This window comes from Pseudonaja textilis, chromosome 1, assembly GCF_049901715.1.
Source record: "Pseudonaja textilis isolate UNSWEBS1 chromosome 1, rPseTex1.2, whole genome shotgun sequence".
NCBI lineage: Eukaryota > Metazoa > Chordata > Lepidosauria > Squamata > Elapidae > Pseudonaja > Pseudonaja textilis.
Window position 1 is genome coordinate 290,441,193 of NC_141990.1, and position 72,089 is coordinate 290,513,281.

The 72,089-nt window shown below is 38.7% G+C and overlaps 1 pseudogene; it reads right to left on the reverse strand.

Annotated features, from left to right (window-relative positions):
- Window positions 1-29,055: 29,055 nt before the first annotated feature.
- LOC148128249 (uncharacterized) lies at window positions 29,056-36,924 on the reverse strand (annotated as a pseudogene).
- Between the last annotated feature and the right edge of the window lie 35,165 nt (window positions 36,925-72,089).

Sequence of the window (72,089 nt, forward strand, 5' to 3'; positions counted from 1 at the left end):
ATAATTTCATAATTACTAATTCTATGAATATTTGTAACTCCATGAATGTTTTTGTCTTGCAAATTTATACATTTTAATTTTATACATTTTATATTATATATATTAATTTTAGCTCTGTTTTCTTAAATGCAATTTTTGTTTGGGAAATTTAAATGTACACACATCCACAATCAATAGAAATGATCAAGCTTCACAGAAAGATTTTTTAAAAAAAGTCTACACTGATTCTATAATGAGAGTAAAGGTTCATTCTCCGAACTTGTGGTTGGTTTCCAAACATTTCATTACCAAGTTAGGCAATGGAGTTTAGGGGATGTCAGTGTCTGTGTTCTCCTGTTTATAAGGGCTTCAGGTGTGGGTCTATCAGATGAGGGTCTTGTGATCGGTCAGATGTGAGTCATCAGTGATGGAACTTGTGATAAGGAGGTTACATCAGGTCCGGGGTCATGAGGAACTGGACTGCTTTCGGGGGGTTGAATGGGTTGGTTGAGGTTGATGCTGTCTCTGGTTGGATGTGCGGTTGATTTGGATTCTGATGGGTTCATAGATTGGTTATAGTTCAATGAGTCTGCTGATGGAATTGCTTGTGGAGTGACAGGTTTCAATGAACTCACAGTACTATGTGCTGTTGTTGTGGGTAAAGATTAAGGATTAGAGGTCGTGGCATTTAACTGTCAGCCGGTGTTCATAAATTCTGGTTTTTTTTAAATTGATGTGAAGTTTGTTACACATAGAATTGGTTGCAATGGTTGCAGTTAATTTTGAAAATTAATATTGTTTCTTTTATCCTTCTGCATTTTGTCTTTGGTTCTGGATAATTACAGGCAGAGTGTGACTGTGGATTTATGGGCTATTGCTATTCCTATGGGTTGGAGGATTCTGGTTGTCATTTCTGATGTTCCTTTTGTATATGGTAGAGTTAGCTTTTGCATGGTGGTTGGCTGTGTGGTATGTTGTGGTTTGAGTGCTGTGTGTCATAATATGAAGTTTTTTGGATAACTGTTATGGAGAAAGATGTCAGTTTTATAATGCTAAAATGTGCTTGGCAGTAGCATAATGAGCAGCCTTCTTAAAGGCAGTTTCAGTAATTTCTGTCACCTTCATGGCAGTAATATGAACTGCTCTGGAGAAAAAGAATGCAAAGAGAATTATTTAGCTTGTGAAATTCTGACCACAAAGTTAAAAATACATTTTACATAACTATTGTTACTTTAACAAAGTCTGCTAAAATGTTTTTTAGAATTTGTTGAACTTAATTAGACTTACTTTATACATACTCTGTCAAGGACCTTGGAGTTCTCATCTCTAATGATCTAAATGCTAGAGCCCACTGTAACTACATAGCCAAGAAGGCATTAAGAGTTGTTAACCTAATCCTACATAGCTTTTTCTCTGATGACGAGAGCATACAAAACATTTGCTAGACCAATACTTGAATACAGCTCATCAGTCTGGAACCCGCATTACATATCTGATATTAACACAGTTGAGAAAGTCCAGAAATATTTCACAAGAAGTTCTGCTCATTGCAGAATACCTTATGCCACCAGACTTCAAATTCTAGACCTAGAAAAACTAGAACTATGCTGCCTTCGGTCCGATCTAAGTATAGTATATAAAATTATACATTGCATTATACATTATACAAGAGCACACAATAGATAGAAACTCAAGGTAAACCGCACCAAACTTGATTGCAGAAAATACAATTTCAGCAACAGAGTCAATGTCTAGAATACTCTACCTGACTCTGGTTTCTTCCCCAAACTCCAAAAACTTTAACCTTAGATTGTCTACTGTTGACCTCATCCCTTTCCTAAGAGGTCTGTAGGGGGCGTGCATAAGCAACATGCCTACTGTCCCTGTCCGATTGTTTCTTTTTTATTTTTCTTATATGTATCCATTTCATGCATCCATAATTATGTTTATACTTATACTTGTTACCTTATAATTGCTTGACAAAATAAATAAAAATAAATAAAATAAAACATTTCTAAAATGCTTTTAAATAAGTGGAATAGAATCCAGTCAATGGAGACACTCAGTCATCAATGTCATGGTTGTCCCAAAAGTGGTTTTTTTTCCCCAAAAGGCAACTGGACTTAGTTTTTCCTTGAAGATGTTTGTAGACTGCACTTCATAGACCAGGAAACATAGTTTGTTCCATCCAACCAGGTTATCAGTGATAGACTTGTTGAAGTGACTTATGCCATCTTTACCAGGATAGTAACCCACAATTAAACAGTAAACAGTACTGTCTGTATACAGTACTGTGTATTCACACCAACTCTCAGTTATTTGAGCCTGGTATGACCTGGGCCCATAACCAGTGTTGAGGTAATTCCCCGTTAGGAAAACGAGTGCACACAGGGAGACGTAGTGAGAGTGGTGAAGAATAACACACAAACAGCACACAGATACACTGTATAGTAAAATGTAGGTTTTTACTTCCAATAAACGTTTAAGCAAAGTCCAAACAAGCAGTCCAAGTCATTCACAGTTAAAGCAGTCAGTTTTCAGTCCAGGAATAATCCAATAACAAAGTCTAGTATCAAAAACAGTTCAGTAACAGACTTACATCAAATCCAAGAACAACAGTCAATAGGAATGGCAACACTCTTCAGAAAACACCAGAACAGAACAGGACTAAACAACCCATGTTTCTGGCTCCATCGTATGGCCATTTGAGGAACCACACCCAATTTCAATTTTAGCATTCTCTTAAAGAAACAGCATTAAAATGTCTATCCTGATTTATATATTTTCCAACCCAACTATTAGGTGACTTACATTCCTAACAGTGTTGCCTGTATGGGCCAGGAGGGAAGAAAGATCCAACCTCTGTGCATGTGTGTGTGTGTGAGTGAGAGAGAGGGGGGTAGAGGGGAGGGAGGTTAGTTTTTTTAAAAAAATCCCAGAGAGGAAAAAAGATAAAATTGTGCCAAAGAAATCCCAGAGTGGGGGTAAGGAAAAAAAAGAAATCTCTGCTCTGAAAAGGGAGTACTGTCCCAAGAAAACAAAGGAATCAAAATCTTATTTACTCATACTTTTTTAAAAAATAATTTAACAGACATTAAAAAGCAATATCAGTTTCACTTTCCCAGGTTCTCTTTGCTTAATATATGTGATATGTTAACATATTTATACCTCTCTATGTTTTTAAGCACTATGAATTCTCTATTTAACTAGATTTAGGAAAAGCACTTACATTAAGTTAGTGGCAATTTTCTGTATCTCACAGGCAATGAATTAGTGTGGAACTACTTTAAAACCATCAGACATTAACTGTTGGTCTTTTTTTTTTTTATTCCATTTGTCTTCTGACACATCCTCATTCTTAGATTCCAAAGTGGTTTTCCTTTTCAGAAATTCTCTTGTGAGCCTCATCCTCAAATATTTTGTGGACTTACACAAGCCTCTCCATGTGTTCCTTCCCGCTGCTCTTGCTGGGAGAGCAAGAGAGTCTTTCCCAGCACAGCAAAAAGCTTGCAAGTCTCTCTGCCATCAGGAAATGGCTCTGGGCATGAGAGAGAAACAGGATTCAACTGTGCTGCTTCTCTGCTGCCCAGGAGCCATTTCCCAATGGGATGGGGACATGCAAACTTTTTGCTATGCTGGGAATAACTCTCTTGTTCTCCCAGCTGGAGCAGCAGGTAGAAGAAGCAGTTGCTGACCTGGCCAGAGCTCACAGGAGCCTCTCCACATGTTCCCTGGTGGTGGTGGTGGGGATAGGTGACCGGCAGTGGCAGCAAAACACAAGTGGTGGGAGGAAAGGGGCAAAACAAAAGGCAAGTGGTGGTGGGGAGAAGGTGACCAGCGGTGGCAAATAGGTGACGGGGCTTGCAGACCCTCACTCATCCAGGGACATGAGATCAGGTAGGGCTGCAGTGGAAGGCAGGCAGCAATGGCTGGCCTGGCAGGCACACAAAAGCAGGCTGCAGGTAACAATGTCATGCATGCGCACGATGTCATGTATGCATGATAAGGACTAACTGGGCAGGGAGCAGAGAAGCAGGTGGAGAGGGGTGGGGCCAGCCAGAGGCCTAATTTACCAGTTCTCTGAACTACAGAGAATCATAAAAATTGGTTCTACTGAACCAGTCCGAACCGATAGAATCCCACCCCTGGTGGTGTTATGTCCCCCCCATTCAGAGACATTGTTTAATCTTAACAGAGATGGCCTTTTTAAACCCTCTTTCAAACCAGTGGTCCTCTCTGTCCAGAATGCGGACTTTGTTGTCTTCAAATAGTGACTTTTGTCTTTCAACTGCAGATGGACTACTGAATCTTATCCTGATAGGTTTGTTTTATGCATTTATAAACTGGTTATTTTGTTTCTCCAATGAACAGATCTGCACCTGAAGGCACAGATAACCCTCTAAATGGCCTCAATGACTCCCAGTGCTAATGACCCAGGAATCCTTCCATTGCAATCACCACCATTCAGTCCAAACTGAAGAAGTTCTTGGATGAGAAGCAAAATGTTTTCAAGGAAAAACAAAGAAAGCCCAGTTGCTTTTTGAAAAAAACATCTATGGGATAGAATCCAGTAATACTAAAATCGCAATTTTTCATAATTGATGGTACTTATCCATTTTCCAAATGTGTCATCTCTATTGCATTTGTTGTGCTTCAACTTTTTCACACTAGCAATTCATCTGTTAAATAAAATATTATCATATATATATATATATATATATATATATATATATATATATATATATATATATGTTGTGATTGGAAGGATCGGGACCTGTTAGGAGTTTTGAATCTGATGACTGTTAAATCGTGGATTGACGCCAGAACCAGGAAACGTTAATCTGAAGGGCAAGCCAGTTAATTAGCACGTTGCCTTAATGGGTATAAAAGGACACAGCTGAGCTGGTGCCTTTTGCCAGAAACAAAATGTCTATTTTGAATGAGGACGTTACTGCAAAGAGATCTCTGTTTGTTTGAATTTTGAAGGGAAGTCCTAACAGTTTTTGCCAGCCGTTATCTTGTTATTTTCTACAGTTTGATTTGATTGTGAAACGGCTGCTTTGTGTTTGTTCGTTTGAATCTCTAAGAGGAGACATAACATTATTGTTTCTGGCCTAAACAAACCATCTTTCAGGCAAGATGGATTTAAATCAACTGCAGCGTTTGGTAGATGTGCAGCAACAGCAAATTAATCAGCTACTGCAAAGCAATGTGACGCTTCAGAATCAGATAACACAATTGCTGAATTATGTTTCCAGCTTACCAAGCCCTGCTGCTGTTCCCCCTGCCCCTCCTGTGAGGAAAAGCCCAGTATCCATGCCGGAGAAATTTTCTGGGCAAACGGACATGTTTCCGGCATTTCTGGGGCAGTGTCAATTATTTATGTCCTTGAGGCCTGAAAACTTTCCAAATGATCGGGCCAAGACAGGATTCATTCTTAGCCTCTTATCTGGGCAGGCTGCTAATTGGGCTACTCCTTTGTTAGTTCAAGATAGCCCATTGTTGGATGATTTCCAGGGTTTTCTTCAGCAAATGAAAGTGATGTTTGAGAACCCAATTAAGATACAAACTGTGGACAGACGTTTGTGGGATATAAATCAGGGGAAACGTTCCCTCCAAGATTACGTTGCAGAATTTCGTTTGCTGTGTTTGGACTCCAATTGGAATGAACCGGCTCATATGGCTGCATTCCAGGAAGGTTTGTCTGATGCCATCAAAGATGAGCTGGTCCATGCAGAGAGGGCTTTAACTTTGGATGCATTGATAGTTCAGTGCTTACGAATTGAAGCTCGTTTACAGCAACGTGGACGCAAACGGCTCGGTATGGAATCAACTTCGTTTTTTCGTGCACATCCCACGCCACCGAGAGTTTTCCAACCCACGGTTAATGTTGAGGAGCCGATGGAGTTAGGCGCACTCCGCCCTCACTTAACGGCACAAGAACGATCGAGAAGGTTCCAGGAAGGCTTGTGCCTTTATTGCGGGGGTCTGGGACATTTTGTTAATTCCTGCAATCGGAGAGGGAACCGCAGACCCGTACCTGAAACCACTCTTGGCTCGTCAGGAAAAAAGGGTAGACCTGACCTCAAGGAAACCCTAGGTCAGACACATTTCACATCCCCACCTCAAATTGCTGAAATAAAACCTGGCCCTCCTTGGCATTTACTTTTGGACACTCGAATTTTTCTACAGTCACAGAAGGAGGGAATTTCTGCTGTTGCGTTGGTTGACTCAGGGGCTACAACCAGCTTTATGGACCGAGCTTTTGCTAAGCACTATGGGATTCCATTGGTTGCTGTACATCCACCCATTAAGGTGGAAACCGTGGATGGGCGTGAGCTCAAGTCTGGGCCCATTCGTTTCGCCACCCAGCCAGTGAGTATGATCATTGGGGATCATGAGGAGGCGATAAGTTTTTATATCACCTCGAACCTTCATCTCTCTTTGGTGCTTGGAATGTCCTGGTTGCGTTTGCACAATCCGTTGGTGGCTTGGTCGCAGAACGGTATTTCTTTTCCAAGTCTCCAATGTGTAGACCACCTGAGACAATTGGAACGAGCGACGCCTCCATTGGCTGTGGGAGACAGAGTGGGGTTGTCAACGAAACATCGTCAAGTTAATCATCAGACTCGGGGGAAGGGCCCTGCGGTGGGGGATAGTGTTGTGATTGGAAGGATCAGGACCTGTTAGGAGTTTTGAATCTGATGACTGTTAAATCGTGGATTGACGTCAGAACCAGGAAACGTTAATCTGAAGGGCAAGCCAGTTAATTAGCACGTTGCCTTAATGGGTATAAAAGGACACAGCTGAGCTGGTGCCTTTTGCCAGAAACAAAATGTCTATTTTGAATGAGGACGTTACTGCAAAGAGATCTCTGTTTGTTTGAATTTTGAAGGGAAGTCCTAACAGTTTTTGCCAGCCGTTATCTTGTTATTTTCTACAGTTTGATTTGATTGTGAAACGGCTGCTTTGTGTTTGTTCGTTTGAATCTCCAAGAGGAGACATAACATATATATATATATATGTATGTATGTGTGTGTGTGTGTGTGTGTGTGTGTGTGTGTGTTTTCTTACATTTTTGCAGGTACTTACATGTATGGCATTCAGCTTTGTTTGGGTATTTTCCCACATCATTGTAGTTGTGCTTTTAAAGTTGTAGCGACGTTTCAGCAGAATCTCATCTGCCACAGAAGCCTGATGATGGCAGATGAGATTCTGCTGAAACATCGCTACAACTTTAAAAGCACAACTACAATGATGTGGGAAATTACCCGAACAAAGCTGAATGCCATACATACATACATACATACATACATATGTGTGTGTGTGTGTGTGTGTGTATGTGTGTATGTGTGTGTGTATATATATATATATATATATATATATATATATATATATATATATATATATATATATATTATTGCAAGTATTGAAAGTAACTTGAAGAAAATATCCTCATTCTGGTAAAAAAAATGAGAAAACATTACACTAGTAAAGGTCAAAGAAATAGCCTTTGGCATGTAATTTACAATTCCTAGCATACGATCTGTAAAGTTTATGAGTCTCTTTTGCCAATATTTAATGTCCATATTACTTGAGGATATATGTGATCATGCATTCCCCCACTGGAACCATTTGCATTTGCTTCTGAATTATTTCTTCCTCATTCAGTATTGAACAAGAACTGGATGTGGTAGGGAAAAGTGAGATCTTATGATGCTGTCTGATGGGAATCTACCTGAGTGTTCATTTTTTATAAAACACCCATAAGCCAATATTTAAGGGATGAGAATACACGCACCCACACACCCACACACACACATATAAACAAATTTCTAAATCTACCTCACAGAAAAATAACAAATAATGATATCTCATTAATTACAAAGTATAAAATCTATGCCACAGAATAATATAAATAGCATTAGCCATGTGGAAGTCATTATCTATAGTAATATTGATATACAGATAGGTTTGAAAAAGAGGGCAAATAAATAGAAATAGCTCTAGAATGCTAGATATTTCAGCATTGTTCATCAGCCTTAATTAACATCTATTTGTCAGGATTCCCCAACACCAAATGAGAGAACATCCTTATTATTATATAGATGTATGTGACTATCCATCTTAATAGTGCTAACAACCAGTGAACAAAAAGATAAAAGCACAATAAACAAACAAAATTAATGAAGGGCTTAGAATTAGATAGTTTGAGTGATTATATGGATGAGAGAAACTTTTGATCCAAATTATTCAGACATTCCAGCTTCTGTCCTCATCTTTAATTGGAGTGACATTTAAGTACTTTTTCTCCCCTTATAAGAAACCATTTGGATTTGGAACAATTTGTTAAATTGAAAAGCATAGAGATGTGGACATCTACATTTTTCCCAGTAGGACTTGTCAGAATGCTCTGACTTCAAAAGTCTGTTAATGTGATATTTCAGATTAACTAAGGTGGGATACAACTAACTAACTAACCCAGAGATGTACCATCACATTAACCCTTTATTTTTACCATTCTGACTTTTATAGAGGCACTGCCAAATTCTCCCTGAACTAAATTGGCTAAGAGCACTGAGGTTTCTTTTAGAGTCAAATGTCAAAGAACATTCAACAGGGGCCAAGGCAAATCTAAGTAGGTTTTGGAAATTTCCCAGAGAGGAATTTCCCAAAGAGGTTCCACATATTCTTATTAGTGACACACTGAAAATGGAACCTCTTAATTGGCTTCTTCTTTGGATATTTCTTGATAGCATGTCTATCTTAAAGAGAAAAGTTTGAAAGTAATAATTGTCCATTTTATTCTCTTTCATAGTAGTTATTAGAATCGCATGATTGTCATCTGGAAGCGTGAGACTATATGTAACTGGGAGGTTGGGGAGAAGAATCCACTGATAAATCAGAATGTGTATTTGCTTTCAAAATGAATGAAAGCAGTGAAAAAAGCCCCTCTTGAATAATAAAATCCAATCCCCATTTTTTTTACATTAAAGCAATTGTAAAAACAAATTGAATATGAGCTGTAAAAACAAATTGAATCCAGTGCATTCATTTTATATGCAATGCATTCAGATAAAAGCACACACAAACAGCTGATGGGAGGCAGGGTGGGGAGCTGGTCCTGGAAGCCCCAATGCCACCAGAATCACTGTCATTGCATTTCTTGGGCACCATTGCCACCATCACCATTGCCTTCTCGCTGCTGCTTCATCCCCCCACAGGTATGGCAAGCCCTGGGCTGGGGCTCAACAGCTTGCCTTTCGTCCCCCTGCTATGCTTTGCCCTTGGGGAAGTGAGGCTGGGAAGTGTGGTCAACTGCCATCCAATCGCTGCAGCCTCAAGTTGTCCCGTGCCCACCTCCTGCCTGTCTGACCGCCCACCTCAACTTACTGGTAGATCCACCTCTGCCTCCTGCTTGTCTCAGCCATTTTAGCAGCTGGTAAGCACAGTTGGGTGCCCCCTTGGGGACACGGGCCTGGGAAAGGTGGTTGGCTGTGGCCTCGCCATGTAGCCTGTTCCTCATGCAACATCTTTAAACTTTGTGTGCTTCACAAATGGGGAGGAGGGGACACTGGTGCCATTGCTGCCAGAGTCTCAAATGTGAAGTGCGCTAAGTTTAAAGGTGCCACACCGTGTGAGGCTGCTTGTGACAGAAATATGGGGGGGGGAGGCGTGCTGCGCAGCACCTTTCAACTTAGTGTGCTTCACAAATGTGGTGGTGGCAGCAATGATGCTGGAATCCCCTTCCCCTCATTTGTAAAATGCACAAAGTTTAAAAGAGCTGCAAAGCGCAAGCCTGCTTATGGCAAGGGAAATATGGGGTAGGAAACGTACTGTGCAGCACCTTTAAACTTAGCGTGCTTCACAAATGGCACCTGCTCAATTTGGTGCTGAGTTTGGTGCTGTGTGAGGCTACTGAAGGCAAGATGAGAGGAATATTGGGGGGGGGGCAGCGAGACTTTTCTCCCGAGACACTGATGGTACTGCTCTTGCCATGGAGGAGAGAGAAATGAGAAACAGAGAGGGAGAGAGAAAGAAAGAAAATTATACTACCATAAATATTCCACTCTTGTTTTCAGACATATTTTTCCATGTATGACAAAGCTGTCTCCATAGTTTAAAATATAGAAAGCCCTTGCAAAACACATCCCATCAATTCATGCCTTTATTTATTTATGTCTTTACCATTGTTTCTTTAGCTCCTGTTTAGAAGCTGTTTAGCTCCTTGACAAGGATTTCCTGTTAAGAAGCCTACTTCCTTTTACACATGCCACATCACATTGTTTATTTTCACTTATATTCTTCCAGATCTACCATATATTTTGACTGTTCATCCCTCCTCCTTTGCTTACCACAGCTTGAACTGGACAATTGTCTTTTCTTGGCATATAATAACTTCAACTGCTCAGTTGAAATATTTCCCCTTTTTCTCTTGATTGGAAGTGTCAGCCAAAAAAAGGGTCAAGAAAAGCAGTGTGTCTGACAAAACCCAGAATTCAGTTCAGCTGAGAGGAAAATGGGGCTTAGAGATATATGTTATTAAAGAATGGAGCAAGTCAAAGAAGGGTGAATTGGTCAAGGGATGAAAAGGGAAATTACTAGGAAGTAGAAAAGAGATGATGTGGTTTAGCTCCTCTAAATTGAAGGTTAGCAAGCTAATATATACGTTGGAGCTATTGTCTTGTAATTTTTATCCTAATATCACACTGCTTTAGTAAAATGTACCAACATACAAGGTTTCCAATAAACTGTCTTGAGTGGCATGGTTCCAGGACATGTTAATTGTAGTTCTCCCCTGAAATGGGCTATCAATATTTAAATACAATATACAATAACTTATGTATTATCTTTTTACAATTTTTGATAAATCACTGTGAATTCAGAGGATGGGGGTGTGACTTTCCTGTTGATTTGATATATGAACTTTATTTTCTGGCAGTGGAAGATTGAGCAGCAAACTTAATTTCAGCTTTTTAGTGGAACAAGAGTCAGATTTAAAAGGGGAAATAAACAGAGCAATGAAACAAAGGATAAAAAAGCATCCTAGCATATAGTTTGTATCCTAGCATCTGGAAGAATGTGCACTACAAAACTGAAATTATAATTAGTGGTCTCCCCCTGAGCAAGGTTGAACATGAGGGTTTATTTTCTGTCATTAGCTTCAGGAAAATGGTAGATACTCTCTGGAGAAAGCTACGAGCATTGAAGAACTGAGATATTTACAGCTCTGGGAGCAAAGACATATTTCTTATTGTCAAGAAACACTTAGGATAGAATGAAAACTAAAAGGTCTCTGCAGAGTTGCTCTTTGTGATGATTTTGAAAAATCTTGTATATTGATGTAGTTACAGATTTTGGAGCACTTGAAGCACCTACCAAAATTTGCCATCTGGTTATCCTCTGTAGCAACCTTCTTTAACCCAGGAGTCTTTCAGATCTCTAGACTAATTCCCAGGATTCTCAACAATGGCCATGATGGCTGTTAGGAATCTGTCCACCAATTAGTTGGGTTGGAAATATACAAACCAACAATGTATGTTTGTAGCTTTATTGATTTGTACTATGTTCCTATTGGTTGATTGTATTATGAATTGCCATAAGAGGGAGCTGGAGATCATGGCTTGCTCTCTCTGACATTCTGTATCTCTGACATCCCGTATCTCTGATGTTCTGTTGCTATCTAAGCTGTGCTTATACTTTGATATTTTTGTTTACTATAAATGACAAAGGCAACCAGTAAGAAGATTTTGTAATTGGATATTCTTTGGACTGTTAAATGTATATGACCTGGACCATTTATTGGACTGTGCTATTTCTTAAAGTAAACTTTAACTCAGTTTAGTGTATCTGTGTGTGGCTGGATAATTATTCATAACTATTTTCATAAACGTTTCCATGTGCATATCCTTGTTACTCAAGGGTCATTCTGTACATATCATAACAATGGCCAAGGAAGACTAGAAGTTCATCTACAAATCTATATATTCTAATTTTAGTAAAGATAGATAGATAGATAGATAGATAGATAGATAGATAGATAGACATTGCATGATGCAAATAGATGTATTGATCTGAAAATTAATGTAGGAAGACCAACATAAAAGTGTTTCATACTGACCTGTTAGATTAGAAAAAAAAATCTATATTTATTGCTATCTGGAAATACCTAATGGACTTTTTGAGCAATATAAAAAAAATGAATATATGATCTATGACTTTGAAAATTAGATATAATAGATTATATGAAGAAGACAATCAGATGTAACTTTAGAGAAATAGGTAAATCTACAATTATACTTATCACTGCTATAAAGAAGATCACTTTTAACTTTTTTCTTTCTTTTATATTTTTCTTCTATTTTTTTCCCTTTTGTACTTTAGCTTTCTCTTTTATTTCATCTTTCCCTTCCTACTGTATTTTAGTTTGTATTCATTTTTACTCATTTCCTAAAACTTAAAATAAAATTATATAAAAAATAAAATTAAAAGATTTAAGTCATGTTTGCCTTAAATAAATGCAATTTTTACCTATTTTACTCCCAAATGTCAACGGAGTTCAGTTCACCCATCATTACCTTTTACTGTAGAAACCAACTACACTCTGAGCACCCATAGCAAGTTTCTGCATGGAATGATTAGTCAGGAGAACTATATTACTTCCCACTCTCCTGCATTCTAAGTTTCAGTTTGTCAAAGATATGAAGGCAGATAACAATAATCAAGTTTCCAATTCCCCCACCAACATATGTTCATAGTTCTCATTCCAATATCATTTTCTCAAGCTTCCTTTTTAATAAGTTTCTTCTTCCCTTCCTTCAAGGTAATTACACCAGAGCTGTACATCTGTAGGAATATAGATCTGCAATTTAAGACATCACAGGAAGTTGCATTGGACAAAGAAATAGAGAACATATGTGTATGCCCTGGAAGAATGATTATTTAAGATAGGAAAATTGTGAATTTCTAGGATGTACAAATAATGGTAAAAAGGTAGTGAATAACATATAGTTAGCTACCAGGAATGACACTGATAATATGATGAAGGGATAGAGAAAGTGTGCTCATAAATCCGATCTTAGCCTTCAACTTCTCTTCAAAAATAGTCATTCATGCTGAATTATAGCTCCTATAGCCTACTGGAATTCCTTTATACTAAATATAAATGAAGTACACTGATTGTTTATTGACAAGATGATGGTGCATACCTTTAAAATCTGAGATTATCTGGTGCAGAAATATTTTAAAAAGTCCCCTTTGCTAATATCAGATTGCCCATAACTTCATAATTAGAATGAGGCTTCCTTCCACCCAAGGTTTTGGGCCATTAACGTGCCATAGGCTGCAAAAAACCCATTGCATCCTTCCCAAGGAAATATGATTAACATTGCCATTATATTGTAGGTTTTTCCAACTATTTTAAAGATGTTTATGATTTAAACGGTTTATTTTTATCTGAGTGTTTTACTATAGTTTGTTATCCACCTAGCTAGTCACCTAGGACTTACAACTGTGTGATTCATTTAAGGACTGCCATAAAAATGGCTTTAAAATTGGGTCTGGTCATATAGTGCCTCAACAGATGGCAGTCAGACTGTATGACAGAAATTCTGATTCAAATTGCAGTCATAAGTCAGGACGACATGTCCTGACATAACAAATCCATTAAACAATAATTTAAATAGTCCATACTAACTCTCTTACTTCTCTGTTTTAGTGGGAACTTTATTTAGAATAATAGCTCAGCTTCATAAAAGATGAATCAGTGATGATTTATTAGTAGGCTACTAATGGAGTCACATACATGCATGCTCACACCTTCTGATTTGCAGGGAATTCTTTGTTTAGCAGATAATATACTTCCATAGAATTGGCATTGCTATATAGCATCATAAAAGAAACATTTTCTTCTGTACAATATGTTTCTACTACATAATTCCTTTTCTTTGTCATGAAGTATTTGTGATCTGATCGGTCATAATTAATGCTATCCTTGAAGTATGAAGTATGAACCGTGTTTTTTTTTTCCTTAACCTTTCCCACAAACACTTCATTCACTAGTAAGGATTTATAAGCGATGTGTTTGAAAGAAGTTGAAGTTGTCTTGGTAAGGGGGTTTCTTGACATTTCTTATTGTTCACAGTGGTACTGCAAGTATGTTCTGCTTTAAATTTATAGGTATAATATGGTATAAAGTAATGAAATTCTATTTCTCATGGAAATAGAATTTATCAGCCTTTAAATACCTGCATTTTATGTATTTTAAAGAACATATTAAAAGTAGTTTTATAACAATATGAAATTGTAATTAAGAAGTAGTATTCTATTGTTATTTTATTTCTATCAGATTTTACCTATTTATGTTTATGTTATGGTCACAAGTGTCTGGATTATTTTTCTTTTCTTTGATACTATATAAGGGAAAATTATGCATGAAAATGGGGGGAGGGAGGGTGTACTTAAAAGATCTTATTGATAGAATGCAAATGCAATTTGTAAATCATGGGGTCCTTGGTGCTCTCTGAGCTTGGTTGTTTTCTTGCAGATGTTTCATTACCAAACTAGGGAGCTAAGGGAGTGAAATTTGCTTTTATTCTTACATACTAGTGGCTTCTCTTGTCATTGTTGGTGGAGTGTTCTTGATGGTTCCTTGTTTATCTTGTTTGTCAGCATTGATAGTTCAATAATTGGGGTATTGTTTACTGGACAGTTGGTCTAGTGCTAATCTTAGTGTTATCTCTTCTGATATGGGTGTTAATTGCTGGTGAGGAGATGTCAGAGAGCACCAAAGACCCCACAGTTCAACTTTGAACTACATTTTTTTATTTATAAATTGTTGCAACCCTAAAGAACAATGTCAGCATTAACAATTAGCATTTTTTTTAACTTATTCACAATCTCAATCAAGAATCCGTCATTATGAAATAAACTGAAACTTAAAAATAAAGAACAGCAATTATTATTACAAGAAACAAATTTTATATTGGGTATAAAATATTGGGATTTTACGGAGGGAAATCTATCACAGAACACCTGTCTTGATCAACTTTAGAAATCTGAACTTCAGGCAAGAAGATATTTTTAGATGTACCGTGTGTATTAAAATTATAGATAGTATTTGTGGTATATATCTTTTATTCTTCAACCCATTTCTTAAAAAAATCCTAAATATTTATTTAATTTTTATGTTTGTGAATATTATGATTATGGATCATTATAAATTATGAGTTATCATGTTCGGGTAAAAGTTCAAATCTATTTCAATGTTTTGGGCATTTAAAAAAAAATCTTTATACAAAGCTGGCTGAAAGGTAACTGGATCCAATTTTCCTTATTTCCTTCTGTTAGCTAAATATTAAAACAATAAGATGTTTAGCTTATTTTATGATTGGAGTTTGCAAAATTTGTATTCTCGGTCTATACTATTTTTCCAAAGGATTTTCCATTATTTCTGTTTTATTTAAGTTAAACTAGAAATTGGCCTTTTAAACCTAAGCTTCTGCAGGCAGCTCTATATTATTTTTCATTTATTTGAATTTATTTAAGCCCTATAACAGTAGTTTGAATCATCATGCTGATAATAATGATACATGAAGATAAAAGGCAGAAGGAGAATGTTATAACAAAATGGATTAAGCTCACCATATGAGGAGCTAATGTAATTGTTCTATACAGTTTATATTGTGTATATATTAATGCCCTACATTAAGAGCACATTACTAAAGTATGATCCAATAAAAATAGACAACAATTAATCTAGCACTAGGACTGATGGTTCTTCTTATGTCTAACATTAAGGATGTGCAGATACATCTAAATAATCCTTCAGTAGTTAACTTAAAACAGAAGTTTCAATTTAAAATGGATGTTTTATTCTGTTTTAATTCTGAGAAAGCAAACAAGGTACATAAGGTCATACAGTTTCTGGAATTAAAGGAAACTTTGTTCAGAATACTTGAGATACTCAGAGAAATTGCTTCCTCAAAGCAAAATAGCAAATGATGAACAGATATGTTTTAGCATATTTAGCATTCTGAAATAATAATAAAAGCTCTGTATAGGAAAACTAGCAAAATAATGAGAATGAATCATGCCCTTCAGCAGTGACATTTGACAGACATTATTTAGCAAGGAAAACAGGTGGGCATGGAATGTTGCAAATACATCAGGTGATTGATAAAGAAAAAATGTATTGGAAGAATAGTTGAAGGACAATGAAGAAGATTAAAACTAGTGCACCTACAGGCTTACTGAATACTTGAAAGACCAAATGAAGAATAGAAAAGATACATGACAAGGCAAGTATTACATGTCAAAAAAAGGGCAAGTATTACATGTCAAAAAAATGCTACTTGCCCAGAACACCCAAGACTTAATTACTGATAAGAAAGTCTGCATAGTGGACACGGCAGTAACTGAAGACAACGGAATAGAAGATAAAGAACTAGATAAAATCACAAAATGGGAAGACCTGCAAATATAAGTAGAACAATTGTAGCAAAAGAAAGCAAAGATAATACCACTAGTAATGAGTGCTTTTGGATACAATCCCAAAATATTTGGAGTAGTCTTTGGATGCCATTAGCATTGACAAAATCAGCACCAGACAGTTGTAAAAGGCAACTTTACTTGGAACAATGTAATTAACCTTTAATGTTATTAAACAACAATATTTGTCTATTCCAGGTTCTTAGAAAGATTTGGTAGGTGGGTAAAAATGCTAAATTCAATTTAAACACTTGGTGACTGTGTGACCAACCATAATAATTTAACATCTGGAGCATCACTTGAACACCACTTATACTGACAGCATCACAGTCCATTCAAAAATGTAGCTTTACTTGGAACAACTTATAATCTATGTTGATACTATTACCATAACTGACCAACAACATCTCCAATCACTTCAAAATCTAGAGGAAACTTCACAGGACAATATAACAACATTTTCTTCACACATTTCTCAATTACAGATAGTCAACAACTTATAACAGTTTATTTAATAATTTAAATGTGAGAGCAATTTGGGTGCTTGGCAACTGACTCAAAATGATGACTGGTGCAGTGTTATGTAGTCACACAATCATGATTTGCAACCTTTTTTTCTGGTTTACCACCAAAAAAAAAGGCAGAAAACATCTATTGGGGAAATTGATGACTGTGTGATTTGCTTAATAATCAGAGTAAAAAGCATAATAAAATTAAAATGGGTCACACGATGACTCTCTTTATGACTGCCCTGCATTTTCTATATGGAAATTCCAATCCCAATTGTGGTCATAAATCGACTACTTGCAACATGCCACATTCATCCCTGTTTAAAAAGAACTGCCCTTCCCGCTTTTTAACTCCCAATAGTTATATAACAGGTAACTCAGTAGGACTTTGTGGGAAAAAATCAACCTCTACAATTTTTAATGTATTTCTTATCTTTGAATAGTTAGAACCCAACTACTAAGAATAATTTTCCTGAGTGGCAGTCAGACTTTCCCTGTATTATCTTTGATATACACTTCCACTTCCACTATGATTTCTTAATATTTTCTTTCTCTTAGGTAATGCTATGCAGTAAGCACTCGTCATAATATTATAGGATTGGAAGAGATCTTGGATATCTTCTAGTCTAATCCCCTTTCAAGGTGAAGGATCCTCACACTATCTCAAACAAATGAGTGTCCAATTATAGCAAGCTGGAAAGATTAATCTTCATTATGAAGTCACAGCTTCAAAAAAAAAACCAATTTAAGTAATTTAAGGAAGATCAATCAATGATTATCACTATAACTATATAATTTCACTTCCACAGTGGAGGTGGCTGTTGGATGGATGGCAAATTCTACCTCCGTCCCTCTTTGCTCTCTCCTTTCAACAGATCCATATTATTGCTAATATTGCTAATGTTGATGTATTTTTGTTACTTTTCCATTTGCATTGTTTCTTTTGTTATTGTTATATTATTTTACTTTTTTTCTGTTTACATTACTTTCATTTTCTATCTTTTTGTTATTATAAACTGCCTGGCAGAGCAAGATGTAGGCACCATGAGAAATGACATTACGTCTGGTCCGCAGAAAAACCTCTCTCCGTGGAACCAGTCCCTTGTGCTCAAAAGTTTGGGGGTTTCTGTTCTAGTAAACAGCTGCTACAAGAATATTATCATTTTTGTTATGAAAATAAGGCAAATAAATACTACTGGACAGGGATAAACCTTCATACCACTGCAAATTTTGTTACTGGAAAAAGCAAATGCAGATGAGAGAAAAGAAAGAAGAAAAGTGGCATAAATAAGCTCCGTAAAGGCCTCAGCAAAGAGCCACATCTTCAGGGCCCTTCAAAATTCCAATAAGATTGTGGGGGACAGAGGTGGTATTCAGCAGGTTCTGAGCAGTTCTGGAGAACCAGTAGTGGAAATTTTGAGTAGTTGGGAGAACAGGCAAATACCACCTCTGACTGGAGATTTAACGGTATCCTTCCGCTGCCATGCCCACCAAGCCACGCCCACAGAACTGGTAGTAAAAACATTTGAATCCTACCACTGGGGAGAGGTACTTGAATTTTAAGGGAAATCTAAATCAGAGAGAAGACAATGCTATAGAGAAGTGACTGTTCTAAAGACCCATTAGACGGCATTCTTTAGCTGAACAAACCTGAGTCCACCAACTTAGTTAGATAGGTCTGTCTGGGCAGATATGGGAAGTAGGAGAATTATGAGTGCATTTGCTCAGCTTGTGTTTCAGTGATCTTCCACTTCACAGCCACACACAGCTTCTGAACCAGGTTTATCACCCTCAAATTGCTTTCTGAGTATAGTCCTAATGTTTTGAGTCACAGCTTCCTACCATTCTGAAAGAGAAAACACTCAAACACTGTCATATATGTCCTAAAACTGTGTTGACACATTAAAAATAGCAATGAAAAAAAAACCTGTTGTACTCCAGAAAAAACACAAACATCTAAGATCTTCCCACATGTGATACAGACTTGCAAGACCTTTAAGGTAGGTAAAGTTTTAAAAAAAACAGGCATCAGAGGTATTTCAGGAGTGCTCTTTATTGTTGTTAGGTAGAACAACCAAATCAAAAAGTATGCTATTATTTATAGAATATAAATCCTTCCATTCCCCACTATCCTGTCAGAGCTGAAGAAGCTTCTTGGATGAGAAACGAAACATCTTCAAAAGAAAAAAACAAGAAAGTCCAGTTGCCTCCTGGAAAAAAAAAAACACTTTTGGAATATGCTTGTGTTTCTCTCTATTTCATCATATACAGCACCAAACTGAAACAAAGGAGAGTTATTTCGTTTGCTTCTCCATAGTTTCCTCTTCTCAAAACTTAGTAATCTTTTCTGAAACTTCTTCCTTTTTTTTCTTTTTTCCTTTTTCCTTTCTAATTGTTTGCATTGGGGTGGAGTCATGGAGACTGAATGGAGCTGAACATTTAGGGAAGTAAAAAAAAAAAAAGATGCCTGAAGATGGGCTAGAGAAAAGTTCCCTGAAGATGGGCTCCAGCATGAGTCCAAAAACTTGGAAGACAAAACCTCTGGTCCGGGTGACTGATCCAGATTGGATCCTGCAGCATTATCCTGGGAAATGCATATTCACTTTCATTCGTGTGCATTTACTGGTTGGACACCCTTCCTAATGCATACATGGGGTTCACAGCAGATATTTTCTCCTTGTGCCACAAGAGAAATATCTACTGCTACCTAGAATCGAATTCACATCCTCCTGATTGTGAGGCGAGAGCGCCATCTCTAGGCCACCACATCACTCTCTGAAACTTTTTCTGTAAGGCTCAGTTATTCCTTCTTTGTTCTATAAATCTTGCTCAGTGGTCCCATGTTGTCATATTTTTTGTGGATCCTTGGACTTACCCAAAACTGTTAAGTTAAGCACCAAAAAAAATGAAAAAAAGAAAGAAAAGCCATGTCTTATATCATGTCGATGGGCTGAATATTATGAACAAGTGTTTTACAGTTAACAATTCTTAATGCCAACCTATTTAGATTTCTGATCCCCCCCCCCCTCCCTCAGCGTTTTTCATTAGGCTATTTCCTGCCCCATAATTATTTTCACCTAACATGCATTCCCAGCTCAACTAGTATGAACAATTTATTGTGCCAAGGGGACTTCTAGAGTAAAATGAACCATGTATTCCTATTTTCCAAAGAGACAACTGAGTGATAATGTATTATATTGCTGTGCCTGTGATACAATGGTTGCATTTGGCATTTGGGTGAATGTTTGATGATATATCATTTAGTGTTATGTATTTTTCCTCCTCAAGGAGTGCCATGGGAAAGGGATTTCTTTTTTTACTCCACCTTCATAATTCATTTAACAGGAAATATTTTTTTTAACTGAAAGGAGTTACTTGGTGGCATTTTTCTGGCACTATTCCAGTACTATAACTGGCACTATGAAAATATTACACATCTGGTTGCATGTCAAAATGTTAATATCTTGCCTCTGGATAAAGTAAAGATGAGAAATACATGAAAAGTAAAGCAATAAAATTGGCAATCCATAGATATTGTAAAATGTTCTCTGTTTTCCAAAGCTTAAAATCCAAAAATACTTCTAATGCAATTAGTTTTCTACACATTGTTTTAAAAATGTAAATGAATCCTATCTCAAACTATCTGCTAATTCAAGAAGTTCAGGACAGGTTTAGGAGCTAAAATATTTTGGGTGATGCCACTCAATGATCATTGTTACTGCTTAAAGATGAAACAGATGAATGTAGGTAGTCCTGAATTTATAACTATAACTGAGCCCAACTGTTGCTAAGTGAAATAATTGTTAAGTAAGTTTTGTTCCATTTTACGTCCTTTCTTGCCACAGTTAAGTGAATCACTGCAGTTGTTAAGTTAGTAATATGATTGTTAAATGAATCTGGCTTTCTCATTATCTTTGCTTGTCAAGAAGATTATTTGACCCCAGGACACTGCAACCATTATAAATATGAGTCAGCTGCCAAGTGTATTTTGATCATGACCATGAGGATGCTGGATCAGTCATAAGTGGAAAAATGGTCACCTTTTTAAGGGCCATTGTAACTTTGAACAGTTGCTAAACAATTTATTGTAAATCAAGGATTACCTGTGGCTACTATATATTTGCATGTGGATTAAGACAATATAAAGACAATATTTCCTAAGCAAAAACAAACTTTATGCACTAAATAAAATCTTGGCTGAGCTTGAGAATTCTTTTTAAATCTCATGTTTATCTACCTTATAGCAATTAAGGCATGTAAGTAATCTTGATATGGTACCGTACTATTGATATAGTATAAAACATTTGTCAGCTTGCTTGATCTAGCTCAGTCTAATGCAGTATTATTTAATAGATGCTATGCAAAAAAAGAATAAAGGAATATTAAATTAGAATAACTTATTCATAACAATATCCTTATTAGCACATGGATCTGTTAGATGAAGGATTACAAATTCTTGTTGTTCCAAAAACATGAAAGATGATATATAACAGATGACCTGACATTACAGTATTAACGCCAAACTGACATATATATTCAAACTTTCACATTAGTTTTCTGATTCATTTAATGTAAAATGCACTATGCCCCTTTCTAAACAATCCACTACATATAAACAGCTTCATATACAAAACATAGTCTATGATCATGTCCAGAGGTAGAGAATGCCTCTCCTTTGAAATTCAGATTAATTCCAAATGTAATTTATATTTTGAGAAAAGGTCAATCAGACCCTCAATACCTGTTACTTTTGATGTCTGAAGGGTGAAACAATTTCCCCATTCAATGAGGAAAAGGCAAAGCTGTATTAATTAAATCTAAGAATCAGATCCATGGAGTACAGCTATATCTGTAAAAATGACTTGGAGGAAAGAAGAACTATTCAAATGAAAATGCCATAGAATTATGCTGACGGTAATATTTTCAAAGAAAAAAACAAGTTTGCATGATTGCTTATTTGTGGTCAGTGAGACTTATATGTTGGCACAGTTTTCAACAACATATTCCATGCAATATGTCTGATTACACTATTCTTCATTCCCAGCCATTATTGCCAATGGGAGGTACATTCGCCTAAAATCTTATTCATAAGCATGGAGACAGTATTGTAAATTAAGGACTACCTGTGGCTACTATATATTTGCATGTGGATAAAGACAGTATAAAGACAATTAATGTTATTAATGTAATGCAATTTAATTTAATTTGCTACTTGATTTCCATATGATTGTGGGCAGTTTACAACTAAGAACCAATTTATACTGTACCTATATATACCTACAAGAAACACAACAGACAGAATAATCAAACCCAAATATAATTTGTAGTCCTCCTACTTGCTGGCATAGAAAAATCCAATAACCTTGCTATGGCAGGAAATCAGAGATATTATGGGGATCCAAAAGCTTTTCTTTATTGGAATTTTGTACATAGGTTTTGTGACAACCAATAGTTTAAGACAAGGGTTGATTACTCTCCTCCAAAATGAAATTGGTTTGATCTCAGAGCATATCAAAGAACAAAAAGAACACAACAGACAACAACTGGCTACTTATATATCATTACTTACTTTGCCACCCCAAGAAAGATTCTTTTTCAGTGTGAAGTTCCAAATTTTACCATCAGCAGTTTTATAAAGGAAAAATAATAAAATCCCTCCAGCTTTTAGAAGTGTCCTTTTGGCTCCAGTGCTGTTGAATCCATCTTTTATGCATTGTTACCTTGCTCTTTATATAAAGATATAATGTCAGAGGCATCTGTAGGGAGAGATGTGGGTCAAAAAATAAAGATGACACAACCTCACTTATTTTCTATGTGCATGACACACTTTTTATTTTGAAGGGTAACACTTCCGTTGCAAAATCCAATCTGCCATCTTGATTATTTTGACACTTCACTCCCAGAGGAATCTCCCTGTTTAGCACTTACATGTTCCAGGTTGAACTGTCAAAATGCCTGCTATTTTTTTTAACCAGACAATAAAGCTTTTGTTACACACAATATTGCAAAGTTTTGTATAGCAGCTGCCAACAAGTAAGTGACCTTGGGTTCTTTTGGATAATATCTCCATATGAGTTTCTTCAGGTGGTTTTTTACATTGTTGGTATTTAAATGGCATTTTTTTTTATCTTGACTGGTTTGTGTAGTGTTGCTCTTTGATTAAAATAAATTGCATTATTTCTTTTTTCATCTTTGCTTCCATCAGCTTTATCTGAATCTGTCGACTGTGGCTTGTCTTCCCAAACAAGATTTGCAATCCAGAGTTTGAAATGAGGAGGAGGGTAGAAAATAATGTGTAAGCATAAGATTACTGGTTCACTGGTTATTTTATTGTATATAATTAACATGAACAATATTAATATATTTTATTATATAATAAAATAGTAATATTTATGGTATTACTATGATAGTATTTATAAATTACTTAGAAGCATACAGAAACAAAAATAAAGCAGAGGATTTTTAAATCAAATAGATAAGATTTTTAAATCAGATAGATAGGTAAAAGAGAAATAATACCTATGGTGCCCAATATTTTTTTTAAATACTGATATGTTCTGATAATAACAGTGAAAAATGCATAGGATTAAAAACAAATCATAGTTTAGAGTTATACTATGTTTGCCTATATAATAATGCAGTTGTGTGGTGTTGTGTGTTTTTGTGGAGAAAAAAGCAGACACTTTGATAATTGGTAGAGATGGATCCCCTACTTCCCATTTATTTTTCAATCCAAATCTTTTGACACAAAGATGAGGAAAGAAGACTTCAAAGCAGAGTTCTTGCTCCAGAGCAATGCATACAAGGTTGGTGCCATTTCTAGCAAAAATATTTCCTTTTCAACTTTGATGGCAGTTGTTATGAGCAAATTTTGACCTCCAAATGTTAGAATCTTTTTCCACCCTCCTAAATAGAAATTCATAATGAATATACAAATTGCTGTATATCTCTGGAATCAAAATGCCTGAGACTTACATATTAGGTGGCCAGTGCCAGTTCATCCAAATTACTCATCTTAGCAATGCAAATAGCTGCAAATAACTATATTTTTGTAAGCACATGTACTCTATAACCCCATTGTTGATAAAAGTCTTTGCCCTGAAGCATCAACGTTTTGTATTTCCCACAGTAATCTGGCAGGCATTCTGTTCTGCAACAGATGTAGGCTCTTTTAGTTTTCATATATGCATGGTGCTTAGAACCAATATTTTTCTCACTATATTCTATATATTTCTGTTGGCTGTGACAAAAAATAAGAAAAGGAAGGAAACATAAGGTAATCCTGTATAATTTATAAGTTACCGAGCTAAGCAGCCATGGGCTGTGGTAATTCTGGGCTGTAAATCATCATAAGTCCCCTGACTTGTGTTCTTATTCATTAATAAATCCTAATATGCCTACTAGGATGATGAGTACAAAGCTAGCAAGAACAGAGTTGTCATCACCCAGGGAACAAGCGAAGAGAAGTCCTCAGAGTAAGCAGAAACCTTCTACTTTCCTAGATGAAGTGTTGGAAAGCCTCTCCTAACAAAGCCTCTCCCAGCACAGAGACTTCACAACCAACACAGGTGCAAGCTGGCATGGTAGACCATCCAGATCACATTACGAAGTCTCTGTGCTTTGCAATAGTGGGTGACTTGCAAGTAGGTAAGCCATCTGATCATCATCTCTCACAGCTTGAAAAGTCTACCACCTCTCAATTTGTGGAAGCAACACTGGAATCTGGCCCCGTGCTCTGAACTCTGTGCTCCAGGACTCTAATTCTGGACATTAGTTCTAATTTTGGCATGCTCTTCAGAATTCTATGACATTACAATGCTCCCTGACCTTGATTTATTTGACTTTTACATGGTAAATGCATGTCCCACACACTTCCCCAGTAACCCTATTCCTATTTCCTCGCTCCTTACCTGTTCTGCATATACAGCCTTTCTTGTTTCCTGCTCTTGTTTCTTGTTTCTGACCTCTGACTTCAGCACACTTCCAGCATATGCTTGATTCCAGCTCCTTGACAAGTCTTAAACATAGTTGCCATATCCCTGTGTGCAGCTGCCAACTCCTTAATCACTCATCCTTACCCTTGAAATTGAAACATAAAATGTGGAGCATAAAGATCCATGACACTAAGTAGTAACTTAAGAAATGTTGAAGTTAAATAGAGTTCCTTGAGATGTTTAATTCAAATAATTTGATCTGTCTGAATTCTCATACAAAGTAGCCTTACACAAAAAGACCATAGCAAAAGGCAAAATACCTTTCTGTTTTTACACTTCTCCAAATGAAGCTCTGCACTACAAAATAGAATTTAAAGTGCAAGTTTGGAAATAAAAAAACATTCAACAAAAATACAATTTTAAATGGCATGTTTAAATGAGAATGCAGTTGCTGCTTAAATAATTATTAACATGAAAATTAGATTGCATGGATTTAAAAATTACACATAAAATTGAAGGGACAAGACACATATCTAGCACTAGGGATTCTTTTGCTTTTTCAAATGATATTGCAGGTGATATTCAATGAGGATAGCAACATGAACCTGCAGTGCTGAATTCAGACTCCAGTAAACCTGGAATAAAAATACACTTACTCTAAGTAGTTATAACTAGCTACAATTTATTTGCTTTGAGTAGCACTCTATTTTTGCAGCACATGGAACAAATTAAATAAAATGGAGTTTACCACAGAAGCGTAAATCACAAATTGGCAGACCTGGCTTAATCTCATATATGTATGACTATTTTCTCTGCTCAGCATTTTATGAAATGAACAAAACTAGAACCTACAAGAGACAGGAGAAGCACTTAAAAAAAGAAGTAATGTTAAGTCTTCACTATGGCTGTTTAGTTGATCAAAAGATGCACCACAAATCAATTTTATGTACACTGAGGCTATGGAAGTACAATAAACTTCCCCAAATTCAAGGTCACTCAGTAGAGGCAAACTTTCAAAATCTGTTTATAACACTAGCTTCGTGTAAAACCAAAATGCCAAGGGATCTACAAAATGAAAAAAAAAGAAAAAAGTGGCAGGTCAAAAGATATGGCAAGATTAACTAAATCACCTGTTAGTGCAAAGACATCAGAATGACATTAAGCCAAACTTCTTGCAGTGGTATTTGTAAGGGGAAATCATAAAAGACAAGATGACAGCTGCAAATATGCAATCTAAACATGAGATTTAAAAGGGGGTGGGTCTTTCATTACATAGTTGCAGCTACTTTGTTGACTTTTTAACTCACTATCTCTCTTCCACCCTCCCTCCCTCTCTCTCTCTCTCTCTCCCTCCCTCTCCCCACCTTTCTTTTTCTGGCTTCATGAAAATTGTTATATGGTCGATTGTCAAAATTTAAATGGCCCCATCTTGAAGTTTCCATGTAGCTTTACCTTTGAAACCAGGAAGTACTTGACAAAATGTCAGGCAGCAGTCTACTTGGTGGACCTCTACAATCCAAGAACTTCTTCTGTATAATAGGATGTGTAGAGACACTTTAAGAATCGCAATTACACTACTATAGTTGCCTTTACAGCAGGTGTTTCAAACTCACGATGACACATTGTCATCACATGATGTGTCACAATTTTCCCCCCTTCACTAAAATGGGGGTGAGCACGGCCAACATGTAACACATCCAGCCTGTGGGCTGGGAGTTTGACACTCCTGCTTTACAACAGTGGTGTACAATATTTATAATAGAGCTGCATACAGATAATTCTCAATTTAAGACCACTTAGTGACTGTTCAGAGTTACAACTGACCTCAAAGAGATACTTACAACCTAGATTAGAGATTCCTACCGTTTTTCTCTCTCCCTCTCCCTCTGCCTCCTCTCTCTTTCACACACACACAGATACCATGGTCAAATGATTGCATTTTGTGCACTGAGCAAACAGCTGGGTACTATACTAGAATACTTCTGAAAATTTGTTGTCAAATTGTAATGAGTAAGGCAAAAAAAGTGTAACTTTCTAAGACAACTAGTGGATCACTAGTTAATTAATGCATTCAATTAATTCAACATTAGTTACATTTGCATCCACTCCTATTTTTTTTTGTATGCTGCCCAATTCTTTTTAAAAAATTGAGCCCCAATATAAGAACTTTTTGACCATGGCTGTTTGCCTAACACAGGTAAACAAAAAAACCTGTTTGGCTTTACAGTTTAAAACCATCAAAATGTGTCATTTTTAGAAGTTACATTTCAGAAATCTAGTCTGATGAATTCCAGACTTTTTCTCACACTGCTAAATGCTGATGATTGGCCTACCCACCCTGAACTGACTTGGTTTACAAAGAAATCATACAATTTCTGAAGATTAGTTAAATACTTTCCTTTTCTCCCAACCTTAAATATGGATATAATAATGGGTAGAAATAAGATATTGTTTCTGTTTCTCTGCCTTTTTGCCTATATTTTGTGCAAATTTCTTTCAAACTTCTCTAGATGGAGCTTTTGAGTGAATTCAGGAAAACTGCAAATAGCAAAAGCAAAGGGAATGGAAGATAGGACATTGCAAGGAAAGACAGGACATTTACATATTGTCCTTGATCACCTTGTAATTACATAAACTGAAAATTACTAGCAAAAGGATTTCACTTATGGGAAAGTTCTCTTTTATCAAACAAGAGTAGAGAGCTTTGTTTTCCTGCACAATAATGGGTTCATATCCAATACTAACTTCATATCCAATACTATGGAGATATTATAACAAATGCTCCTTTCTTTTTAATAGGTAAACGATAACCAAGTTCCCATCATACAGCTATTTACAAACACAATGCAAGATACCCAGTGTTAATATTATGCCCTTTAATGGTGTGTATGCTCAGAGCTCATATTTATCTTTAGAAGAGATAATCCTAAATCCTAACACAATGTTTTTACTTGCTCTGCTGTTTTATATTTCCCTGTCAATTGTACAACACTGACTGTAAACCAGTATTGATGCCTTAATACTTCAATTGTTCATTATCTCTTGGAAACCCAGCTTTTATTTCTTCCATCATTTCAGAGACAGATGAATCCTGTATCCCAACAATTTATTCAGCAATTCAGGATGTAAGTTTTGTCACTAAACAGTTTGCCTCTGATGCCTCATAACTGTCCATTCATGGTTCACCCAGGACAATTCAAGGGGAAAAAATATTTAATGTAGTTCTGCTGATGTGCAAATTTATATTCTTATCACACATTTAGGATTTTTGGGGAAAACTCACTTCACAGGAAAAGCTCACTCAAGTCACTAAAGACCAGGGAGATATGAGGATTTTAAGGATTTTCAGGGCATTACTTCTGTCTAAAATCAGGGTTCCATTACAGTTCCACAGCATCATCAAACCAGTCAGGAAGAACATTTTGCCAAGAAATTGAAAAATACCATAAATAGAAATGGCCAAACAAAATGACAAAATGACAAAATGACTGTATTCGTGTGTTCAAAGGAAGGGGAGCTATTTTCTTCTCTTTTAGTAAGGGAAGTGGGAAACAGTGTTGATTACTTCATAGACTACTGTAGCTCTACTGGAAGTACATTCAGTAACTGGAAAATCTGAAAAAGGGTCATAGAATATTTGCCAACCATTGACCTTTTTCAGTCCCAGGTAATTGTTCAGCGCAGCTAAGCAATAGTGGGCTAAAATTGTTATCAGCTCCAAAGCTATAAACACAGGGCTTCTGGGTGAGGTTCCAAGTCAAACTAGAGATCCCTGAAGGAACATGGAAGTATTGTGGTTGAGATTATTATTATTATTATTATTATTATTATTATTATTATTATTATTATTATTATTATTATTCACAAAAAATGACAGTGTACATAGCAAACGAAATAACTATGCTGGATTTCGTAAAACAAATCACTAGTCAAATACTTCTCAAGTGTTTAGGCCTGCGTGATATATTGGCAGATTATGCAAGCAGATCCCAGTAAGGTGGCCTTCTGTAGCTGACCAATGGTGATTTTGTCAGTGCCAATTGTTTTTAAGTGCTTGCCTGGGTCTTTAGGCACAGCACCCCATGTTCCAAGTACCACTGGAACCCCCTGCACTGGTTTATGCCAGAGTCTCTGCAGTTCGATTTTCAAGTCTTGATATCTGGTGATTTTTTTTCAAGTTGTTTCTCGTTGATTCTGCTGTCACCAGGTATGGCAATGTTGACAATCCACACTTTTTTCTTCTCCACAATCATATCTGAGATATTATGTTCCAAAACTTTGTCAGTCTGTATTCGGAAGTCCCACAGTAGTTTTGCATGCTCATTTTCAACACTTGTTCAGGCTTATGATCCCACCAGTTCTTTGCTACAGGCAGATGGTAGTTGCAACACAACTTCCAATGGACCATCTGAGAGACTGTGTTGTGACGTTGTTTGTAGTCAGTCTGAGCAATTGTCTTGCAACAGCTCAATATGTGATCAATGGTTTTATCTGCTTCTTTTTAGAGTCTGCATTTGGGGTCATCAGTATATTTTTCTATTCTGGCTTTGATTACATTCGTTCTGATGGCTTGTTCTTGGGCTGCAAGAATCAGGCCTTCTGTCTCTTTCTTCAGTGTTCTGTTGGTCAGCCATAACCAGGTCTTTTCCTTATCTATTTTTCCTTGGATCTTTTCAAGGAACTGCCCATGCAGTGCTTTGTTACGCCAGCTGTCAACCGAAGTTTGCATCGCTGTTTTCCTGTATTGATTCTTGGATTGCTGCACTTTGAGCAGCTTCCTGTTGTTGACCTCCATCAAAGCTCGTTCAACACTGTCTTTCACATAATCTGCCAGAACATGCTTTTCTTCTTTGACTATCTGCTTCACTTGCAAAAGTCTTCTGTCGCTTGCTTTTCTGGGCAAATACAGCCTATCAACGTCACTTTGTGGATGCAGTGCATAGTGTATGGTCATCAGTTTTCTAGTTTTCCTATCCAGGCTGTCCAGCTCTGCCTGTGTCCAGTTTATGATCCTAGAAGTATATCTGATGATGGATATGGCCCAGGTATTTATAGCCTTGATGGTGTTACCACCATTTCAGTTTACTTTTTAGAATTTTTCTGACCCCTTGTGTGTATTCTTTGCTGGTCACATTTTTCACTTGCCCATGCTTGATATTGTCCAGCTGCAGTATGCCCAGGTATTTGTAGGCTTCGGGTTGGTGGCACTTGATGGCTTGTCCATTGGGCATTTCGATTCCATCACTTTCTATGATTTTTCCTTTCTTCAGTGCCACTGTGGTGCATTTGTCCAGGCCAAACTCTATGTTGATGTCAGTGCTGAAAATTCGAACTGTATTGGTCAGTGACTGGATTTTGATTTCTGATTTTCCATATAATTTCATTTGTGAGGTGAGAGATTTTCTGAGAATTTTTAGCAGTTTGATAATCCAGGTTAGTTTTCTGTAAAATTGTTGACAGGGGGATCATGATGATGATGAACAGCAGAGATGACAAAGAATCATTCTGGAAAATCCCTCTTTTGATGTTGACTAGTCCGTAGCTTTCACTTCCAATGAACAGTTCTGTTTTCATCACAGTTGTAGTGAAAGTGCCAATGCATTTGCATATTCTGATGACATCCAGGCACTTGATGATCCAGCTGTGTGGTAGTGAATCAAATGCTTTCTTGTAATCAATCCAAGTTGTATGCAGATTTGTTTTTCAGCCTTTGCAATTCTCTAGAATCATTTTGTCGATCAGGAGCTGATCTTTTGTGCCTCTGCTTCTTTGTTTGTTTCCTTTCTGCTCTATCAGCAAGATGTTATTTGCTTCTAGGTAGTCCTGGATCCTGTCAGCTATGATGCCAGTCAGCAGCTTGAACATGGTTGGCAGACATGTTATTGGCCTGTAATTTGCAAGTTTTGTCTCTTTTGCTGGATCCTTCTGTATCAAGTAGGTTTTCCCAGCTGTTAACTATTCACTGATGATTCTTGTCTGCAGAATTTCATTGAATTGTTCGACCATTTTTTTCATCCAGGCTGGTCAGGTATTTGAGCCAAAAGCCATGCAGTTGATCATTACCAAGCGATGTCTGGTTCTTAACTTTTTTCACTCTGTTGCTTATCATTTCAGTAGATATTTCCAGTTGGTGTTGTAGATTGAGCAATGAGAGGCTAGACCAGGGCATGGATGCAACAAGACTTTATTAAGGACTGAACGTGTTAGCCCTGCCTGGAGCAGGCTCACAGCGAACAGCGGCTGGCCGAACCCTGCAGCCGGCTTTTATAGCCGGCTGTCGAGGGAGGCCAGCCAATGAGGGGCAGCAAACGCCCCCGCAGCATGAACGGACCTGGGTGAGGACTTTGGCAAGTTCCAGGGACATAACACCCCTTCCCCCCAGATGCGAACACGCATAGTCATTTAAATAAGTGGGCGGTCTGTGCTGGCGCCCCGAGCGTCGTAACTCCGGTGAGTTACCAAGTGTCTCAGAGTTCGAGGAAACTGGTAGGGTTGGTGATGGGGTGCAGCCTCGCTCTGAGGTCTGCGCTGGTACCGGTGCGGTGCTCCTGGCCGGCGATGTCATGGCCCCGTCTGCTGGTTTGGGTGGAGGACCCATCGGGCAGTCCCGGTCTACTGCCTGCTCCCTTGGCTCGGGTGATGGTGGTGAAGAGCCTCTGGCGTGGTCTTCGATGAGAGTTTGGTGTGGCACCTGGGGACCGACCTGAGCCCACGATCCGGTACTGGCGAAGGTACCCTGTCGCTTCCTTAGCTGGTCCAGGTGCCTTCTCCATATGCGGCCGTCTTCCAGCTGGACTCGGTACGACCTGGGGCCGGTGATGGCTACTATCACTCCTGGAATCCAAAGTGGGTCTCCGGCATAGTTCCTTGCAAAGACATGTTCCTGCAAGACAAAATCTCTGACCCCCGTCATTGAAGCGAGAGGGGTGTCAGGGCAATAGTGAGGGTGGAGCCTATCCAATACAGTTCTTAGGCGTCTACCCATCAGAAGTTCAGCCGGGGATTTGTTGGTGACCATGCAAGGGGTTGAGTGTTGGCTTAGCAAGAAGCGGGAGAGTTTGTGATGCCAATCTTCTTTGCTGAATCTGGCTAACGCTTCTTTAGTGGATCTAACGGCTCTCTCTGCCAATCCATTGCTGGCAGGATGAAAGGGGGCCGTGAAGATGTGTCGGATGCCAAGATTGGTGGCAAAGTGGCTAAATTCTGTTGAGGCAAACTGGGGACCATTATCCGAAACTATGGTATCTGGTAGCCCGTGTGTTACGAATAGGCGGGTCAGGGCCTTGGTAACCGCTTGCGTGGTGGTCGTGGATAGTTGGGCCACATCGATCCATTTAGAGTATGAATCTACGACCACCAAGAAGGTTTTGCCGTGTATTGGTCCCGCTAAGTCAATGTGTAGCCTTGACCAAGGTGCGTTGGCGCTCTCCCACTTTGTGGGGGTGGTGACTGGAGGGGATGGTCTGGATTCCTGACAGGGTTGGCAAGAGCTTACACACTTGACAATGTCGGCGTCCAAGCCAGGCCACCAGACGTAGCTCCGAGCCAACGCTTTCATCCGGACGATGCCCTGGTGGCCCTCGTGTAGTGCCTCTAAGACTGGTGTGCGAAGCGAGGCCAGAATGACAACTCGGGTGCCCCACAACAGGCAGCCCTGTAAGCTGGATAGTTCCTGTTGACGGGTCTTAAAAGGTGTGAATTCGACTGCGAGGTTAGAGCCCGGCCACCCCCTCCTCACCCAGTCCAGTACCTGGGCGATGGTTTTGTCCATCTTGGATTTGGTGGCGATGTCGAGGGCGGTGACAGGAAGGTCGAGCTCGGTGACATCGAAGATGGCATGGACCGGGGCCGGGTCTTCAGCTGGAGCTGGCAGGGGGCAGCGGCTGAGGGCGTCTGCGTGGCTTAACGTTTTTCCTGGGTGGTGGATGAGCTTGTACGAGTAAGCCGCCAGGAACAAGGTCCACCTCGTCATTCTGGGAGACAACACTTGGGGAGTCTGTTTGTCTCCCGATAGAAGACCCAGGAGAGGCTTGTGATCCGTGATTAGTTCGAAGTTGTGGCCAAAAAGGAATTCATGAAATTTCTTTACCGCTGCCACTGCGGCTAAAGCCTCCTTGTCGATTTGACTATAGTTACGCTCTGTTGCCGAGAGCGTTCTGGAAAAGAAAGCGATTGGTGCCTCGGAGCCGTTGGGTAGTCTATGGCTTAATACGGCTCCAATCCCAAAAGGGGGTGCGTCCGCTGCTAGTACCAATGGGAGGTGTGGGTCAAATTGAATAAGGACCGCATCTGATGTGAGCAGTGATTTGACTGCAAAAAGCGGTGTCTTCCTTGTGTCCCCAGTGCCAAGGTGATTTTTAATCTAAGAGCCTGTGTAAAGGCTCTGCTACTGACGCTTTGTGAGGTAGGAATGACGCATAAAAGTTCAATAATCCCAAAAAGGCTTGAAGCTCGGCTTTAGTGGTTGGCATGGGTGCCTCATGGATTGCCTTGACCTTGGATTCTAGGGGGTGGATGCCTGAGGCGTCAATTCTATAGCCCAGAAAGTCCACCTGTCTAGTGGCAATGGCACACTTCTCTCTTTTTAATTTGAGGCCATGCTGTCTGAACCTGTCTAACACTGCTCTGACTCTCTGGAAGAGTTGGGGCCTGTCCCTGGCCGAGACCAATATGTCGTCGAAGTAGGGCACTACGCCTGGGAGGCCCTGAAGTATACGCTCCATGAGGGATTGGAAGATGCCCGGGGCAACACTTACGCCAAACTGGAGACGCCTGCACCGGAAGGCACCCCTGTGGGTCACAATAGTTTGCAGTTCGGCTGTTTGGTTGTCAACAGGGAACTGTTGATACGCTTGTGACATGTCCAATTTGGCAAAAATGTTGCCAGGCTCAAAGGTATGCAATAAATGTTGAATGACCGGGACTGGGTACGCGCTAACTTGTAGAAAGTGGTTAATTGTTGTTTTGTAATCTGAACAAATTCTCAGGCTGCCATCCTTTTTAAGGGGTGTGACAATTGGCGTCTCCCATTTGGCGAAGTCTGTCGGCTCAATGACCCCTTGCTTTAATAATTTATCCAGCTCTGCGTCCAGTTTAGGCCGAATGGGGAATGGGACTCTACGAGGTTTCAGCCGGACTGGAACCGCTTGGGGGTCAACTGCAAATGAGATGGGGGTACCATTATAACACCCTAACTCATTGCTGAATACGTCTGAGTAGTCAGTGAATAAGGAGTCAGTGTCAGAAGCTGAGACAGCATGGACTCCTGTTAACCCTAGGCCGAGGTAGGGGAACCAATCAAGCCCCAAGAGACTAGGGAGGTTGCCGTTAACTACCACTAGAGGCAGGTGGCCTTTGAAAGCTTTAAAATTAACCAGGAACTTGCCTTTGCCAAGTACTGGAATGTCCTTTCCCTGATAGTCCCTCAAGGTGATCTGGCACTTCTGGAGCTGGTTTCTGGATAGTCTGGGCTGGATTTTCTTGAGAGTGCTCCAAGAGATGATTGAGAGCGCTGACCCCGTGTCAACCTCCATACGACAAGGTTTACCTTCTAATAAAATGGAGAGTGTGATTTTACTAATAGAATGACAGGTGTGGTTAGCATGGTAGCAAGTGTGACAATTTAGTACTTGCCTTTGGGGTCCAGAATGGGAAAAGGAAGGAACCTTTTGTGCTGAGTTGTGCGCGGCCTGGCAGACTCTGGCGATGTGGCCTTTTTTGTGGCAATTGTTGCAGATGGCACCCTTGAATTTGCACGAAGCTCTCGAGTGAGGTCCGCCACAGGATAGGCACAGTATGATGTGTTTGGGTGCACTGTTGCTTTCTTGCCTGGATCCTGTCTGTGGTTGTTTGGCGTGGGCGAGGCGGTGGATGTCTGTTTGATCGTCGGGATCATCTTCGTTGACCACCTCTTCTGAGTGAATGGTGGCACAGCTCTGTTTGGGAACGGGACCTTGAATTTCGGTGGCTGACTGGGTTGCCAGTTCTGCAGCCAGGGTTTCCTCGACGGCCTGGGAGAGGTTGAGATCCTTCTTGGCAAGTAGTCGCCTTTTTGAGGTGAAGGTCTTTGACCCCGCAGACGAGCTGGTCTAGGAGCATGTCATCTAAATAGTTCCCGAACCCGCAGTGGAGAGCTGCAGTCCTCAAGGCGGCCATATACTGGTTGACGGTTTCCTTTTCCGCTTGCTTCCTCATCCGGAAGGTGAAACGCCTCGCGATCTGTGAGGGCCTGGGGGAGTAATGATTGGTGAGGATCTCTAGCAATTCTGCCCAGGGGACATTCTTTAACTCACGTGGAGCGACGAGTGCTGTGGCGGTATCAAAAACGATGGCTCCGCAATAACTGAGGAAGAATGACTTCTTTCTGTGCTCTCCCGCATCAGCCAGACCAATGGCGTCGATGTAGTGGTTAAAACGATTTTTGTATGATTCCCACTTTTCTTCATCAGGCTTGAACGGTGGGAAGGCTGGGTTGGAGTTCATGTTGAGAACTTCTGCAGGTTACGCTGCTGTGAGATCTCTCTTGGACGACTAATGGTCCTTCGTGCTCTTTGTCAGGCTAGTGACTTCAGCTCTTGAGAGGTTACACAGAATCTCTCTGTTCTCTCTGGGTTACGCTATGGCTCGGGCTGCAATGGTCGTTGGCAGCGTTATTTGAATTTCGCGCTCCTGGAGAGCGTAGGCGGTAGTGGCTGACCGCAGCTGACACTGATTTGAATCTCGCGCCCTGGGCTGGCGTCAGAGACTCCCGGAATGGCAGCACCGCGCTGTATTCCGACTCGAATTCAAACGACAGCCGTTTGAATTCCGCGCTCTTTTTGAGCTGAGCGGCTGCGGCTCGCAGCGCTTCACTTTGCCTGTAGCTTGCTAACTGAGTGGCTACAGACGCTCTTCCTTTCGCTTTTGCTGACCAAGCTCTCCGGCGGTGCGGCTGCGGCTCAGCGATTTAGTGATTTCAGCTGTTGCGGATTGCCTCTGGTAGCCATCCCATCCTCGTCGCCAGTGTTGTAGATTGAGCAATGAGAGGCTAGACCAGGGCATGGATGCAACAAGACTTTATTAAGGACTGAACGTGTTAGCCCTGCCTGGAGCAGGCTCACAGCGAACAGCGGCTGGCCGAACCCTGCAGCCGGCTTTTATAGCCGGCTGTCGAGGGAGGCCAGCCAATGAGGGGCAGCAAACGCCCCCGCAGCATGAACGGACCTGGGTGGGGACTTTGGCAAGTTCCAGGGACATAACAGTTGGTCCATTTTGTTCTTGTAGAATTTCTTTTCAAAGTCTTTGATCCATCCAGCAACACTTCTAGCACTACTCAGTCTCCCACAGGTCTTTCCAAAACTGAGTAGTTGCCATTTTCTCAGGTTTTTCAATTTTCATATCTGCCTTCTAATTCAAATGATAGTCTTTGGTCTGATTAGAACAATTGATTTTGTTTGTAGTGGATGACTCTGGCTTCATATTTTTCTTATGTGCTGCTTCACAATTTCCAATGCTTCATCAATTTTTCTTGTGCTGAGCCCATATTTTTTTGATCAGGTGTTTCTTGATCTTGCTGTTCTTCATCTTTTTCTCCTGCAAATTCTTTAAGTTGCTTGCATCTGCTCTCAGGCTCTTGATTTTCAACTCCAACCTGATTTTCCACTATGGTTTTCCAGTCAATTTTCTAGGGGGCTGTGGCTGTTGAATCCCCAGTTCTTCTGTTACTATGATGGCTGTACTGTAGCAAGCTGATTTGTTTGTTCAATTGATGTTATCTGGACTTCTGCAAGTGCAGAATTCACATCTATCATCAGTGGTGCCAAATGTTTTCTGGGCATAGTCTTCAATGTTGGAAGTCTTCTTCTTTCTGCATTTGATGCAGCATGTGCCAGTTCTTGCTGCCTAGCTTTGAGGACTCCTGGTGTTTCAATGATGACTTCAGGCTCTTGCTGTTCCTGTTCTTGCAAAATATCTGCATTTTCTTCAAGTTCAGGCTGTTCCGTGGCTCCAGGTGTTGTTGGAGTATTTTCTGCCATCGCAGCAGTCTGCTATGTTCTTGTTTCACAATTATTCTGTATTTCTTCAAGTTTAACTTCACTGAACACTTTGTTCCTGATGATGAATCATTGTTGATCGGCTAGTTGTAATTCAGTTATCCTTGTGTCTGAGTATTTTTGTTTCCATAATTAGTACATCCTTTTTTGGTAGCCTCATTTTTCTGGTTCCGCTTTGTAGTAGCATTTCATTACAGTGTGGTTCTCTGATATAGTGTATTTCTGCCACTTCTGAGGTTGTTCAGCTTCCAGGCCCATGTCCTGGTTGCTTAGCTATGGGACCTGTGGCCTGTAGCCCACTTGTCAATGGATGCCCAGGTTCCCCAACACCCAATGTGGCCCTTGTTAACCTGGGTGATCACCGAGCTGGTACAAGCTTCATTTGGTTGTTTCACCATGAGTCATTAATTTACATGGGTTGCTGGGTGCCCTTCTTCATCTTCTTCTTCTTCTTCTTCTTCTTCTTCTTCTTCTTCTTCTTCTTCTTCTTCTTCTTCTTCTTCTTCTTCTTCTTCTTCTTCTTCTTCTTCTTCTTCTTCTTCTTCTTCTTCTTCTTCTTCTTCTTCTTCTCCTCCTCCTCCTCCTCCTCCTCCTCCTCCTCCTCCTCCTCCTCCTCCTCCTCCTCCTCCTCCTCCTCCTTGATTTCACAGTCAGCCAGATATTCAGACTGCTTTTGGCATTTTTGTCTACTTATTGAGGCCTTACCAAGGACCTGGGATAGGCAGATCTGGATGTTTAATGGTGCTGCAGATATCCTCACAGAATGGAAGCTGTTCCAAGTAAAACTGCCTTTTGCAATTGACTGAAAGATAATTTGTCAATGACAATAAATTTGTCAGATGGTGCTCCAATTGTTTTGGGATTGCACCCAAGGCACCAATTACTATTAGTACTACTCTTGCTTGCCATTGCCAAAGTTGTTCAATTTCTATTTTAAGGTCTATGTATTTTGTTATCTTCTCCAGTTCTTTTTCTTATACTATGCTGACTTCAGGCACTGCTACATCCACTATCCAGACTCTTTTGTCTTTCTTTTCAACAGTTGTTAAGTCTGGGATGTTATATGGTAGGTGCCTGTGGCAGGTGCCTATCTGTTTGAATTCTAAAGTCCAAGAGCATATTTAACTTCTTCATTTTCTATGCCTTTCTCTATTGTATAATCCCACCAGTTCTTCCTTGGAGGCAAATGACATTTCTTTTTAGATGTTCCAATGCATCATTGTTGCTACTTTGTCATGCCATTGCTTGTAGTCAGTCTGTGCAATCTTCTTGCAATAGCTTACCAGGTGTTCCACTGTTTCTTCAGCTTCTTTGCATAGGTAGCACATACCATCTGTTGTTGTCTTCTCAATTTTGGCTTTGTATGCATTTGTCCTTAAGGCTTGTTCTTGTGCAGCCAGAATTAATCCCTCTGTCTCTTTCTTCAACTTTCCTGCTCTTAGCCATTGCCAGGTCTTGTTATTATTTGCTTTTTTTTCTAATTTTTTAATATACTTTTTTTCTTTTTTGTTGTTTTTAGGTTTGAATGTATGCTTTTGTTTTGTTTGTTTTTCTGCTTTGTAAGTTATATTTTAATGATAAAACAATAAATAATATTTTTTAAAAGTTACAAAGTCACTATAACAATAGGGGATCAAAAAGAATTGACAAAGAAACTATGTTGTAAGATATAGAAAAAATAAGAATATTTGGAATATTAGATATCACTATGACAGTGGTAATTTGGTATTCATCAGTAATTCATTCCAGAAGACACAACATATACTAAAACTGGTGGATACCAAAAAAACCATATGACTTACAGTGTGAATTGTTATTTCAGCCAGAAGAGATAGAGCATTACAAGGTAGATGACATTAGCAAATTCTTCCTTTCATATCGACTGCAGGGACAGAGACAAATGCTAGGACAAGATTTCTGTTTCAAAATGCTTCAAATACCAAATTTGACAAGTTTTAAAGCAATTGAGTGCTGACGTATGACTGTATGAATTGTACATTATCTATCTACAGTATGCACTACTAAAACTTTTGTTGACATGACATTTAACTGGGTGAAACATTGCATCATAGAGAAGCAATTTTTGAACCAAGGTACTTCAAATGGGATAATTTACTGACAAAATCTGGAACTCATGACTGACAAGGGAATGAAATTTGGGGAAGTTGTGGATGTTAATTGCTACTGATAGTTGCTGGGTTGCTGAGATGCTCTTACAGTCATGGGATCTTCATTCTCAATGTTTCATGACAATTTTGCAATCAATTTCATAATTCCTCACTTCCTCCCCACCCAGCAGAAGTAATTTACCTGCCTGTTGGGGAAAGGAAGCAGAGCACTGATTTCTGCAAGCAGTTCTATGTATAAGGTATTATTTACTAATTCTGAGAAGTCATAACTGGAGCTTTACACTGCTAATTCTACAATTTTGCCCTAAAGATACTAGCATGTAATGCTGGAATTTTTCTTCTATACTCTAAACAATCCCACATGTAGCACTGAGATAGGTCAATGTGATTAACACTATCAATAGACAAAGAATACCAGTGGAATTAGAAATGATCAACCATTTGTTTCAAAGTGTTAACTGATACACTCTTTTGATGCTCATAGGCTCCAAGATGAGAATGGAATGCAAGACAGGCATGATTTGATTGATTGCACCTGGAGGATTTCTCACCTCTTTCTCCTCTTATGGTACTACAAGGAATAATGAATTACAATTCAAAAAAGAAAGAAACACTGACATGAGGATTATGACTAATTTTTCCTAATTGCACTTCCATTAAACAGCACAATACACATACACCACACACAGTTAGTATAATTTGGACTCTGGCTTCTTTCTTCCTATTAAAGATTGCACTACACTGAGCATACTATATCTGAGATGCAGAATTCTAGACAACTATAAAATTGTCCAAAATGATACAAAAAGCTCCATCACTAACTTTATATTGAAGTAACTCAGGGTTAGGGTTTCCTAACACCATACAATAATAAAATATTGAAACTCTGAAAGTGCGTCTTCCTCCCACTTTTCTTTTACAGCCCAAGGAACTAGGAAGGGTCTCTTTTGTGATGTTTGCCATCACAATTAGCTCTTTTCTGAGCTAAATTGCCTCTTATCTACCATTGCCTAATCTGTTGCTGCTCCTCTTCATTCTGCTTCTGAAGGACAGATCATTACATCTTACTTTGATAGTATAGTTGTTCAGAGGTTTACAACCTGGGCATAATAAGTTTAAATTGCACCAGAATTTTTCAGACAGTTCTCAGTGTTAGCAAAAAAAAAAAAACCTACATTCACTTATTGCTAACCTAATTGCATTTCCATTAAACAAAAAATATTTACCTCAGTAAACATTTGAAAAAAATACATTCTTATGACATTTCCATTGTCTCACCTCCAACCCACCACAGAATAGGTTTTCCAGTTTGGACACAGTTTTTCCCTTCTACTTCCAATACAAGTTTTTCATTGCAAACAATCTATGATTCTTCCTTGGAGAAACTGATGATGACATATTCAAGGTCTGGAAGCTACTCAGTTACTGTTCTCTACTTTAAATGATATAAATATACCTACTTTCCTGTGCTCTTTTGCCTACCCTGGTCATTGTTTCTGGGACCACAGGAAAAGCTGGATCTCTGCTTTCTGCAGATGCAGCTAGTTACATTGTCCAGATCAAAATCCAAATAAATTAATGGGTTTTAGAAAAAAAGATTTACATCCTCCGTAGAGTTTAGCAGAAATAAGAGGTTCATGATATGGCTACCTCCTTTCAGCAAAAACAAAACATCTAACGGCTTATTTTAGTAAAAATGAAAAAGTCACTTTCTTAATAGAAGGTACTTAGTCAAGACATTAAGCTTTTCAGCACACACACAGTATCCAATCATAGTTCACATTGCTTTCTTTCCATTCCAGTAAGATGGGGAGTGCTAAGATAATCTTGAGTGCAGTTTTATGGTAATGGTTGGTTGCTGATTATTGTTTACCAAGGTGTCAGTACATGTATTCTAATTAATCCTTTCCCATACAGCTATCAGACCTGGGTTGAAAACAGTTAGATATAAATGGTGTCTCTTGTTAATATAGAATACTTTAGAATAGAATACTTTATTGGCCAAGTGTGATGGGACACACAAGGAATTTGTCTTGGTGTAAATACTCTCAGTATACATAAAGAAAAGGTACATTCGTTAAGAATCATAACATACAACACTGAATGATAGTCATAGGGTACAATCAATAATCAAATCATACTAGGAAACAGACAATATAAATCGTAAGGATACAAGCAACAAAGTTACAGTCCTACAATCACAAGTGGGAGGGGATGGGTGATAAGGAGTGATGAGAAGATTAACAGTAATAGTAGTGTACACTTTGTAAATAGTTGAACAGGACTCAGGGAATTATTTGTTTAGCAGAGTGATGGCTTTCGGGAGAAAACTGTCCTCTCTAGTTGTTCTGGTATGCAGTGCTCTGTAGCGTCGTTTTGAGGGAAGGAGTTGAAACAGTTTATGTCCAGGATGTGAGCGGTCTGTAAATATTTTCACAGTCCTCTTTTTGACTCATGCAGTATACAGGTCCTCAATTGAAGGCAGGTGGGTTGTAATTGTTTTTTCTGCAGTCCTAATTATCCTCTGAAGTCTGTGTCTGTCCTGTTGGGTTGCAGAACCAAACCAGACAGTTATAGAGGTACAGATGATAGACTCAATATCTACAAATTAACACCTTCCCTAGGATTGCTAGTGAAATAGTTTTGTGTGTACACACACACACGCATATATATGATTCTTTTTATTTTTGAAGCAGCTATCTTGAGACTTGAAGCATGTGGCTGTTTTACTTCTCATACAGTCCTTTCAAATGCACTACACATCTTTATAATTAGACCGTGCTAAACCAAATGTGCTAATTGGTTAAACATGCATCTAGGTTCTAATTTTTTTTTCTGTTGACTTAGGAATCAAAGGCTCCAGATTCTAGACATCTTGTAAGCATTAGAAGTATACAGGGGGTGGGATTCAAATTTTTTAACAACCAGTTCTGTGGGCATGGCTTAGGTGGTGGGTGTGGCTTGGTGGTCTTGTGACTGGGTGGACATGGCCAATTTGATATCACTCATATTGAGAGGTGCTTCTTTTCACCTGGCCTCTCATGACTATGTGGATGTGGCAATGGTCATAAGTATGAAAAACATAAGTTATTTTTTTCAGTGCCATTTCAGACAAATAGTTGTCCATTTGGTCACTAAATGAACTGTTGTAAGTCAAGGATTACCTGTACAAAAATACAAAAAGCTTCTTTGCTTGCAAAAAGTTGCCCTAAATACCAATCATTAGATAAAAAATACCTGCAAGCTGGAGTTACCTTGAGGAATTAAAATAGTTAAAATGCAATGATAACTATCAGCATCCAACTCCTGGTCATAAAGTGAAACCCTTTAGCAGAGAGGTCATTTAAGCTCTCTAGAAAGAGCACATCCCGGAGAAGTAATCCTTAGATCCATTTGCACCATTTAAAGATACCATCTGCTCTCACTCATCTCACAAGATATCTTAAGGAAATCATCCAGATTTAAGGAAAGGTCACATGCCCCCCAGAAAGGCAGTAAAAAAAAATCAGTGCCAAGCTTGCATCATGCCTCTAAGAAGCACACGCCAAAATGACAGTGCCAGGTACCACTAAAGCAGTGAAGGAAGACTCCCTTCCCAGCTTAAAAAAAACCATGAGATAGGAAAAAATTCAAACACAATAGAAATAATTAAATCACAAGAGTAGCTGTTGCTTGTTAAACCAATTACCAGAACAAATAGACCCAGAAACTAGCCAGATTTCTCAACTCAGTTTCTTTTCAGGAACAGAGATTAACCTTTTTCCTTCCAAACAAAGCTGAATAGGGAAAATTATCCCATCAATAAACACAGGATTAAACATCACCAAGGACAGAATTAAACTTCATCAAAAGTCAATTTTAGACCCAAATTCAGAAGCTAATGTTTGAATGTCAATCTTTCTAGCTAGCCAAAAAGCCTTGCTGAATGTCATTCATCTTGATTCCTATCATTAAAATCTTCTTTCCAGCAGCTCTGCTTTATTATTCAATTATTTCTTCAAAGTGCTAACTCCAACAGAGGAGTATTTCCTCCCAACAGCAGTGTAAAAAGTTTAAAACAATCCTTCCCCTTTAAGAAAGTCATGCTGTCTGGTTTTCAAATGAAATGGCTACAGGTATGACAATTTTGGGCTTGACACAAACAAAGTACCAGCAAAGGAGGGAAAAAAAACTCCAGAGAAGCTCTGGAAGACAGGAAGTCTAGTCCTGCCAAGAAAGTAATAAGGGTTAATGGAGGGGCAGTTTTTGTAACAACACCAGAATTTAAGGAATGCCTTCCTTTCAGGATTGGGCCTATAAAGTGGGGAAAAAAGGAGATTTCTTCTAACATCAGGTTCTCTGAACTGCTTAGAAAGTTAACAACTAGTTCTAGCGAATAGGTGCAAACCTCTAGAATTGGTAGAAGTATAGAACAGTATGAGGAAGATGTGTTGGATATGTTTGCCACCTTGATTTATTTGTAAAAATAATAGAGGTGGAAAAGAAAGAAAGAAAGAAAGAAAGAAAGAAAAAGAAAGAAAGAAAGGAAGGCAGAGAAGGAAGGAAGGAAGGAAGGAAGGAAGGAAGGAAGGAAGGAAGGAAGGAAGGAAGGAAGGAAGGTTGGTTAAAAATAAAATTTATTTACTACTAGTTAAACTTTCAAGAAGGTTTCTGAAATAAAGGACTGTCCTTCATAATAAAGAACATAGGGTCACTGTATATAATAGAGCTGTATAAAATAGAAGCGATTAATAGTTTTACAACCGAGGTGAACAGCCTGAGATTAATCGGGAGGAAGGCATAGCGGAGCAGCCCCTGACAGGGAGTCAAGAGGAAGAATGTTGGCTTGATCCTAGGCAGCGTCGTAGGGAGAAACGTGAGCAGCAACGTAGGAGGCGTGGGAGGGTCAGAGAGTGAGCTGAGCCATTGAGCCACACCCCACAAGGGAAAAAAGTGGGTGTGTTGTCGGCTGGAATGTTGTACGGGACAAACTTTGATCTTACTTCAGGTTTTCTTTGTGAATGATTTTTGTGGTCTGCCTTGTAATTTTCTGTAAGAAGCTTTTTACTTGTTATCAGCTTGGACTTGGCAGGCAGAGCGTGTTGGAGTGCCAAGAACGTTATCCGTTCCAAAGAATTAACTCTGTGAAGTCCAAGCCAGCTTGCCTGCTTGTGTGTTTGTGTGAGTTTGTACTCTTTCATCTTTTGGGAAAGAAGAAAGGTGAGACAGAACACAACCCAAAATATGGATCCACTTCCTAGAGGACCCCTTGGTCCAAATAAAGGAGGAACAACTAGAGGGGATGCATGAAACTACCAACGAGGTCAATCAAGGTTAAGCTTTGCCTGGCGACTGACCCCGAGGAAGGAGGGAGGGAGGGAGGGAGGGAGGGAGAGGGAGGAGAAAGGACCAGCCGCGTGGCTGCCCACAGCAGGGCTCTAGACTACTTGCCCCGTTTCAGCTTCAGGATGGATCCTTGGCTGCTTGAAGGCGCATCTGCACCAGAGAGCTCATGCGGTGTGTGGCCGAACACACTCGGCCAGTAAAAGAACTCTGTCCCTCCATTCTATTCTTCATGGGAATGTCCTCGCCCAGCCTGGCTGCCGTAAGGGGCAGACTACCAATCCCATCAGTCGAGGAATTTCGGCTGGTGAGGGGAGCCCATGAGAACCGCCTTTTTCTGCCATGGCTCCTGCCCTTTGGAACATTTCGCCCTCGTAGAGGTGTGACTGGATCCCTCCCTCCTGAGGTTTCCTGAGAGCCTTAAGATCTGGGTCTGCCTGAATGGCTTGGTGACCCAATGGGGCAGCTTCGTACCAGGGGGTGATTGGTTGACTAAAAGCTCATCCCACCTCCTCACCCTCCGGGAGTCCTGCTTTATTTCGCCATCTTGTTTGAATGATTCGGCTTTCTTCTTTCACGTCTGATCGTTTCAACGTCCAGCGTGAAGCCATCCACACCAACCAGTGGGACCACAGGCCCAAAAGTGGGCAGAAGCAGAACCACCTCAAAGGAGAAGGAATGCCTCGGAATTCTCCAAAGAACGAGCTACCGATGGCAGTCGATGACATGTTCGAGATATTAAATTCACAAGGGAGGAAGAGAAAAAGAGGCGACCTAATAAAATAGACCCTTTCTGGGAGTGGGGAAACAGGAAAAGGATAAGGAAGTTATAGCCAAGCTCACACGGTGATGCTGACTTAAAGAGAACGCCATTCCCCGTGGCAAACGGAGACACGTCAAGGTTCTCGGCCTGGACGTCACAACACTCTTCACACCCACAGACCCAGAATCAGCCAAGGAATGAATGCCCGTCTGACCTAACCAAACACCCGCAGTTCGAAATGTCCGCCATGGTGGATTGCACCAAGCTGGGCCTGACCACCTACGTTCACTTCGAGGGGCAAATGTGGCAGATCAATCCAAGGGACCTCCATGGGAATTGCCACTCCCAAAAACCAGAGCAGAGACCATCATGCAACACCCATGGAAGCTCTATATTCCCACGCATACAACCTTGTTGTGGCTCCGATTCCCGAGCCTGTGCTGTTAGAGGAAGAGGACTTGGAAGATGAGGAGGAGGAACTGGGAATGCCTTCCTCCCCAGGACCTTCCTCTCTGCCAATGCCTTCCTCCCTGATAATGCCTCAGGTTCCATCAGACAACCGAGGTGAACAGCCTGAGATTAATCGGGAGGAAGGCATAGCGGAGCAGCCCCTGACAGGGAGTCAAGAGGAAGAATGTTGGCTTGATCCTAGGCAGCCGTGGAGAAACGTGAGCAGCAGTGTCCGCCATGGTGGATTGAAAGCTGCTGGGCCTGACCATCCAAGAGCTAGGAAGACTAAACCTCTGGTCCCTGTGACCAGCCCAGATTGGGTCCTGAAACCGACCCCCTGCTCTCAGCAGGAGGGACAAATGAATGAACCAATCAGAGGAAACCCCTGTGGGATCGTGGCCATCAGGACTCGTAGCCGAGACCGTAATGCGATGCCTGGAACCTGTAGCAGAGCCACGCATACGACCCAAGGTGTGGCTCCAGTACATGGACGACCCCTCGGACATATTAAAAAGAGAGCGAGCAAAGTAGAACTGGGAGCTTCCCAGCAACATTGCCAACAGCTCCTCCAAGGAATAAAATCCGCAAGAGAAGAAGAAAGCGACACTCTAGGCTTTCTGGATCCGCGGTCAGAGGCAGAGATGGCAAAATAGGAACACACGTCTATTGTAAAGCCATCCACAGCAACCAGTGGGGCCACAGGCCCCAAAGGAGGCAGAAGCAGAACCACCTCAAAGGAGAAGGAACGCCTCGGAATTCTCCAACGAACGAGCTACCCATGGCAGTCGATGACATGTTCGAGGGATAAAATTCACAAGGGAGGAAGGAAACAAGAGGCGACCTAATAAAACAGACCCTTTCTGGGAGTGGGGAAACAGAAGAAAGATAAGGAAGTCATAGCCACGCTCCCACGGAGATGCTGACTTAAAGAGAACGCCATTCCCTGTGGCAAACGGAGACACGTCAAGGTTCTCGGCCTGGATGTCACAACACTCTTCACACCCACAGACCCAGAATCAGCCAAGGAACCCCTGCCCGTCTGACCTAACCAAACACCTGCAGTTTCAAGTATCCACCATGGTGGTTTGTACCAAGCTGGGCCTGACCACCTACGTTCACTTCGAGGGGCAAATGTGGCAGATCAATCCAAGGGACCCCCGTGGGAATTGCCACTCCCAGAAACCAGAGCAGAGACCATCATGCAACACCCATGGAAGCTCTAGATTCCCACGCATACAACCCTGTTGTGGCTCCGATTCCAGAGCCTGTGCTGTTAGAGGAAGAGGACTTGGAAGACCAGGAGGAGGAACTGGGAATGCCTTCCTCCCCAGGACCTTCCTCTCTGGCAGTGCCTTCCTCCCTGATAATGCCTCAGGTTCCATCAGACAACCGAGGTGAACAGCCTGAGATTAATCGGGAGGAAGGCATAGCGGAGCAGCCCCTGACAGGGAGTCAAGAGGAAGAATGTTGGCTTGATCCTAGGCAGCGTCGTAGGGAGAAACGTGAGCAGCAACGTAGGAGGCGTGGGAGGGTCAGAGAGTGAGCTGAGCCATTGAGCCACACCCCACAAGGGACAAAAGTGGGTGTGTTGTCGGCTGGAATGTTGTACGGGACAAACTTTGATCTTACTTCAGGTTTTCTTTGTGAATGATTTTTGTGGTCTGCCTTGTAATTTTCTGTAAGAAGCTTTTTACTTGTTATCAGCTTGGACTTGGCAGGCAGAGCGTGTTGGAGTGCCAAGAACGTTATCCGTTCCAAAGAATTAACTCTGTGAAGTCCAAGCCAGCTTGCCTGCTTGTGTGTTTGTGTGAGTTTGTACTCTTTCATCTTTTGGGAAAGAACCAGCACTTTGACTTCAGATGGGATGTTTTTCATATCAGAGAGGAATGTAATTGTCTGAAATCCATGAATTTCTAATTTAAGTATTTCTATTACTCGCATGCAGATTTCAGCACTGCAATAGATAGTGTGCACAGGAAAAGGAAAACCATTTTGAAGTATCTAGTGTGCATGTATGTTTTCTTTAAAATTCCTTTTTATACCATTACAGTCCAAATGTTTTTATATGGTATAAGCAGCATATTTTTTAACATTTCCAATGACTACTTACGGAACATTCATACCCTTTCCTGTGGGGAAACTTTTAAGCTTCAATCAGTGCCTCAAAGTGCTTATTCTGGCATTTTAAATGGAAAGTCAGTCCAAGCAAATATCACACAAAGAAATCATGTCAAATAACATCACCGCTCATTTCTTTCCCTCTTGCTTATTTTGAAAATCTGTTTATCAGCTTTTTTTTTTTTTTTGCAACAGAGTTTATGTAAGAGACAATGTGACATTGTTGTTTCTTGTCTTTGCCATTGTGCTATATAAAGTGGAAGAGAGAGATTAGATAGCAGAAAGAAAAACACAGGCTGGAGGAGGGCGGCAAGCTAGTTTAGGCTGGTGGAGCTCCATTCATTTTACATGAGCTGTTTTGATTTACACCAGATGACAATGTGGTCTCATACTGCATTCAGTCAGACAGGAGTGTAATAAGACATCATTTGTCCTGTAGCAAGTACTCCTGAGGCGCAAATGGGTTTTTATTAGACTTGAAGGTCAATGTGTGTGTGTTTGTGTGTGTGTGTGTGTGTGTGTGTGTGTGTGTGTGTGTGTGCCAGAATCATGTGGCAATTAAGTTTATAATATCTAAAAGGTCTTTCCATCACAGTTGGTGTAGATAAAACTGAACTACTGTTTAGTTATGCCATCATTGTGATCAAGACCTGTCTAGACAAATATATCAAGAATCATAAAAGTGTGTGTAAAATGGCTAGCTCCAGATCAGTAGATGGAGGAATGATTCATGCTATGTCCTTAAGTATATTTCTGTTCCTTTCTTTTAAAAAGATTGGCTAAGAAATTTAAAAAGTGGATTTTCAATTGTTTTGAATGCAAATTGGTAACAGGTTTCAATAATTTTATGAAATTTAAATATCCCTTGTCTGGTCTGTACATCAAAAGGACTGTCATGGCCACCTGATTTTATGTAAGTGTGTGTATGAATGTGTGCTAGTGAGTGAATGAATGTAGTTGTGGATTTATTTGAATGCTTTCTTAATAATCCCTATATTTTTCCAATTTTACCACAACATTGGAAACCAAAGTTTCTCATTGAGTTGGAGATGGATGATGGTTAAAATCTGACCCTCCTATTCAGTACCCTTTAGAAATATAAAAGAAAATGGACCAAACCATTCTTATATAGGGTTTAATAGCTAGCAGTGATCTTTGGTGAACAAGAACTCCTGGTTTGCAGGAACATCATTCATTACATACTATCTTGTTGAATATTCCACTGATTGCCCCCAAGAATATGTGATGGCATTCAAGACTGAACCATTTTATGTTCAAAATATTTTAACTAAACATCTATTTTTGGAATAAACAAGTTTTCCAAATCAATATAAATAAAACTAGCTGTCTTTGTTTATGTGTATGGGAGCATATTTCATGTTGCTAGTAAAGTTATTTATATATTTAAGGTTAGCCCTTTTCAGCCATTCAAGCAAGCAAGCAGACCAACCCTTACCATAGAAAATGGAGAGTTATGGTCTCCCCTCGCTTTCTCTTTGCTTTGTAAATCCCATTTTGAGTCGTTCAGAGAACTGGCAAATAGCACCTATGATTGGACATTATGATTGGACATTACAGTATCCTTCCCCTGCTACATCCACCAAGCCATGCCCACAGAACCAGCAGTAAAAAAAATTAATCCCGCTACTACCTCACATATTATAAAGATTGATAGTGATAGTGAACAACTTGCCTCCAGAAGTTGTGAACAACTTGCCTCCAGAAGTCGTGAATACTCCAACACTGGAAGTTTTTAAGAAGAGATTGGACAACCATTTGTCTGAAATGGTATAGGGTTTCCTACCTAAGCAGGGAGTTGGACTAAAGGAATTCCAAGGCCCAACTCTGTTATTCTGTTCTGTTCTGATCATATTCCTGAGATAAATAGTGTCTTGCAGCTCTTTTAGATGATAAATCTAAAACTCTATTGGGTTCCAAAAAATACATGTGTCATATATGCACAATTAAAAAATTGGAGATTAAAAGAACAAGACTGATTGTGGGTGTTGTTATGCAACTGTAAATAACATTGTTGAGTTGACAATATATAAACTACAAATATATATGCTTGTAGCTTTAAGGAAAAATGCTGTAATGTATTATGCTGTGTTCTGGTTGGTTAATAATGCTACAAGTTGCCATAAGAGGGAGCTATAGCACGGTTTAATTCTCTTTCTCTTTCTTTTTTTCACTAATGATCTCTCTTGATACTGATACTGATACTTGATACTGATAATGACTACTGACTGATACTGACTAACCCTGTTTATTTTTATATTCTGTTGATATCGAAGATTATCTGTTGTGTTATAGTTTGATATTTGTCTGCTGTAAAAGATGTGAAACCAGTAAGAAGACTTTATAACTGGATATTTCTGGACTGTTAAAAACGTGTATGACATGGACTGTTTATTGGACTGTGCTATTTCTTCAAGTAAACATTAACACAACTTGTTCAACTCTGTATGGCTGTATATTTATTCATAACTGTTCTCATAAACTGTTTCCATGTGCATATCCTTTTTATACAAGGGTTACTCTGCACATATCCTAACAGGTATATTGTCTATAAACATGTTTGAAGGGGACCTCAACTTGTAAATTGTCAATTCTAACCTCAGCTGATGCATCAGAAGTACCTCTAAGTTCCTATTTTAGCAAAGGAGTTATGATCTTTCTCTTCAGTTACTCTTTTTGTTCCAATAATTTTAATATTTTTAAACAATTTTAAACAATTTACATTTTTGTTTTTGATTGTTATATACCTCAAGTTCTTTAAGTTAAGAAACTAGGGATATAAATAAAACCAATATTCTTTCTTGTGTTGATGGCCATTTTTCCTGTACCTACATTTGGCAGATTCTGGGAAGACACTTCTTAGACTTTTAGTATAACAATATATATTATTTTCTAGTATTGGCCATACATCAGTTTGACCACTTACCAAATTCCCATTATCTGAATAAAATATTTAACTTTCCATGGTAATGGGTATCATTTCTAGGGCCAGTGGAATAATACCTGACTAAGAACATAAAATTCCCATTTATAGAGATCATAGTAAATATGTGATTATAAGATGTCAAACAGAAGGTGTCAAACACACAAGGAAGCTTCTGTTTCTTCCTTATGGTAAAATTGCTTTTGAGAAATTTACAAATACTTAAACAGTGGAAACATGTGAACAGCTAGAGGTAGTGCTTCTTTTTCACAATAGGAATATTTAAATATATAAATATTAAATTGCCATTTCACTTTATTATCTCAGGGCCACATTAAGATTGTTATTTTGAAGTTCTTCTCTTTTGGAATTCCTCCAAGCAGCAATAAATCTATTAATCAAGCAGATAGTACAGCTACCAGCATAAGGCATTTAGGCTGGATTTATAAGGATGGGAAGAAAGCTAAAGCTTTTTAAAGTACTTAAAATGACAAAGTTGAACAAATGAGGAGTGGAGTGATTTGACATGGGGAGATACAATAGGAAAGAAAATTGGCCCTGGGCATAGGCAGAAAAAAGGGACCATAAATCACACAAGATACTTGTTTGTGTTTATCCAGGGATCCAGATGTTCTTTACTAAATGTGTAACAAGTTTAGAATTATTTTACACATAGTTAAAAAGAACTAAGAGCAAATAAGATTCCCCTAATTATGTAGGCAAAACATATTCAGCTATCTTCCAGAATCCTTTTTGTTCCCTAGCATCTTCAGTGAAGCAACTAAATCAGAATTCCAAATCCAGCTGCCATAAAAAAAGACTGAAAGACATAGTTTGGAGAAATATAGTCTTATTTGGGTCTTGATATAGATTTAATTTTCCAACAATATTTCTCTAACAAAGGGCTAGTAGACTACAAAAGACTTTCTCTGTCCCAGAAAGAAAATACAGTGCAACAATCCAGATATTGTATCAGCATTTGGCTGGCATGGATGCGTTTGATATCTTCCTACCATTAATTGGTTTCTTCTGTGATGTAAATCCACAGTAACTTAAATATATTGTTCTATACTTTTTTCTGGTTGGAAAAAAGTGTTTTCTCACATTAAAAAAAGAATCTGTAGCAAGGACTAAAATCCCAAATTACCCTATATTCTTCTCATTTGTCTGCTTGCTTATTATACTTTAAATAGATGAATGTGTTCAATGATTTCACATAAGAATTGAACAGGAAAGGAAAACAATTGAATCATTTTGGATTCCAATCATTGTGTATCCTTTGTCCAAGTAGAAATTTTGTACTTTTTACTTTCTGGAGATAGTCCTTACAGATATGCATGGAACCATGTTATTTTCAATTCTCAGACCATGTAATGTCGACTCAACTAATGAAAAACCAAGGACAATCAGTATAGCAGTACAATCCTTGATTCTCCCTTCATAATTTAGACTGTTTGATTCTTGATCCAGGTCAGTCTGATAACTGACACAATTCTAGGTCTGATTAAATGATGAATACCAATTAAATCAATAACTAGGGATGCATTTTTATCAGCATTTTGAGAGTCACATTCTTTATACTAAAACTCATTTTACTAAAGGAGAATGTGTTTTTCTAGTTCAAGGGTACAAATGGTGGAACCCAGGGGGTAGTCCATCAGTGTTCTTCTCATATTCTCATGAGCCCCTTTGAGTGGGTGGCTAATAACATGAGTAATCTTTTGCATTTTGGGAATTTGAAGCACAAAATGGGCAACAAGTCATGAGTACTTTGATACTCTTGAAATTTCTTTCTCAAAGAGTTACTTAACCTGGCTGTGGCTATTTTTGGCATATGACATTAAATATGCCATATAAAACATGCTATGGTCCTTGAACCAACAGAGATCACATATTCTTAATTCCATGTTAGATATCATTCTCTGATGTAACTGATGTAATTATATAGTTCAGCAAATCTCTAATTATCTCCTTTAGTTCCTTCTGGTAATGCTGTGGAGAATTCAACTTTTTTTCCTTTTCTAAACAAATATTTATACCTTTGTTTTTAATGAATTTCTATTTCTCTTCTAACTAAAATTGTATGCTTTACAAATGAAAGCACGTGACTTGTTGACTTCAAAAGAGAACAAGAACATATTTATTTGCTATTTCAACACCTTATTTTCTTCTCAGTAAATTATGGTAATGAATACAGGAGAACAAAGGATAACAGTATGAGATTTTAATGCCAGAACTAGAATCCTTTGCTCATTTAGTGAATCCCAACATAGACTGCAAGACTATAAACATGGCTACATGGAAATATGGATGTGTGTGTGTTAGGGAGGCAAATAACTGAATTTCTTGCTCTGTGATTGGCATCCCTGAAGACTTCAATTGACATAGCTACTTAGCTAGCTAGCCATATGTTGATAGATAAATAACAGATTATAGATGTGTAGATTGTTAGATGATAAATAGATGACAGATAGATAGATGATAGATAGATAGATAGATAGATAGATAGATAGATAGATAGATAGATAGATAGAAAGATAGATAGATAGATAGATAGATAGATAGATAGATAGATAGATAGATAGATAGATAAGCACAAACATAAACTTACAGAAAGATTTAATCTAAGATCTCCCACTTTCTTATAAATAATTATGTACAGGGTTGAATTCCAACTTCAGTTTCTCAATTACAAAGTTACTGGATCCTTTTACCTGCTAAGTAAAACCCACCACTTTTTATTTTTTTATTGGTACCAATGGGTTTTTTCTGCTGATGTTAATCAGGCAAATTCACACATTTTTCTAAAATGATCTACATATTTTTTTAGGGAGTTATCTGTTAATAAAATATGGTTTTTTTCTGCAAGCAGGTTGATAAGGAGAATGTTTTCTAGTAACTTTTTCATTCAAACAAATTGGGCCTACTGCCTGGCCTCCATTTAACTGGCAGCAAAGTAATTACATGCTATGTAATGATATGTGTTCCTTTTTGAAAGCGGCCGCAGGCTACTGCTTAAAAAAGAGAGAAAAAGGGTACATTCTACTCTGGTGCTGGCTAATGCTTTGATTTTTGTTTGTACTTTCTTCATCAGCAATTCTCTTTTATTTTCTCAGCCTTTTTTTTAAAAAAAAACCCACAAACAAAACCTTACACCACTGGGAAGCAAAGATATAGAGGGAGGGCTACGAGGAAGGCAAGGATTTTGCTGCTCTTTTGGTTAAACTAATTTTTCCTAAAGTATTTTGTTTTTGTTTTGGGAAGGGGGAGGGAGGTCAAGTAGCACATTCTTATCCTTCTTTCCTATAGCTCTTGTATATTTTAAAATAACTTTCTAATAGGACTCTTATGGGGGCTTGGCATTAACAGCTGAAAGGGAAAATAACAGGGTGAAGGAAAAAGAGAATGAACTGCCTGAACAAATAAGTTTGTAGACAAGATTATAATGATGCATACACAAGGTCACCTGGATCAGACTATGCACTCTTTTAAATTGCTTAAGTACTCTCCAGAACCAGAGTCAGGGCACCAAAATTAGAGAGGAGGCTTATGTCTATGTAATTAGGGTGCATGACTTAAAAACCAAACAAAAAATGTAAATAGCAATTGTAAAGGAAAATGCAGAGCATGGAAAGTGGCAAGGAGGCTTAATCTTTCTTTGTTGTGGTTAGGAATTAGATTGTGGCAAATTGTGGTAGGAAAATACATGCAAAATCATTCAAGATTCAGTCTCGCACATTTGCAGATAGAATTGGGAAATTGTTGCCTGAGACTTTGGAACACTTCTGGCATTTAGTATATTGAAAGATAAAGAGCATGTTGCTTTTTGCACTGCAAAACCATTTTCAGAATCTATCCAGAGTAGATTGAGTCAACATTTTTAATCCATAATTTGAAATTTTAAGGAGCAGAGACATAGAATCACAGAAACATAGGAGCTGTGGTGGCCCAGTAGCTAGGATGCAGTACTGCAGGCTATTTCTGCTGACTGCTAGCTGCCAACAGTTGTGCAGTTTGATTCTCAATGGCTCAAAGTTGTCTCAGCCTTTCATTCTTCCAAGTTCAGTAAAATGAGGACCCAGATTGTTGGGGTAATTATACCGACTGTAGACTGTTTAGAGAGGGCTGTAAAGCACAGTGAAGTGGTATATAAGTCTAAATGTTATTGCTATTGGAACAGATCTTGGAGGTCTTCTCTCCCCAGATACTCATGCCACCCCAGACGAATGAATCTTTGTTTGAAAATGTCAAGTTTGAAGCTCCTACAGGTCCACGAGACACTAATGACTCACTAATTCTCATGGTCAAGAAATTCCTCCTTATTTTAAGTTTAAATCCTCCTTTCTAAAGATTTCATCTATGTTGATAATCTCTCTCTCTCTCTCTCTCTCTCTCTCTCTCTCTCTCCCCAAATACAATCATATCATTTTTGCAAAATTTAGCACTACAAAAATTTGTCTTTAGTAATTATATGTGGTTATCTGAAACTTAACTCTATATATTCCCTCCAACAATAGAATGAAAAATGTTTTGTTCAATGTATGGGCTCCTTACGTATACACTGTTATGACCTAGGTGGTCAAAGCAAGGCAGGCCTTTAGAGAGTCCTTTATTGTCTTCAAGAAGTGTTCAAAGAATGGTCCAACAATGACCATTAAGGTTCCACCCCATTCTACCCTGAAGGCATTCTACCCTCAGTCTCCCAAACAACAGCCCACATATTCTCATGAAAGTCCACAAGGCAAAGTTCATGTGTAAAACAAATGGCAGTTCTCAGGGTAAAGACAAGGTTCAAGACAAAGGCAGCTCTGAAGGTAAAGCAAAGCAAGGGGAAAAAGCAGTCCAAAAGGCTAGGGCAGGACAAACTGCAGTCCTCAAAGCAAGGCAAAAAGGCACAAGTCAAAGCTGGGGGAGTATAAACCAAAACATACAATTGTTCCTGGCAAAGACTAACTCCCCACAGCTTCTCCTGAAGTCACTCCACTCCAGATGTTCCTTGTAAAGCAACCTTCTCCCAAGTAGCCTTGCAGCCCTTTTCTGAGCTTGCCTACATTTCATTCTCTGTGCCCTTGGATTGAATGGAGGAGGCAACTGTTCCTCATCAGAGGAGATCTGCTGCCTTTCAGCACTACTGTCTGTCAGCAGCAGATCCTCCCCTGTGTCTGTAAAGGCAGACAACTCTTCATTTGGTTGAATACCTCCCCCAATGCCTGAGGGGCCAGGGACAGCCTCATCCTCAACCTCTGGCATCTCCAAACATGCCAAGGGAGACTTGCCATCCTGTTGGATGGTCCTGGTTCCACTCCTCTTTCTCCTCCTCTGAACCAGGCTCCAATGGTGTCATGACACACAAGTAGAAGAGTGAGTCTGAATCCCAATAAAACTATTGATCAGTATAGGATTTTGTTTTGGGGAACACTAGGAGTTTTATCACTGTTTGTAAGCTGGCCAGAATTATGGCATTTCAATTAAATATAAATAAATACATTTGTGAGGATGTTATTAACAATCTCAAACTTGTCACTTCTATGGCACAATTATTTGCATTATTTCACATAGGGAAGAGTAAAACCATTGAGATATCTCTGTAGTTGATAGAGATTAGCAAAAGGCAGCATAAAACTGAATTAAACAAAATATTGTACATAACAAACCAAACAGATGCCACCATTCTAAAGTGAAAAGTAGCAGCAGATGTTATCATAGGCTGAATTGTAAAACTGTTAGCTCTGTGAAATGATGTGTACAATGATATGTTAGAAACAAATACAAGACTATTGTTATCATGTTTTCAAGATAATAGTCAAGAATTGTCAGGACTAGACATTAAAATAGTTGTTTGCCTTTTGTTTGAGTTTTTCATGTGGAATGGCTTAGAATTTTAGTTGTTTTATAAAATGAGTAGTATATAATGCTTAGATTGCTTCATCTTGAATAATTTTGTTGCAAACCACCTTGCTATGTTTGCAGTATGGATAGGAAACAGACTTTGGGTGTTATTAAGGTCACCAGATTGTTAAGTAGTCTTTTATTATATTTATTTGCTTTAACTTCCAGATTTTCATTTCATAATTTTTTTAAAAAAAATCTAAACTTATTATTCACCATGACTTTTGGGGAAAATGTTGCTTTGATTATTGACCCAAGTAGAACTTCTAAAGCAATGCCCCCAACAAAGGAAATAAAGGACCAATTTTGTTTGTTTTTGAGATTGAGTATGATGAATGCAGAATTTGTGTGGTATAGTGGTGATTCGTGTGTCAGAGTAGCTTGGAATTCTTGTGTTATCTGCTGAAATTGAAGTTTTCTAAACTTTATACCCTGTTACTGTTTTTCAGTTTCTTGTTTAGAAAACTGAGAGGATAAGATAGATATATATGCAAAACAATAGTTCAATGATAGAATGTATATATACTTAGAATAAAAAAAAATCTTAGTCAATTCCTAACATTTTAAAGGATCAACAGTCTGACTTGGTCCAGAAACCTAGGGAAAGTGTTTTCACTGTGTATCCTGTATGATGTCCAAGAAGAAAAAGAAAAAGCATTGTGAATCAATCTGTACAACAGATGTATTTGCTATATGCATTTATGTTTGTTGTGTAATTATATACTTACATCCACACAAGTTCCTAATGCAACTGAAAAACCATCATCAATGATGTATAGAAAATATTATCTCTATTCTGTTAATTTCTGCCTATACTTTTCTACCCACATATTCAATTATTTTGTTTAATGGCCCTTTCTTTGTTTATTACATTGCATCTTGCCAGCACATTATAGCCTGAGAGCTTTGAGAAAGCCAGAACAAAGTTATTTGTATCTCTGATCTACCCACTACTAACACAGGACCATTGAAGAAATGAGATATAATTAGTTAAAAGTGCAGATGAACCAGTGAGTGAAATTGTCATTAATTCTAGAGATTAGTAAACAAAATTAAAAGCAGTTTCCTGGATTGCCATCATAGTGATTCATCTCAGTGTATTATTGGAATGTTTTATTTAAGCAAGCTTCCTCCACCCCCTTTTTAAAAGAAACAGCACCATGACTATGAAAAGTGATATCTATTAATGGTTGTAGCAGTGCAAGCTGATAAACCAGTAATGATTTCCTGAAGCTATAAACATGGAGTTCATTGAAATTTCAACTAATTAGCCATCATGTTTCTGTAATCATTTGGTGCTATATTCTTTTGAATTTATGAATGCACAGACTGTGTGAGAAGTTACTTTCATCTTATTGTTCTTGGTATAAAATGGCAACAGGTGCTGTCAACTTAGCTACATACTGAAGTGTATGGTAGATGGTTTTTCACCACCTAAAAATCAATACAGATGTTCTGTAGATTGTAAAACCATAAGAGTAACTGTGCTTAAGATTAAATTCAGGTACCCCTCCCCCTGCACTGAATTCCATGACCAATTCTTCTATGATAGCATGGCCATTTAGAAAAGCTAACTCTTCAGTGTTGCTCTTGAATCCAGATAAGGAGACCTGAGAATGAAAATGTACCCAATTACACTCCTTGACTGCTTTCAGTCTGTTTGGTGCTTCATTAATTTAATGTTTAACTTTGAGCCCTTCCTCTTTTATAAGCTGCCCAGAATTTTCTGACTGTGAGATGAGTGGCATATAAATTTAATTAGTAAATAAATAAATGTCAAAATATGGAAAATGACTATTGTAAAGAGTCTGTTTTTCCCCACCTAGTTATATGAAAATGCTATAGCAGTAGAAACATAATATGAATGTGGGATAGTTAAGAAGTGGGAAACAGGTTTTAAGGTTAGGAATTGAATAGGTATGAGTATCAATGACCAGGATAAAAGAAGTATGTTGAGGAGGTTTGGTTATAAGGAGACTGAATGAAGACTGAATAGCAAAACAAGTGCATGAAGAAGAATGACTCATTGAAAGGAAGAAAATTATAAGTTGGGTAGAATTGACAAGAGCTTCCAAAGCCAGGAATTGAAAAGTTTAAAGAACAAAAGGAAGTTTATCATCTGACCTTCAAATTTTAAAATAATAGTGCCATGATTGCCTGTTTGATAGGCACTTCTAGCTTATTGATACAGGAATAGAAACAGAATCAGGATCATATATTGTATGTTAGACCTTTGAAGTTTATCTCAGCTTAAATGACTGAGAACCAAATAGTTTGCGCACATAAAGTAGCCTCAGCTTTGTTCGGGTATTTTCCCATGTCATTGTAGTTGTGCTTTTAAAGTTGTAGCAACGTTTCGGCAGACTCTCATCTGCCATCATCAGGCTTCTGTATAGTGTTCATCTGTGAGTCAGACTTTTACAGTGGTTTCAGATTTAAATTTGGGGCAGCCTATCGCTGTGCCAGAATGGTTTTTTCTTTACCCTGATTGGTTGGGAGTCTTGGTCTGTGTTTATTGGTCTTGGAGTTTGCTGTGTTCTGCTTGATTGGTGTTTCTAATATCTGCTGTCTGTTTTTTGGCTCTTTTTGCATCTTGATTGGCTGGCAACATTGTGTTACTTTATTGGAGGCCTTTAGTGCAGCTTGGCTCCGGATAAATGGACGGCTATCATTAGTTAGGAAGCTAGGTTTCATCTGGGTGCCTGGTTGGGGTGTGTTTGAGCTGGAGGTATCAGGGGGGGATCTGTTTGTGCCCAGGTGTTTGCCTGGCTTGTGGTGTGGAGATTTTTTTGTTTGTGAGTGCAGGCTTCCAAATGATTTGCAGTCTGGTGGAATCATCTCTTCTATTCATGCTTTCTGGTCTTTTTTCAATCTCTATGGCTTCTCTGATAATTCTGTGGCTGGGTTTTCTATAGTGGCCTAAAACACTAATTACTAGAACCAAACGCCTGACAGACAAGACACACAGTAAGACTGAACTATGCACCCTGACTAAAGTACTGACAGCCAACAGCTTCGGCAAAAGCAAAATCACCGGTTTGATCCACAAAAACACACTGAGACATAATAGAGACCCAGAAGATGAACAGACCTATGGAACAGCTGTCCTGCCCTACATGAGAGGTACTACAGACAAAATTAGTAAGATACTACACAGACATCACATCAAGACTGCCTTCAAAACAGACAGAAAAATAACAGCCATCCTTAGAAACTGTCGCGTTGAGCGAACGGTCTGTTGTTTCGGCTTTCTGGTTGATTGCTGAATTCCTCTCAGAAAATAACCCTCGCAAGGGTGAATTAGTCCTCGCAAGGACGAAGTTTAAAGTAACCCTCGCAAGGGTGAGAAAATAGCCCTCGCAAGGGCGAGGCTAAGCAAGACTCTCGCAAGAGTGACTGCCAAGCAAGCTCAAGAAATAAAACACACAAAACACAAGCGATCTTAAAAATGAGGCAGCACTTTGAGCCTGGGGGATTCCCCGGCTGCCCTGGAACAGATGGAAATGTCCGGGCTTCTGCTTCTTCTGCTCCTTCCTCCCCCAGGCTTTTTGCTGTCCCCTTTTCTTGTGCTAATTCAAGGGAGGAGGTGAGAGAGGAATTTTACAGGAAGGTAAAGAGATACAATGTTAATCTTTTAGACCAGGCTACGTGACATGAGCCACATACTCTATAGCTGCTATTTTGTAACTGCTATAGACAGGCATATCTTCTTTGAATACACATTCTTTGTCTGCGGTTAATCTTTTATTAACTCCCTTCCTGTCAGTGCTTTCCTTCTATAATGTTCTGAACTGAATACGTGCTTTTTAGCAAGATTTCTTCCTGTGGAAAAATACAGGACAGAGCCAATGTAAAATAGTCACAAGAAACCCCAAAGATAAAGTTGACCTGGAAAACCAAGGCATATACAAAGTCCCCTGTGCATCATGCCTGGCCACATACATTGGACAGACCAATAGAAGAATAAGTACCTGCCTGGATGAACACAAAAATGCAGTCAAAAAGCTGGAACATACTTCCTCACTAGTCCAACACATGGAAGCCACAGGTCATAGCATCAACTTCAATGGCACCAAAACACTAGCCACTATAGAAAACCCCAGCCACAGAATCATCAGAGAAGCCATAGAGATTGAAAAAAGACCTGAAAGCATGAATAGAAGAGATGATTCCACCAGACTGTCAATCATTTGGAAGCCTGCACTCACAAACAAAAAAATCTCCACACCACAAGCCAGGCAAACACCTGGGCACAAACAGATCCCCCCTGATACCTCCAGCTCAAACACACCCCAACCAGGCACCCAGATGAAACCTAGCTTCCTAACTAATGATAGCCATCCATTTACCCGGAGCCAAGCTAAAGACCTCCAATAAAGTAACACAATGTTGCCAGCCAATCAAGATACAAAAAGAGCCAAAAAACAGACAGGAGATATTAGAAACACCAATCAAGCAGAACACAGCAAACTCCAAGACCAATAAACACAGACCAAGACTCCCAACCAATCAGGGTGAAGAAAAAAACATTCTGGCACAGCAATAGGCTGCCCCAAATTAAAAACTGAAACCACTGTAAAAGTCTGACTCACAGATGAATACTATATAGAAGCCTGATGATGGCAGATGAGATTCTGCTGAAACGTTGCTACAACTTTAAAAGCACAACTACAATGATGTGGGAAAATACCTGAACAAAGCTGAATGCCATACATGTAAGTACCATGAAAACTTAAGAATATATATATATATATATATATATATATATATATATATATATATATATATATATGTGTGTGTGTGTGTGTGTGTGTGTGTGTGTGTGTGTGTGTGTGTGTATGTATATGTATATGTATATATATATATGGCATTAAGCTTGGCAGATGAGATTCTGCTGAAACGTTGCTATAACTTTAAAAGCACAACTACAATGACATGGGAAAATACCCGAACAAAGCTGAATGCCATACATGTAAGGCATATATGTGTGTGTGTGTGTGTGTGTGTGTGTGTGTGTGTGTATGGATCTTTGGTTATTTGGGTTACAAATATCCATGAGAACCTCAGAAAACAAATATATATATATATATATATATATATATATATATATATATATATATATATATATATATATATATATATATATGTGTGTGTGTGTGTGTGTGTGTGTGTGTGTGCACACGCATGCACACACACTCACGTGTGTGTATGTGAGAGAGAACAACAGAATTTCATTTTTAATGTGTTTATAAGAATGCAAACATTTTTGTGTATCATTCATATATATGTATATATATATATATATATATATATATATATATATATATATATATATATATATATGTGTGTGTGTGTGTGTGTGTGTGTGTGTGTGTGTGTGTGTGTGTGTGTGTTTTTCGGAGGTTCATGGGTATTTGTATGTGGATCTTTGGTTATTCGGGTTTTCTCCTGGGTAAAATTGGAAGTATCTAGGCAACGTTTCAATGAAGTCTCATTCATCATCTTCAGGCTTGTGTCTTAGGCTCTGTGCTTCTCAGAGTAATGTGAGCTTGCAACTGCTTCTTCCTTTTAACTGCTAGTGGGGGTGTGACTTGATTGGGTGGGGGCTTGGCTGTGTTCTAATTGGGTGGGGGGGTGTTCTCATTGGTTGGGGGCCTGGCTGTGCTCTGATTGGCTGGGGGGTTGGCTGTGCTCTGATTGGCTGGGGGTGTGTTCTATTCAGGTGGGGGCTTGGTTGTGCTCAGGTTAGTCTTAGTTGCTGGGGGATTTGAGCTGGTGAGCTGTGATCCTGCTGTTTGGCTTTGTGGTCGTGGTCGTGCCACATCTTCATGCTGGGTGTTAGTTTGCTTCATGTATGGCTCAGAGGGGTTTGAAGTGGGTAGTGATGCAGCTGAGGTGTGGCTTCTGGTCCGTGGTCACGTCTCATCTTCTGTGTGGGTGTGAGTCTGCTTTCTACATGTAAGTGTGGTGGTAGCATCTTGTGTGGCCCTCGTGGGTGTGGGTCTGGTGTCATTCTTCATGTTAGGTACTCATCTGTTCATGAGGGCGGGTTTCCAAATGACTGCAAGCTCACATTACTCTGAGAAGAACAGAGCCGAAGACACAAGCCTGAAGATGATGAATGAGACTTCATCGAAACGTTGCCTAGATACTTCCAATTTTACACGGAAGAAAACCCAAATAACCAAAGATAGATGATAGATAGATAGATAGATAGATAGATAGATAGATAGATAGACAGACAGACAGACAGACAGACAGACAGACATATAAAGGTCCTGGTGTAGTAATGAATCAGTTTTATTCTGCCTAACTAATTTTATTGGGTTTCAATATGCCTAATTATGTGAGTTTATATTCAAAATATGTGAAGAATCTTTCTGGTTTTTGGGGCCACAGATGCTTCCAGATGTTTCCCACTTATTTTAAGGAAAATTTAATCAAGAGCCCTACTTATTAAGAGTAAGATGGGGGGGGGGGCATGGAGGAAGGGAAAGAGATATGCCCTGAACAGTGTGAACTTTTCATAAAGTAATCAAAATGATGCCCTAATTTGTTAGAATTACATTTCCACAGCCCAAAGCAATTTCAAGAAAGATTTATTTTGGAGACTATCAATCAAAAAGGGAAGGACACATAGCAATATGTGATTCTTGCACACATACCCATAAAACATCCTACTTCCCTAATATGCTTCTATGGGCATCTGTGGTGGCCTTTATGCTTTGTCTCAATATTTTTATAAGTAAAGGTAATCTGAAACAGATTATGGGGGAATCTGTCAGAAAAATAAACAAAGAATGTCTGGTCTGCTGTGTTGATGACTGGAAGTTGGGCAGCTGTGTATAGGAGAGGTTATTGATTTGTGTGTTTGTGTGAGTGTGTGAGAGAGAGTGAATGAGTGAGTGAGACAGAGATATTTCATACACTTGTGGTTTTGTCCAGTCTGATCAATGCTGGCCTTGTTTCTTAGGCTCTTGTTGATTTCTCTCTCACACTTTCAGAATTGTGGGCGCCAATCACCAACTATATGGCAGTCTGCCACATTGAGGCGAGATGGAAACATTCTTGGATTTGATAAACAGAGCAGTGTTTAAAACAGATATGTTAAAGCACTGATGCTCATAACAAATCTATGTGCATCGAGAAGCAACAAGAGAATCTGTCTCTTTTTCTGGAAAGCATAAAAATATTTAAAGCTTATAAAAATCTAAATCTCTTCACTTGAAAATTTACATGATTTTGTAATTCAGATATGGTTGTGCCTATTTAAGGATTTTACTTAAGAAGAAGCAGCAGTTTAGCAATATAAAATAAGAGAACATGAATATGATGAATCTTTGCTTGAAAATATTACTTAGGGACACGTTGATCTTGGCAGAGGTAGTTATTTGCCTTGAGTAGGAACTTTACATCCCAGGTTTTATTCAGCAGAAGTCTACTAGATCCACTTTGTGTTGGTCATTGGGACCAGAGATTTAATTTTCCATGCTTTTGAACATATGCTGGAGCCCATCTTCAGGGAACATCTCTCCACCAGAATGTGTGCTTTGGGGCTATTCTATCTGTAGTGTTAGGGATACGGTGGCTCAGTGGCTAAGATGCTGAGCTTGTTGATCAGAAAGATCGGCAATTCAGTGGTTTGAATCACATAACGAAGTGAGCTCCCGTTGCTTGTCCCAGCTTCTGCCAACCTAGCAGTTTGAAAGTATGTAAAAATGCAAGTAGAAAAATAGGAACCACTTTGGTGGGAAGGTAGCAGTGTTCCATGCGCCTTCAGTATTTAGTCATGCTGGCCACATGACCACGGAGACATCTTTGAACACCACTGGCTCTTTGGTTTTGTAATGGAGATTAGCACTGCCACCCCGGAAATGACTAGCACATATGTGCAAGGAGAACCTTTACCTTTATCTGTAGTATTTATGCAATGTCTGATTGTATGTGTCTTTTTATTTGTTGATTGGTATCAATCAATCAATCAGAATAGCAGTAGCACTTAGATTTATATACAACTTCACAGTAGATCTGGAAGGAATCTTGGAGGCCGGCTATTAAATTGTTTGCTGTTGTTTCCTTGTGCTGTCAGTTCTCTGAAATTGGGCTCCAGTGTAAGTCCAAAATCCCAGAAGACTAAACCTCTGGTCCCAGTAACTGACCGAGATTGAATCCTGCAATATTATTATGGGTGAAGAAAAAAATGCATGTAAGACAATGTTTACTAAAAAAAAAATAAAGATAGGAAAGTTGTAGAAACATACAAAATATAATAATTATTACACACACACACACACACAGAGGTTTTGGCATGTTTGGATCTTTTCCCGTGTAAGATTGAGAGTATCTTGGCAACATTTCGATGAGGTCCCACTCACCATCTTCAGGCTGGTGAAAGCAAAGTGTGATTGGAGCTGCCGTCTTTCTATAAATACTGGTGGGGAGGTGTGGTGTGCTGGCTCTGTTGTAATTGGGCTGTTTGGCTGTGTTGTTATTTCTTGATTGGTTGATGGAGTTGATGTTTGCAGATTGGTTGGCTTTTCCTTAAGAACCTGTGTGGCTGTGTGTCTATCAGCCTCCTGTGTGTAATGACCTGGGTATGTGATGACCTTCTGAGTTCTATTGTTGTGACATTTATAGAGAGACGGCAACTTCAATCATGCTTTGCTCGCACAAGCATGAAGCTGAAAGTACCAGCCTGAAGATGGCGAGAGGGACCTCATCGAAACGTTGCCAAGATACTCTCAATCTTACATGGGAAAAGACCTGAACACGCCAAAACCTGCATACCTGTATACACACACACACACACACACACACACACACACACGTACATTTGAAAGAAAGTCGGGAACAAGGAATGCTTAAGATTAAAAGAAGCAAGGGAAATGCTAAATAGTTTGTACTGAATGGGGGATAAGCAAGGAGCCTCCAGTAAAATGAATAGATTAAAACAATGTTATGAAACAACATTATAAAACTGAAGTGAAGGGATGCACCAAGGTGGAAATGGTAACATTAGACATGTGTGAAGGCAGTTAAAGAGAGCTTCTTCAGCAAATTAAAATCAATATTTTATTAAATTAATACCATTTCTGGAATAAGTTTTGCTCATATATCTTTATTTTCAGCTTTAATATCTGTGGTCTGCTTGCCAAATCATTTTAGTGCAATTGCTTTCTGTGTAAGTCTTCAAAGTAGTACTTTGTTTATCTCTTGTCCATTCTCAGGAATGCCAAATATATTATTTTGTGAGTCACTAACATCCTACCCAACATTTTTTGTCATTCAATTTGTGATTTGTTGCATTGTTTCTTTCAACAGGACCAAGGCCATCTTATTTCACAATAAATAACAGTTGCCCTGGGTAAAAAAGAATTGAATGAAAGGGCATAAATACTAATAAGCTGCTCTAAAGACAAGTGGGTATCTGTCCAAGGAAGAATAATCTTTTGAGTTTTGTATCAAAACTCCTGAAGGTGTTGGATTTGGAAACAGATGCATTTTTAATTGAATAGTCAGTTATGAAAGAAATAGTTTGGTGTAGTAATGAAGGCATCAAGTGTTCTGACCCGAGTCATGCAAAAAGAAGTAGGTGCTAATCTGTTTATTGCACAACATAATGAATCAAGCAGTTCCCCAAAACAACCTGGCAGACCCTAAACTTTTTTTGTAGTTATGCTGGTTAAGTCCAGCCCCAATTTCTCCAAGAGCAGTCCCCCATAAACTGTGAAAGCACAATCCAAGGACAAGTTCTGATATCTACAAGAGCAAATTTCACAATTCCATAAGGCAAGAGCAAAGTCTACAGAGAAAGTATGAAGAGCAGTACCCACAGAGCAGGTCTGAAATGCACAACACAAGGTCCAAAGTCCACAAAGCCAAAGCAAGATCTATGAAGCAGGGGTCAAATTTCACAAAATTGGAGAAAATGCATTGAAGAAGCAAACAGTTATCTTCAACAAATTAAGATGGGCAAGGTTGCTTCCTTGTGAGTAACCTTGCCAACCTCCTTTGTGTTTCCCTATTTTCCTCTCGTCCCATCCATGGATTGTGTGGGGTAGCAATAGCAACAGCACTTAGACTTATATACCACTTCACAGTGCTTTACAGCTCTTTACAGAGTCAACATATTGCCCCCAACAATCTGGGTTCCTAATTTTACTGACTTTGGAAGGATGGAAGGCTAAGTCACCTTTTAGCTACTCAAAATCAAACTCCTGGATTGAGTAGTGAGTTAGCCAGCAGTACTGCATTCTAACACTGTGCCACCACTCAGGAGGCAGCTGTTCCTCATCAGAGGTGATCTGTTGTCACTCATTGACACTAACCAATGGCAGCCAATACACCTCTTCTGCTACTAGAGGCAACTGACCATCTGATTAACCATCTCTCTTATGCCAAATGGATCTGGGACAACAGCCCTCAGGCTTTCTGTGTGCTCCTAGGGATTTATGCCACCCCTGTCTGATACCCCCAGTTCGGGCTCATTTTATTATCTGAACCAGCTTCCAACAGGCCCATCATATCAGGGTAGAAACTTGATCTAAGCACTGGTGCCCCTTCAGACAGAAAGCCAGTCATGTGACCTTGGGGCAATCATCCTCTCTCAATCCTAGAAAAAGTCAATGGCAAGCCACTTCTAAAATCTTTCCTTGCAAAAAGAGAGAGGGGGAGGGAGAGAGGGAGGGAGAAAGAACCAGCTTATAAAAGATAGTAGAAAGAAAATACAGCCCAGTTGATAGAGCACAATAGCAAATAAGTTATTGATCTCTTTAGAAATTGGTGTGATTTTCTCCCCTCCTTATAATCTTTTGAATGCATTAGAAAAATCTAGAAGTGGGTTATCTTTTCTGCACCATTAATACTTTGTCATTTTAGGATGTTTTAAAATTAAAGTGAACTGGAATGTTTACATTTGATGTTATCTTTATACTTGTTTTTATGACCTTCATTTATTGAAGCAACAATGGACAGATATGGATATGGATCCTGCTCTTACATAAAACATTTCCTCAAGAAATTCCTTACTTTTTAAACAACCAAATTGCATTTTCACTGTTCTGCCCCAGGCACTAGGCATAAAGAACACAAAATCTGAGGATGCCCTCCGGCTAGTGATTGACATTATGTTTATATAATAGCCTATATACTTATTTATTATTTTTTCATAAAAACATAAATAAATACAATTTTTGACTTATTATTAATATTTTTGATGTCTTCTGATTGTACTCATTTTAATATTTTGATTTTATGATTCTTTTTTATTGTGTGTCACTTTTGATGATTAGTAAATGATCAAAATCTATTTGAGCTTGCCTGAGAGATTTGACTGTCTGAGTGAAACTCAGTCCCTCTTGTTCTACATACAAAAACTTACTTAGACTGGCATCTGAAATCTTCTTCTATCCAGTCAATGAGATATGATCTTCACTACAGCTGAAAATGATAAAATAGTTTATGACAGGGGTGTCAATCTTGTAGCCCGCAGGCCAGATGTGTCATGCACTGGTCACTCCCACCCCAAGTTTAGCAAAGGGGAAAAAGTCATAATACATCATGTGATGACAACATGACACTGCAAGTTTGACACCCCTGGTTTATGATATATCAGGACAGCATGTATATGTGCCACCTTCTCTTATCTGCCATCTGGACAAATGTCTTCTCTTTGATGGAAGAAGTGTGCCTGTTATGTATATCTTTCCCTCAAGCTTAAAGAACAGTTTCTTCAATTGAATAGCAGAAATCTAGACTCATTACAAAGCTTTTATTATATTGCTGCTATCAAAACATCACTCAGATTATGTCACCTCCATATACAGACAAAAATAACAAAATGTTAGGCAAAATCTATTTGATTTCTTGTGGGATTTTCATATTCACAGGTTGCAGTGGGGAGGTGTTTGCTGGATTTTGCCTAAAACGTATAGAAAGAATTGGAACATTGGGTATTGGGTAATGTATTTGAAGTTGATGATCAAACTATAGTTCCATAAGGTATGTCTCATGATATGAGTACATAAGAAATGTTGACTTTTGTGAAATAACTCACTGAATCTTTGTGAACTGGTATATAGTACATCCAACTATCCTTTGCAAAAAAAACTCATATAAATACTCTACTTAAATGAACAATTAGAATGGAAAATCACTATATTCTTCCTATTCCTCATTAATCTACAGGAATTCATTCATTCATTCATCGATCTCACAGAGTTGTGTGGAAAATAGAAGAAGGAAGAAATATTAGGTATGTTTTCCACCTTGAATTAGTTATAAAAATAATACTGGTGGAATAAAAATAAAATAATCAAATTCAGTCTTGTAAGATTATGTTAAAATAATCATATCATAAATATGAAAGAAGTACTGCTGGCTTTTGGTTTTATCTGTATTATGTCAAAGGGCTAACAGTAACTCTGGGCAGCTCACAAAAATTAAAAACCAGAATAAAATGTAATGAACAAAACAAATCATAAAACTCTATTAACCATAAAAGATAATGAGCAGCATATACAACTCATACACTATGTTCAATAAACCATCTATCAGGTTCACACCCTTTATATCTTTAAGAACAATAAAGTTCACAGTCCTTCTAGAACAGTATTTCTCAACTTCAAAAACTTTAAGGTGTGTGGACTTAAATTTCCAGAATTGGAGTTGAAGTACCCTGCCCCCCCGCCCAAAGACCTATCCCAAAAATAAACTCTAGCATGTTTTATGTATGTGCCAAATATAAGCCCTACCCCAAAACAAACCCTATTTAAGAGTTTGCACACCTGGCCACCTGTCTGTTTGGTCTTTGCTCATGTTGCCATGGCCGTGAGGTGAGATGGGTGGTGGTGGTGCTGCCCCATGAGCCCCTTAGTGGTTTACCTCAGGGACCTCAGGGTCCACACATTTTAAAATTGCTGAACTTGAGAAGCTCTGCTCTAAAATATAATCATTAATCACGAGCAGAAATATTTTTGCCTTCCATTAGAATAATCCATTAATATGTCTTGACATCAGGTGCCAAACAAAGAAACATTCCAGGTTGAATGACAATTAAAGCCGATATGCCATTTTAACGATCTTCCATATCTCAGGACTACCAGCTGGTTTGGGATCTTCTAAAATTCCAAGCCAGGTTAGCTATTGATCATGCTGGAACTGTACTTTCAACATATCAACATTATTATATTAGGGAAAACTATATGCAAAATATATAGAGTACATTGCACTGTAACAAATATATATTATGTGAAGAAAAGGGTTAACTGAACTGTGCTTTTTAAGTCAAGCCAACCAGAATGCTTGAGCCAACACTGCATCTTATCTGTTTTTGCAAACAGAATGACCTCTTGACAACCATCTTACACTTGTCCCTGGATACAGTATATTTATATAAGAGATCATTAACAGCACAGCTGAAGTGTAATTGAATGCAGGATTCAATAACAACACAGAATTTAAAATGCCATCTAAATATAAAATTCCATCTCAGTCTTGTTCTGCTTAATTAAGGGCTTCTCCATTCTTCCTGTCTCCCCTCGTCTTTCTCCAATCAGAACCAGTGTACTCTTTCAGTTGGACTAATTGTTAGGAATGGCAGCAGCAGGGAGTGAAAGAATGAGTGACTGTTTGACAGGTTTATTTTGATAACATTTGCGCCCATTTCAAGGAGGATAACATTACATGTGCCTGAGGTTGTCCGAGCAGACTAAAGTAATGGGTCTCAATTATAAGCAACATTCCATGTTTGCTCTCAAAGGAATAAAAACACAATGTGGCCAAATAGGGCAGGTCCCTAAGTGGAGAATCTGGTTTTGATAATTGAATTGCATTAAGGAATTGATCAGGAGGAAAGTTAAGTCCTTTGTGAACAGTTCAGAGAACCAAAAGGATAGTTTTCTGTTTATGATCACCCCTGGGCCAAACTAGATGTGACATTGTTCATTTCTTTAGAATTTAGATTCTTTTTTCCTTTTTAAGAAAACAAATAGCTGCCCAATGGATTTAAGTTTACACACACATATACATAGATGCATTATTTCCATTGTGAATGTCAGATACAAAACTGACCCAGTTCTGATGACCAGAAATAAAACTTTAAACTTTGACACAGTCCTGTTCAAGACAGCCATCCTATGCTGGTGACTATGAAATATCTAGTTTGGTTCACAATAATCTGTTAAATTATTTCATTCATTAAGCTGTAGATGATATGATGATGATGATGATGATGATGATGATGAGCCATAAAATGTTGGTATCAGTTTTTAGCAATCACAAAGATAGATTTTCTTCAGAAGAACCTTTCTCCAACTTCATATTTCAGGTTTTCCAATGAAACACTCATTGCTGTCAAAATTAAGCCCATCCATCTTGCTGCTAATCATTCTTTTCTATTTCCATCCATCTTCCCAAAAAGTTAAAAATTGCACATTAGGTCCAAAGTATAATAGAGTTCATTATTTTTGCTTCTGGTTTAATTTCTTCTATGACCAATTTGTTTGTTTTCTTGAGTGTGCATGATACTTGAAACCAATGTTTGAAAGCATCAATACTCTTTCTATCCTACTTTTTCAAACTCCAGCTTTCCTTTTCCATTGAGCATCACGGGAAAACCATTTCATACTTGCATGATTTTGATAAGTCATTCTTTTACTTCATTTCAATTTCCTGGGCATTCAATTCACCCATATTTTCCTCCTTTCTATTCCCAACTTTATAGTACAAAAGCAAAAATACAAAAGCAAAAAAACAAAGGAAACACTTTTCTACAAATATTGGGAGAGGAGGAAATATCCATAAATGGATAGAAATAAGTACTAAATAGTTAAATATAAATACTAAATACAAGTAGTCCTTGACTTACAACAGTTTAGTGACAGTTCAAAGTTATAACATCACTGAAAAAAGTGACAAATGACTGTTTTTCACATCTACAACCAGCATCTCCATAGTCACATGATCAAAAATCAGATGTTATGACGATTGTAGTATCCAGGAGTCATGTGATCACCTTTTGTGCTATTTGATGAGCAAAGTCAATGGAGAAACCAGTTTCACTTAATAATCATGTTACAAACTGCAATGATTCACTTAACAAACTTCAATGATTCACTTAACAACCATGGCAAGAAAAATCATAAAATGGAGCAAAACTCATTTAACAAATGTTTCACTTAGAAACTTAAATTTGTGGCTCCATTGTGATTGTAAATTGACAACTACCTATAAATAAGTAAATAAAATAATAAATAATACAGATAAAAATTAATAAAGGATTAGAAATGATTAGAAGAGAAACAATCAGTTAGACCATGTTAAAAAGAGATAATGAGAGCAATCTGATTCCTGGAGCATATATTCATATTGGCTCATTGCTGAATCTGATAAATGTGTGCTACAGCTATGTTGTCAGTATAACAAAGGTTCTTGCTTTGTGATTATGAGTCTAAACTCTAGCTGCTAGGGCTGGCATATAGAGGATCTTCTTTAAAGATCATAATATAAAATATAGATTATTACAATAGGAAGCACT